This window comes from Aptenodytes patagonicus, chromosome 1 (assembly GCF_965638725.1).
Source record: "Aptenodytes patagonicus chromosome 1, bAptPat1.pri.cur, whole genome shotgun sequence".
Classification (NCBI taxonomy): Eukaryota; Metazoa; Chordata; class Aves; order Sphenisciformes; family Spheniscidae; genus Aptenodytes; species Aptenodytes patagonicus.
This window is the reverse complement of record NC_134949.1, coordinates 58106929-58175265: the sequence shown is the minus strand read 5'-3', so window position 1 is coordinate 58175265 and position 68337 is coordinate 58106929. Positions and strand designations below refer to the sequence as shown.

Below are 68337 nucleotides of genomic sequence, written 5' to 3'. Positions count from 1 at the left end.
AGTGAGCTCATAGCCAGGGTGGGAAGGCAAACCCACAGGCTTTGTCTGCCCTGAAGTCCCCTCCAGCCATTGCTTTGGCTCCCTGTTGTGCTGCCAATGCCGGTAGCTGAGTTACTACCACCTCGTCCCACCACAAGTGGGTTGGGGCGATGCCTCGCGATGGGACAAGGAGGTAGGATGGTCCTCAGCAAGCATGCTCTTGAAGGTACAGACATACCTTCAACGGCATCAGAGTCACCTCCCTGCCACAGCACACCCTGTGCCAACACCTCCAGAGACAAAATGCTCAGGGGAAAAGGGGGAGACAGACCACTTGGGAGAGCAGCAAGAAGGGAGGAGGGAGAAGAAGGTATGGGTGAGGTCAGTGGAGATGGTGGTGCAGACGAGGGAAGCTGGAGCCAGCCAGGGAAAGCTTGGGGCTGGTATTTGGAGAGGTAGGTGAGATGGAGGTGGAACCACTGTTAATGAATACTGTATGCAACCTGGCAATTGAGATAGATCGTACAGCAAGATTAGAGGTCATGGAAAGTGTATTACAAGCCCTGCATTGCTTTTATTCACTGGAGACTGTTGGAAAAACAAGCAGGAAGGCAGCACAATGGGTCCCCCAGCTACAGACATCTCAGCACACATTTGAAAGACAATGGAGAAAACGATTAACTCCAAGAGTCCTCTATCCTGTCTCCAGTAAGATGCATGCCTTATTTTGCCTGGCTAGGAACTAGGGATCAAATGGACAATGCCAATTAAAAAAAAAATCTCTTAGAAATTTCTTCAGGGGAAAAAGGGGGTGGGGAGAGGGGAAGAATGACGCAGCCGCTGGAATTAAGCGCAGCCTGAGTAAGCTGGGCCTTCAGCAGGCCTTACCAGACTTGTAAGGGAAAGCAGGTTTGCACATAACCTGGCCTGTTGCTGTGGGATCCCTTGGTCCTAGATAAGGGGTGCTTTGTTTTGAGGACATGGTCTGGCTACTGGTTCCCATGATCCCGAGGTGCTGATGACCAGCCAGGCCTGCAGAGGTGTCCCACCTAGCCACTGAGAGCTGCAATCCACAGCTTGGTCTGCAAACACCAAGTCTCCGTCCCAGCAGAGGGGAGGGCTAGAAATCAAAGTGCTGCGGAGGAGAGGGCACTTAGAGGGAGCGAGGGCTGCAAGAGCTCAGAAGCGCCCAGCTCTGCAGAGCCGCAGCCAGCTGGCCACGCTGGGGGGCCGTGTCTCATCTGCCCCCCCGCAGATGGGAGGGCAGGTGGTGGGGTCAGGCACTGGGGAGCAGCGAGGAGGGTGCTGGGCACCTGCAGCCCCTCTTCTTGCTCTGGCACTTGGCCTTGGAAAGGACAAGGTCAGGAGCATCCTTGCTTGAGGTCTCTCCAAAGGTCTCTCCAGGAGTGAAATTTGCAGCCTGTCACCTGTCTTAATTAGATAGATTATCTAATTAAATTGCTCTTCCATTGGTATTCCTCTTTCTCGTAACAGATGGTGGCTTCCTTTCCCAGGAACCAGGAAAGCTGTGCATCTCTCCTCATGTTCTGCCACATCCCTGCTCATGACTACATCCCCCCTTCTTTGGAAAACCATCAGCAGTTCACAGGGCTCTACTGAGGATTTTAAAGTTCAGACAGTCACATTTATCCATCAGATGACTGGAGGGACCCTAATGGGCTGTACCACCTTCCCTTCACACGAGGTGACCTGAGTCCTTCAGCATGACTTGTCTGCAAGACAGAGGCAGGCCAAGAAGCGTAAGCACTTCCCCTTGGGACTTCCGATCTCCAAGCTGGCCGGGCTTCCCCGCACCTCCCTGGGAAAGCACTGCTGGGGTTCACAGCTGACTTGAGCAATGGCAAACTCCCGCTCAGATGGGCAGTGGAATTGGACAGGCTAATGTGCTTGTAAGGTCCCTCAACGATGAGAAAGGCCTGGCATGATGTTCAGGCTGGCCTCTTGCTTCTCCTGCTGCTGCAACACCAGCCTCTTTGCTCTTCCAAACCTCCCAAAGCCCATCACATCATCCCCATGGCCTCTCCCAGATCAGCAATCTTGCCCCTCTGCCACTATGCCACTTAGTCCTGACCCACATGTATCCTGTTTGCCTGGGCTTGGAAGGTTTCAATCTCTGGTTCTTGTGTCAAAATGAAAAATAGGGGGCAGGGGGAAATAAACACTATAAGCAGAGGAAGGCTAGGAGAAACGGCAGAGGTGGGAAGAGGTGTGGGGCAACCCCTCCTGGGGTTGCTGCAAGCGACCCCCTCACCACTGCTCTCCATGGAGCTCCGGGGAGGTGCTGTCACATCTTGGCTCTGGAGGAGAGGGGATATCCTTAACATCACTTCTTAAGGTGTTTTGGCCAAGCATCCGGTCCCCTCTTCCTCTCCCTGAGTTCCTGTCCTCTGCAATGAGCGGTGACTTCAACTCGCTCAATGGGTTGTTGAATTCAGAGATATGAGACCTCCCCATGGTCCCTTCTGGGCCAGTGGGCTACTTGGTTCATTTCCTAAGTCTAGAAATAACCTGTTATTTCAGAAGATCCTTCCCAATCTTGAAATTAGCCTCCTCGAGAGTGCTATGTTTGCTGCTTTGACTCATGTACCCTCTTCCTCCTCCTGCCTCAGCCTGGAAGGGTCTCAGCCCCTAATTTAACCACAGGTTGATGGGGTGCTATGAAGTTGCAAAGAACTAGAAAGTCTCCAGTTGAACAGGTCCTCCCTGGAGGAAAACAAAGCTTTACACAGTGTGGGGAGGTTTTGCCACTCCCTACCTTCGCAGCTCTCCCTGGTGTACCTCAGCAATCCATTTCCATTGCCCTCTATCCCTCAAGCTTGTTTTTGGGGGCACCTCTGTCCCTGGAGGTACTCTGAGCATCTTCTCCCTTCCCAGCACGGTCCCTGAAAGAGAAACCTTCCCTGATCCGAAAACATCCCTGCTCTAACCTCCATTCAGCACACGCCATTGCCGATCTCCCCTTCCTCTGCACGCCCTTCCATGTTTCCCTTCCCAGTCCTGCTCCTGGCCACACATGACAGCCCCAGGTCTGTTCTGCAGTAAAATGTGCCTCCATCCCTGGCTCTGAGACACATCAGCCCCTGGCTGTATCCTACTCCCTGGGAGCACCTTAGCTTCATGATTCCCAGCCCTCCTGTCCTCAGCAGCCTCATCCCGCCTCCACCACCTGCCCCAGGAGACACTGTTCAATACAAGGAGCAGCTGTGCTGGATCCTGCTTCCAGATCGGCATTTATCTCATGCCGGGCTCCATCCCTCAGTATCCAACACACATCCTTAAGCCTTTTGTATTCTGCATAAACATCTTTGCCCAGGGCCGGGCAAGAGAGGAAGCAATAGTCTACAAAGAGCATGAAACCTTTGCATCGCGGTCTTATCCACTCGTCCTTCACGGATGCCGAGAAGTCCGGCTGTGTGACACTGCATGAGGCAGGGGCTGCACAGGGAGCAAACCAAGATATGTAGGGTCTGAATGTGCTGCGAAAGGCCAACATGCATCAGTGATAGATGCAGAGCCCAAATTTCCTTCTTCCTGAGGCCCCAATTTCTCAGTTGGGTCCCACAGAGCATCCCGCAAGCCACCCTGCACCTGCAGCATCCTCCTCGTAACTGAAGCCCACGAACCACCCCACCTGCCACAGCTTTCACTGCCTTCCCAGGTTGGCAGAGCCCTATGGCCATGCCCTGCCTGCCAGGCAGAGCCGGGCTCCTGGATCCACGTACGGGGAGTGAACGTGGTCCATCCAGGAGGAAGAACAGGTGCAGATAAATTTGGAGCATAAGGAGGTGGAAGAGGACTCACAGCCTGGCGGAAACCAGCTGCCAGTGCCGGGATAGCTCAGAGGTGAGGCAGCAGCAGCAGCACGGCAAAGGGCAAGATCGCAGGAGCTGGGGGAAGGCTCAAACAAGGAAGGGGGGTGAAGCTGGTGAAGAGCATCCGGAGATGTAAGTGAGGTCAGGTAATTCCTCATATAGCAGTTCCTGCACCGCTCTGGGAACAGACAAACAAGGCCTTCCTTCCTCCTGGCTTCCTCCTCCTTGGCAGATCTCCTTTTCAGGAGAGGTGTCCAGCCGGACCTCTCCTCCCGCATCGCTGGCTGCATCCCGCGGGGTGACTCACCTGGCCCTCTCTGCACTCCATGGCTTCACACCTCCCTGCCCTGCCATGGGCAGCGTGGGCAGCATGGGCACAGGGGTCCTGCCTGGGACCCACAGAGGACAATCGCCGGTGGTGCCCTGGGGTGGCATGAAATGGCCAGGCGGCAACCAGCGCTGCTTTGGGCAGAGGTTGCAAAGCACCTGCTCGCCTCCCAGCACGGTGAGGTCATGGCTGCTATTTTAGGCTGGGAAAGTGCAGGAGAATAGGCCTGAAATCTCCCTGCAAAGCCACGATGGGCACTTGACCAGGTGTCAGCTCCAGCACTGGTGAGCCCGAGTGGCGGTGCTATTTTAGGGATGTATTCTTTCCCTCTGCTGGGTCTATTTTTGGAGGCTGAGTGGGTACCAAAAGGTCCCGGATATGTTGCAGATAAGGGGCTGATGACATTTTGGCGCTCGTGTTCCAGCCACAAACACTGCTCACAAAGGCAGACCCTGGGAATAGCAGCACTCCCGGCAGCAGCAGCATCCTGGCCGCTCTGCCCTTGCCACAGGCAGTGGGGTAGGGGTGCTGTGAGCTTCCCCCTAGCAGTGCCACCCTGCACGGCTCCACGGTCCTTGGTCCTCTCCCACGTGTCAGCAGTGCCCCGCAGCAGCACTGAGCCTCACGGTGTTGCTGATGGGAGATCCTCCACCCTGGCTCTGGAGCAGGCAGTGCACGTGCCATGGGACAGGGTTATGGACCGAGGGGGTCTGTGTCTGATGGAGCTGGGACAGAAGGGTCTGAGATGTGAGTGCTGCCCCCTGTAAAACAGAAAAGGAGGGTCTTCAATGCAGGCAGCTGTGGTACACATCCTTTTCTTGGAATTAGGGATACGGGGACCAGACTTCTTTAGCACAAGTGTGTTGAGGAGAAGGCTGCGACCATTGTCATCGCTCTCCACTGCTACGCACAAGGCCAGGGCTTAGCGAGCTCCTCAGCCCAGCCTGGTCGGGACACCTGCGTCCTGCAGGGCCAGGGGCTGGGAGACCCAAGGGCTTTGCCCTGTGTTGGGAGAGCAGGATTCCTGTCCCAGAGCCATGCAGACAGATGTCCCATTGAGGCTGGTCTTCCCCGAGGATGAGGGGCTGGGGCCAAGGAAGAGCCCTTGGCTCTGCTGACCCACACCTTCAGGAGAGGAAGCACATGGGGGCTTCCTTGGGACCCAAAAGGTGCCATGGATGGGGACGTGGACAGGGGCAGCTCATGACTCTGCAAGGCAGAGGCTTTCATGCTCCTCCCAGCCCCGGGTGAGACTGGCAGCCAGGCCCTCTGGCCTTTTTACTCAAAGTTTCCATTTGTGCCTAGGGGACAGAGGATCCATTGTGCGCGCAGGGCATGGGGACAGGCCCCCTGGCATTTCGGGATGGTGGGGGGAGAGCTTTGAGACAGCGGCAAGGCTGGCGCCCACACCACCACTGCACGCTGCTCTATCCCCACAGTCGCCCTCGCTCCACTGCACCAGCCAAACCTCCAGCAGCTGGGGCCAGGATAGAGGACATCCCCCTGGGTTGCCCTCCCCAGGGCTTCTGCATGCCAAAAACATTGGCGTTGGCTTACAGCTGCCTCCTCTCCCCACTCTGGGCTCCCCCAGGTCTCCTTGCACCCCAGAGCTCGGCACAGGGGGCTCAGTCTGGGGGAGATGGAGGCGCAGCGTGTCGGAGGGGCGGGAGCTGTGCCGTAAGCTGGGACTGAGACGACTTGTCCAGGCCGTCTCCAGCGCAAGCCTGTGCATAAGCCCTTCTGAATCTCCGTCTTTGTTCCCGTCAGTGGCGTCAGCGGCTCTTCGCTCCCTCCAGGAGATGATTCTGCTTCCGTCGCTGCCGTTTCCTGTGTTTCTCTCTCCCCCCTCGCTCCTGTAGAGCCAGGCAACACCGGCACAAAAACAGGATTCGAGCTGCTGGAGAATTACTCTGATAACAATGACTGAGGAGACAGTCCACTGGATGGGACCCTCCCCGGAGCCAGACTGAGCAGGGGCCCCGGCTGGCTCATGCCAACCTTTGGCACCCCCTCTTCCCCGTCCCCTGGGGCTGCTGGTGCATGGGGGGGGATTTCAGGCAGGGGAATGAGCAGCCAGAAAGGGGAAATCCCGGGTGACCCACTGCCCACCGGCAGGTCCATCCATCCCCACACCTTGGCCATGGTGGCCAGGCAAAGCAGTTCTGACTGCCCCCACGACAGCACCCATCCCCACCGGTGGTCTGCAGAGCAGCAGGGACCACGCTGTGCTCTCCCTTGCCAACCCAGCTCCATTTCCCAGGGGACAGAGCATTTTCAGGGAGCAGCCAAGGGCAACTGCAATCCGGCTTCATCCGTGGGCAGAGGTGAAAGCAGCTCTGGCTTGCCCGCGGGACTGAGGGATATAATGCCTGCAAACATGCTTCTGTTCAGCAGTAGCCTTGGACCTGAGTGTCCATCCATCTGCCCCAGGCATGCCCAAGGGAGAGCTGGGATTGCTTAGCATCCCAGATGGAGATCTGAAATCCGGGGAACCCTCATCCAGGGCCCAAAATCTTCTCCTGGATCTAGCTGTGCTGCGGAAGGAGGCCCCATTCCTGGCTGCTCACCACCGCTCCCTGCTGAGGAGCCGCCGCCCTCTCAGCGTGCTGGTGGAGCCACGGGGGGAAGCATCACCCGCTTTGCTTCGTGCAAAGCCGGTCGGCGCAGCTGAGGCAAGGAAAGAAGGGGCCTGAGCGAGCCCTGCTGACGTTGCCTGAAGCGAGCTAGGAAGCGCATGCACGGACCGATCCACTGGCAGGTCTGAAGGCAGCGACAAGCGCTGGGAAAGAGCTGCAGAGCGGGAGCACAGCTGGAGCCCGAAGAAGAAGCGTCTGTAGCCTCGCACTGGCTTGTTGAACAAGCTGGGTCTGTGCACGCGCGAGTGTCTGCACCGCCCTCCCCCCTCGCAGGTGCTTGCTCACCCCTAACCAAGTGCTCCCTTCGCCTCTCACAGCAGGGACCTGCAGCTTGGGGGGCAGCAAAAACTGACTTTGGGCGACAAAAACCACCTGACATCCCCCCTGGCTTTGTGGCCTGGAAACCACACTGCCGTGCCCCACTTTAATGGAGCATCTGCTTCCCACTGGGACTGTGGGTGTCTTGGAGGTGGTGCAATGCACGAGATGCCCTGGAGATGGAGGAGCTTAAAGAAGTCCTGGCTGCTGCAACACTCAGCAAACGCCAGCCTTGCAGAGCAAAGCTGGAGCAGGATGCTGTCTCCAGCCTCACTGATCCCTCCAGCCTTAGCCCTGACCTTGCTGCTCCAAGGGGAGATGACCACTGCCCTGCCCTGTAGATGCCCAGCAGATGCACAGGACCTTGGAGCAACTGGTGGGACCAAGGCCAGTCGTAGGCATGAGTCTGTCCTGCCAGGGCCAGGGGGTTGTAATCCCCCAGTTACCAGCGGTGCTGCCGATCCGTAAATTCCCGGTGAGGGAGGACAAGCTGACTTTTGGCCAACACAGGAGGTCTCTGACCAACAGAGGCAGGAAATAGCTACGGTGAGCGAATAAATAAACGGTGCAACTGTAGCTCTGCCTTACATGGGCTTCGTGGGGAGTTTTCCTTTGTTTTTCAGGTTGGCTATTTATACCGTGGAGTGTGAAAATGATGTCAGCAAAACCTCTGCTCTTCGCCGTGAGGAAAACCAGCCCTGAGAATTTTTGAAGGGCCGAGAGACCTCTTTCAGCAGCAAGACTCAGAGGCTGTTCACAAGGCTGGTGGAGCCGGCAGGAAACCCCAGCTGCTGTGCGATTCCCGAGGAGTCCCCTCCGCTTCCACGCACCCGGTTTGGTGGGTCAATTGTCCCAAACCCATCTAGGCTATGGCTCTGCCCCTGTAAAAGTCCATCTTGTCTCTGATAATGCCCTCCCAGAACATCTCCAACTCCCTCCCAGCCTCCCCTTCCTCCCTGTCTTTCTTTTTTACCCTGTTTTTCTCTACCCTATTCTCCATCTCAGCCTTGAAGGGTTTCAGCTCCAGCCTGCTCAGCCCAGTGGTGTTGCCCCAGGTCTGCCTTGGGGGACAGGGGAAGAGGGGACAGGGCGTCCCTCTCTTTGTGGGGCTTTGTTGCTCCCCTGGGAAAGCCGAGGAGATATTTTGGAAAGCTGAGCTCCCAGCCGGGCCGTCCCCATGCTCACATGGGGTGGGAAAGCACAGGTTCAGCCCAGAATAGGAAGGTCCACCAAGTTCAAGCTGAGCCTGCTTGGCAGTGGATGGTGGGCAGCAATGGCCACGCTTTGGGAAAGGAGAGGAGGAATACACCCTTCCTTCCCACGACGTTTGTCCCCTGCAATTAGGAGCGGCGATGACGAGCCCACATGAGCTGCTCGACAGCCAGCGAAGCCTCAACTGTCAGCCCCGGTGCCTGCAGGCAGGGGCAGCCAGCGGTGGGGTGGGAAGGGAAAAGCCAATGTGAGTTCAAGGGTTGGCGGTGTACTTGAGACGAGAAAAACTCCTGCTGGTGACACATGCATCAGGTGTTTCCAGACGATAACAAAACCTGCCTGAGGTCATCGATATTTAATTAGCAATGGGCTCAGTTAAACATTATCCCCGGGGCAGGAGGGAGGGGAAAAGTGCTGAATTGAAGAGAGAGATTTAACTCTTTGCAGAGAAAGGGGAGGAAGAGGGAAGGTTGCCTGCGAGGAGAAGGGGTCTCCATGGTTGGACCCCATCGGACTCTGACATTAGGCTGGCCGGAGGGGAGGAAAAGCTTTGGGGTACATGTGTCTCTTGGGTCTCCAAGATAAAGAGGTGCTTTGCCCCATGGAAATGAAATGAGCTAAAATTGAAAGCTCAGCACTCCTGCACCCCAACGGCCCCAGGGCGGCTGAGCACGGCTGCTGGAGCAAAGCGCTGGTGAGCGGCAATGCCAGTGGCTTGCCTGGTTTCCCCGCCGGACCCCTCCCGGCCATGGCCGTGCCGGCGGCTGGGGCACCGCGGTGCTTTCTCTCGGATGGCTGAGTCACAGCCCTGCTACCTGCACGGGCTCACACCTGGGTCCCTGCCTCACCACCGTCTCCCCCGTTTCCTCCACCGGCTGAGCCCCTGGCACCCATCCCACACCCCCACCCCCAGGGAGACCCGGCTCAGTGCCCTGGGGTGAGGAGGAGGAGGAGGGAGGCATGGGGGGACCTTACCTAGGGTTTCCCTTTGGGAGGAAGGCTCAGGTTGAAGAAGAAGGGATGCTGAAGGCTTGGAGTGGGGGGGATGTGTGCATTTTGGCCCTCCAAGCACAGCCTGACACCCTGGTGTGCTCTGGGAGGAGATGCTGTGAAGGTCTGGCTCAATCTGGGGTGCAAGAAGCAAAGTAGCATGCAATGGAGGGGGGAAAGACGTGTCACCAAGGGAAGGGAGCCACTTTGGGGCTGCAGCTTTCATATCCTCGCACTCCATCCCCAGTCCTGGCCGGTGCTGGGCAGGATCTGTGTGTGCACAGCAAAGGAGGGAGCTAGGCTGTGCACAAGGAGCTGCGATTAACGGGGCTGGGTTGTCCCAGTCTCCGCAGGCGCTGCATATGGTCACGAGGGGGAAGCTGCAGACCCTGAAACAGGGAGCCAGCACCCAGCTGCGTGGGGCGGAGGGCTACTGTGGCACCTCGACACAGGTAGCAGGGTAGAACCCAGGTGAAACGGCACCAAAATCCTGCTAGCACCCACCCCGCTCCATCCTTCCCCGGCCCCTCGCTGTCGCCCCCCGCTGCTCCCTGCCACCTCCCCCCTGCTCCAAAATCCCCTCTTGGCTGCCCTGAACCTGACACCCGTAATTACCCCCGAGATCACAGGGACCTGCTGAAAGAGCAAGCGTGAGCCAGGCCGGGGCAGGGGGAGACATGAAAAGCAGCCGCAGCTCCTACCCGCAGCCGGGCCCCCCGCTGCGCCAGCAGCCCCCCCGGCACCGGGGACACCTGGGGAAGGCGCCTGCTGGGAGAGGGGAGCGGGAACCTGCTCAGGAGACAGACAGGACAGCACAGCCCGGCTTGGGATGTGGCCAGCCGCAGCTCCCACTGACCGGCCAGCAACCCCAGGGTCTGCTCCTGCCCTGCAGGGAAGCCCCTCTTGGAGGGGAGGAGGGTGAAGCTGGGCCGGCGTTTGCCCACTGCCCCCTTTGTTTGCCAGTGGCCAGGGGGATGCAGAGAGCAGAGCCTGGGGGACAGTTGGCCTTTGCTGGTGCTCAGTGTCACCTCTCCAGGGCTGCTGCACTCTGTCCCTCCTGCATCCCCGGCAGCGGTGGCGGTGGTCTCCCACTGGCAAGCCCCCAGGAGGGATTCCCAGAGAAAAATGGCCTTTGGGGAAAGGGTCTGCACAGACCTCCAGCGCAGCAGCATGGCAAGGGCCTGTGGCTGGAATGGCGTCAGCAGCAGCAGGTGCCCACAGCAAGGGTGTCACCCCCCTCTGCATCACCACAACCCACCCAGCACAGCCATACGTGCTCCTAGGACCTCACCCTCCCCTTATCCCTGCTCGTCACCAGGACTGGGCACCAAGGAAGAGGAGGGAGGTGTGAGACAGAGAAATAAACTCCTGCTGGGCACCTTCCTATCATCCCCTTGCCAGGAGCAGGCATACTCCTGCTTTCTCACCCCCAGCCACAGTGACATCCGTGGGCACAGCCCACACACCCTGCACGCGAGCCATCAGACCCCGCACAGGTCCTCACTGAGGTCCCTCAGAAGTGGGAGAGGGGATGAAGCTGAGGTAGAAAAGGTGCCACAGTCCCAGTCCCCCTGCACCCCTCGCCCACGAGCTCTGAAAATGGAGGAGGGTGGGGAAAATGAGCAAATCCCCCATTTTGGGGTAGAAGAAACAGCAGCAGTGACCCACCCAAGTCTTTGAGTGAAGGAAGAGGCTGCAGACCCGGGCAGGGCGGAGCGGGGAGGCAGATGCAGGGATTTCATCTGCGAGGAGCGAGGAAACGTCCCGGAGCTGTTTGATCTTATTGTATGGAGGGAAGCGGGAGTGGGCGTCCAGCCCTGCTGGAACCAAACAAAGATTATAAATACCTCCCGCCATCAACAGCTCCTTGCCGACCCGGCCCGCCGGGGCCCCGGTTGCTGGCTGATTCCCAAGGGGAAAAATGAACTTTGGTTTCCATCCAGCCCTCGAACGCGGTGGCAGACAGGAGTGGAGCACATGGCAGCCGGCTCCGGCCACAAAGCTGGAAGGGATTTGTCCCTGCGGGATGATATGCATGGGGGGAACCTCTCCCACCGGCCGCACGCATGGCCGTGCGCAGCAGGAACAGCCCTTGTTGGCTTAACTCAGTCGCTACCACTGCTGGTGTCAATAAAGAAGTTAAAAAGTATGTCTTTTAAAAAGCCCTGTGATGTGGTGGCTTGGCATGAAGTGATGCCTGAGCCTGGTGGACAGCCTCGGAGAGGTGTCCCTGTGTCCCTTAGGGAACCAGGCTGGATCCAGGCATATGCCTTTTCCCACTTCAATCCTTGCGTTTGAATTCGATGCTGCACATGCTACCAAGAGTGCCGCCTGGCGTCGGGGTGCTTTGGGGCTTGCGGGGGGCTGAGCCTCGGTGCTGCCTCTCGAGCAGCACCTGGGAGTCCTGGGGACCCTGGCACAGCGGCTGTCCCCACTGGGAACGGAGGGCAGCCCCACACCGTGTTTTGGGGAAGTTGGGAGGCGGTAGGAGATAAATTTAGTCTTCCCCACTGTGCCCGGTGGCTGCCGCAGAAACACATGATTCCTCAGTGCCGCGTTGGGGTGGGGGGGATGAGAAGACTTCCCAAAACTCACGTGGGCTCCTGTAAGCCCAGCCAGGGAGCAGCGCTGCACTGGGACCACTGACACCCAATGGCGGGGAGGCCATGATGGCTGTGGGAGCTTCAGCTTTGGCTTTGCCTTGGCACAGGGAGCTCGGGGTGCCCGCGGGTCTGCGGTCCCAGAGCAGGGCTGCCCACCACCCCCTTGCCCCACGCAGGGAGGGCCTGACCTCCATGGGGACACATCTCCCCGCCGCATCCATCCCCCCCCAGGTCCCGCAGGCACTTCTAAGGGTTGGTGAGAAGCCAGAGAGTTGTCAGGTACGAAAGCAGTTCTCGGGCCGGGGGGCTGCAAATCAAATGCACGCCACGCTTGGAAAAGCCCAGCGGAGCTGCTCCGGCAGAAAAGCCACTGTGCGGCATGTGAACCCGGCTGCGGCTCCCCTGGGGCACCTTCATCAGCCCCTCTCCCCCATAGAGCATACTTGAAGCTCCCTGCCTGTCACTGGGATCAAAGGCAGGGGCCGGGGCGGGAGGCAGGGGTGTCAGCTGGGCCACTTGTGAAGCTGATTGCGGGAGCCAAGACCTCCAACTTGAACCCGCTTTTTTTCCCCCCCCAGGCATCCTTACATGCTTCTAACATCTCCGCTCCAGCGTCGCAGCTGTGTCTTGTTTCATCTCTGGCGAGGGAAAGAGGCAGTGCTGGAGCCAGATGCACCCCGGGAAGGCTGGAAAAGCGGCCCCCGCCCCCCCTGGAGCACCAGGTCCCAGCCCCTGCGCCGCTGGCAGCTGGGGAGCGCTGGGTGCCGGGGGTGAAACCCAGCCCCACATCCCAGCAGCGGCCCTCCCGGCACCAGCTGGGACGGGGAACGTTCCCACGGTGCCCGGCCCTATTTCGGCAGGGTCAGAGCTGTGCCTGTCCTCCCGCAGCTCTCGGGTTGGTCCAAGCATCACCAGGGCACCGGATCATTTCTGAGCGGGCAGGGAAGTTGTTGACCATTTTGGAGCAGGGAAGGTGCACTCAAGCAGCGCCACCACGGCACTCAGGGAGCTGCAGGGGGTGAGATGACCATGCTGGAGAGAAAAAGCTCAATGCTAAGAGAAGGTGGTTTAAAAAACCCCATAAGCCACCCTAAAACCAGTTTCTGGGCTCTCAGGAGCTGCTGGACCAATGCGTGACCTGCACTGATTGCTGCCTGTTGCACTGGGGACTGTCCCCAAAACAGAGGATGGATGCTCTGCAGGAGCGGGAAGGCTGGGAGGATGAGGGCTGCCGGGCAGACCCAGACATTGGGAGCGGGAAGCTTTCCTGAAGCCAGCTCGGCATCCCCCGGCTTCACCCCCCACCCACATGGCTTGGTGGGGAACTCCCAAGCCTCGATCCCAGGAGCTCCCCAGCAAAGTGCCTGGGCAGCATCACAGGGCTTCAGGGAGCTCTCGGAGGGGCCAAGAGGGACCACGTAGCCCTGGGTGACCTGGCCTCAGCTAAGCAGGGTTTTTCTCCAGCCCAGCCCCACCAGCAAGCCCTTGGGGACAAGTATCCCGCACACCATCTGCAGAGGGAGGAGCGCCACCTCCTGACATTGGGTGTCCTCTTGTCCCCAGGATTCCAGGCTGCAAAAAGGATTAAAAGCCACTTTTGTGGGTTTTTTTCCCCCCCATCCAGTGTTTTATGAGTCAGCAACCACTGTTTCAAGAATAAACAAACCCAAGTCTGGCACTGGGTCCCAAGCCAAAGCAGCTCCTCCTGCTAGACATGCACAAAGCATCTTCAGCAAGGACAGCGTTTCTTCAGGACTGCTTCCTTCTACTCAGGTGCTAATGTGACTAAGAATTCCCTCCGCTACCATTGCCACTTCAAAATAGATTCACCAGCTCCCCAGCCTCCACTGGAGCCCTCACCACAGGGTTTCATTTGGTAAAATGAGGTGCTTTTATGGATTTTCATCAAGGTGGCACATGGCTCATCACAGATGCTCATCCCCAACACCTCACCACTTACCCCAATAATCCCAGTTCCCCCTGACAGGCCTGACTGGTTTGATTGAAGCAGCAGTAGCAGACAAGGCTGGCTTAGAGCCGGGCGCTTACTAGCCAGCTAGCACATGTGGTTTAAAATGTCCATCTCTGAGCCAAGCAAAAAGACCACCTAAGGCTCCCTAATGGACAGGAAAACCTCAGTCTTGAGAGCTGCTCGTAAAACCATGGCTTCAAGATGGACCGAGGTTGGAAGTTCCACTTTCCTGCATTGGGGGAATACTAATTTAGGGCTCTTCTCTACCTACCTGCTGATTTGAGACTTGTGGAAAAAAAAAAATAAAATAAAATTAGTGGCGAGACCTCTCTTGTTACACTTGGCTGAAATCAGGCAGCAGGTTCATGTGTTAAATGAGGCTGACAGGGAGCCAGCCAGCTTGCGCAGTCATCAAGTCTGGTTTCTAGGGAAACAAGGTAAATGTTTTTCCTCCTTCTTGCCACCTTTTAACTCTTAAAAGGTTCTTACAGACATCACCACAGGAAATATTTTCTACATCCACCTTTCCCCATTTCAATTAGAGCAAAGAGCATCAAACTGGGTCCTTCTCAGAGCAGCACTACACATCGGTGCGTAGATCTGGAGGGTTATTGCCTCAATTGCCGCCATGTCTCCAGTTATGGTCAGTGAAGGATACACACCCGCGCGGTTATCTAAATTTACATGAGCCTCAGTCAGGCTATGGCCCGAAGCATGAGTGATCTCACTATTGCAGCTGGAGGCAGACAAGCGTTCGGGGCCGCCGCTGCCTTTCTTGGTATAACGCCTCAGCTCCCGTAACTGCAATGCTTCGGTCAGGACTGGTGCTATACACGGAGCCGGTCCTGCACACAGGCGCGACGTCTCATCTGCCCTTCACTGTCGGACTCGGTTGGGAACACCGGCCAAACCGTCTCCCCAGGAGCTGACGGGAGTTATTTTGAGCCACGTAGTAACGCAACACCAGCAGCACTCGCAGCTCTCACCTCCTTGGAGGGTGGGATGCAGAAGAGCCACCCTCCTCCCCTCCCAGGCGGGCCCCATCACCAGGCAGAGCCTTTCAGCAGGGACGGGAAACGGATTCAGGAATACCGAGCTGCTGCAAGGTGAGAGTTTGTCATGTTACCTGCTGCCTTCTGCTGCTCTGAAGAGCAGCAACAAATCGCATTCATTTGCAAACTGTGCAGGTTACATCCCGCCGGTCACACAGAAACTGGAGGGTTTCCATGGCAACAGCCAGCATCAGCCACCTACCTAAAACTTAGTGATGTTTCGACCATCTGAGGTAGTGTCATTAATTTCAAAACCTGTTTGAGCCAAAGGAGCTCTCTAGCCACCCAGCAGAGGATTAACATGTGGAATAATATCTCAGTAACTGCAAACATGTTTAGGGCTCCTGCTGCTTCACTATTTCACACAAACAACCAGCGAAGCCTTGCTCTGCCCCAAAATCTTTGCTCTCCGAGAACAGCAACGGCAGCTTCTTTCTCATTACAGGAACCCTGCTATGAGTTGGATGCTCACAAATTTGAGCTTTACTTGCTTCTTTGGTTTGGTTGGTCCCACGCATAGGGCCTGCAGTGAGAGTACCAGACTTGACACAGCTATGTATAAACCAAGAGGCAAAGTTAATTTCTTTAAAATATTTATTTTTTGGTCTGAGAGCACACAGGCCACAGGACACAAGACCATTCCACACATTAAGCTGTCTCCTCTTTTGCAATACGATCTTTCTTGAGTGGTCCCTGAAAAAAAAAATACAAAGAAACTATGTAAACAGCAGTCTGCACCAAAGACCACATCACACCCCAGCTACAATGCTGTAATTTCTTCTCTTGCTGCAAAGAAATTGAGGCAAAAAAAGCCCTCAATGTTGCAGCCCGTTGGAAGTCCCAAGCCCCATCCCCACAGCTACAGGTTTCGGGGGAAAGCTGAACTTGGCACAGCCACGCTGCACCAAATCGATGACTTCATATGTAACAGAGAAGAAATGCTGGTGCCACCTTGTGGGGAAGCTCCTGTGCAGCCCCCAAGCAGCTGAACCGCTCTCTGACCGGGCAAGGACCTCGCACCCAGGACTCCCGACTCGCTTTCTCCAGCGAGTGACAAACTGAGAACGCCACCCACAGCCCACTGTGAGCACCATCGTCCGGAGCTGATCTCAGAAGAAAAGCAGTGCAGAGCCACTCCCCACGGGTGTCAGATACTGCTCAGCGCTTGTTCCACCCCTCATCACCAAACAACTTGTGCCCAAACATGGCAACACCCCTCAGGCACCAAGCGCTGTCACAGGGGAAGCGAAACCCCAGCCCCCCCTGCAGTTATCACCAAGTTGGCAGGATGAACCGTCTCGACTGAAGCTACACACTTCATTTCACAGTAATTTTGGCCCTGTGGCAGCCCAAAGGTCAAGCTACCAACTGCCATTAGCTGAAAGACAATACGGAGATACGCAACACAAAGCTGCCAGCTTCAGAAAGTGTCCTTACCATGAAAGCCTTCTTCTCCTCAGCTGTCTGGAAGCGGCCGTGACCAAATTTGGAGGTTGTGTCAATGAACTTCAAGTCAATCTTCTCCAGGGCCCGACGCTTGGTCTGCACAAGCAGGGACTACAAGAGAGATGCCAGGTGAGCACGCAGCAGCACGCTTTCAGCCTGCCAGTATGCTGGCTACTTCTTATCACCTCCATGGCTAACACCTCCTAAGTCACTCTACATTTCAGCTGCTACTATGTGCAATGCACACTTGCTGATAAGCCAGCCTGCACCTTTGGCCTTCAAGGCTGAAGACCGGTCAGCTCACACCAGCAGGCGAGCCCAAGTTTGCCTGCCAGCGTCCTTACAGTCCACGAGAATTCTCCACCCCAAAGCATGTCCTTACAAACTGACCGCGACTGAATTAACCAGGGAAAGGACCTCACACTACTCCCGAGGTCATTAAAACGAGGTGGGTTTGTGTGCGTGTGTCCAACAGTCTTCCAACAGTCTTCCAGGCTTTTCTTTCTAGCTGGCTACGTGAATCCCCACAGCAGCAAGCAACACCTGTACCAGAGGCAGCGCAGCTAACTTAAGCTGTTCCAGCCCATTTGACAGCAGGCTGCACTACTCACCTTGCGCAGGGTCAGGACTCTCTTCTTGGTCCCAACAACACAGCCTTTCAGCATGATGAAGTCATTGGTCACCTCACCGTAGTGGACAAAGCCTCCCTGAGCAAGGAGAGAATAGTTAGTGCTCTGTATAAAGCAGGACCAGTCATCACATCTGCCTACAGCTCGATGTTCTCACAGCACTTTGGGTCTCGGCCATTCCCACATTCACTGAAATCCTGTTTCCAATATTACCTTTCGCTGGTCAAGTTTCCTGATATGACAATTTACTTGCTGCTGTAAGACTTTTGCCAAGAACAGCAGCAACAAGAAGAGGCTGACAAAACAGCAAAAGCTGCTCTCCCTGCTAAGTTAGTCCTTATTTACGAGTATAATTTCTAGGTTTGTAACATCCCTCTACTCTATTGCCACACATCAACTGCAATTAGCAAGTTACACAAGTCAATACTGAGAATGACTAAGCAACACCACCTCCCACAGCAGCGGAGTTCTTCCTCAAGAGCTCTTCATTCAATCATTTTGCATCTTGTACCAGGCCAATTTGCCTCTTAAGATTGCAGCTCACAGCCAGACTCTCACCACACAGCTGCAACAACTCACCAGAGGGTTAATGCTCTTGTCAGACAAGTCATAATCAGTTGATGCATTGTTTTTGATCAGCTTTCCATCCTTGATTTGGTAACCCTGGCCGATCTTGTAGATCTAAAAATGTCAAGAATTTCTACTTAGCAAAAGGTAGGAGAAAGGGCCTGTCATCAGCCAAAATGCAAACAATTCTACACAGGATTAGAGAAAAACATCTGTTGCACTTTGAAAACATGTGGCCATACAAGAATTTTATGGTTATCCAACATAATGGACTATGGTTACTGCCCCCAGGATTACACTCAAACAGCAAAACTACCAAAGCAGAACTCTCCACTCTATTCACTATCATGCAGCAAGTGGCCTTGGCCAGCTCTCGTTTCCTCCCAGCAGTTGAGAGACACAAACCTTCTTATTGATTTCTGTCCGATGGTGATACCCCTTCTGACCAGCCCGGGCCACAGAGAAAGCCACACGAGCGGGGTGCCATGCACCAATGCAGGCCACTTTGCGCAGACCCCTGTGAGTCTTGCGGGGCAGCTTTTTGGTGTGCCAACGGCTGGTAACACCTGAAAGAAACCAAAGCAGTGTTGCCAACTCTTGTCAGGCTGAGATGTCACCTAATTGTTTAACCAGAGTTTAAGCCACCTTTCAACAAAAGGGAAGCCCAGACCCAGCATCCCAGGAATTAACCACATTTCCTGGTGAAGCACCCTACCCCTGAACCACCCACGCTCCCTCCCCGGCTGTCCCTGGGCTGTGTTCTCAGAAGGAAGGCAGCATGGAATGACTCCTCACGGATGTCAGGCGCTGTGCCCAGCGCTCATTCCATGGTCTCATCATTGAACCGTGACAGCAGTATGGATTTACCTCCTCAGCTCTTAGCCCACACACTTGTGAAAACTGAAGGCTGGGATTTCATCAAAATCTGTATCCCGATCGCAAAGATGAGAACTTCCATGTCTTTACCTTTATATCCCTTGCCCTTGGTGACTCCAATGACATCTATCATCTCATCCTGGGCAAAGACAGTTGACACAGGCACCTGCTGTTCCAGCTTCTCCCGGGCCCAATCCACTTTCTCAGCAACAGTGCCACCATTCACCTGGATCTCCATCAGGTGAGACTTCTTCTGCCTCAGGGGAAGCAAACGCATCTAGGAAACAAAAGATAGAAAATTTAGCTCCTGCTCTTCCAAGACGGACCTCATTAACGAGCCCAGTACCTTTCCAGTCCTGGCCTAATCTGTTTTTCTAACTAAACATATTTTCCAAGATACACAACTTCAACATACTGAAGTAAAAGGCCCTACACTAAGGGGAAAGGCCGTGTTGTGGCTTAAATGACAAGTCACAGTATCTGCACGTTATTCACCACCCACAGGAACACAGAATTACACAAGTGTCTCTAACCCCAGAGCCTCCAGCCAAACTCTATCCAGGAAGGACAGGAGATAACCAGGGGCAATGGTTTTAAACTGGAAGAGGGTAGATTTAGATTGGACATAAGGAAGAATTTTTTTATTATGAGGGTGGTAAGACACTCAAACAGGCTGCCCAGACAAGTTGTGGAGGCTTCATCATCAGAAGTGTTCAAGGTCAGGTTGGATGGGGCTTTGAGCAACCTGATCTGGTGAAAGACGTCCCTGCCCATGGCAGTGGGTTGGACTAGATGATCTTTAAAGGTCTCTTCCAATCTAAACCAAGCTATGATAAGCCTGCTACAGTGAAGGACACTTTGGGTAGGGTCACATTTACAGTTACTTCTACTATATTTACCACAGAGGGACCGATACGAGTATTAACAGCTGCAATACTACCTAGTACAGGAAACAAATTCTAGTAAAACTAGCAATGTCATAGCTAGACATCTTATTGCACTTGCAGCCAACCCAAAGATTTACTTAAATCTCCCAAGAAAGTCTGGCAGAGCACTGATGTTGAAGGGAGACACCACCACACCACTCAGCAATACACCTCCTCCAGCTGAGCAACAGAAGCCACCAGAAGCCTGAGTGTTTGCAGTCCCTACAGAACACAGCCTGAAGTGATGCTGACCACACAAACCCCAGAGTTCAGTGTTCAGCCTGTTAATTAAGAGAGCCCAGGTCTACATGGTATCAGCACAGGACTGAGTCCAAGAAATTCCTATTATGGTGCAGTCTCTTTTGAACACTGCTTCAGAAGATGGCCAGTGGTTGCCCTCAAGGCTCCTCAAACATCCTGTGAGCACATGCTTTGTACAGAATGAAGAGTACTAGTATTTGTATCATGCTTAGTTAGCATGAGGCTGCAGGGGAGGGCAGAAATCTCCCTACAGAGATGGATCAAGCTTTATGCTTGCTCTCTTAGTTGTTTCCACTGTACACTTCAGTCCTGCAGATGCTTACCTGAGTGTGAGCCATGACTCTAATAACCTGGCAGTATTTCTTCATGCTATTGAAATCTTTCTCCAACTGCTTTTTGCCTTCCTCATCTTGCCATTTCTTGCAGTATTTGGTGAAGGCCTTCTTCTTGGACTTGTGCCTTCAGGAGCAGAGCAGAGACAAGGTTTGGCTAAGCCCTTCATCAATCCCCCCCGGAAGTGGGGACGAGCGGAAGGAGCTGCCACCTCAGCTGGTTTTGGCTCATTGCCAGCTTCTAAGGGCTCTTTTCCACTGGCAAGCGGAGCCTGGAGCTCATCAGACAAAGGCAAAGTTGCCAGAGCTGAGCGGAGCTGCCATGAATTCCAAAGCACATTAACATTCACAGTACAGAAGACAAAAGACTGTAGAGAGATGTCAAACAATAACAGAAAAAAGATCTTTAAAGCAATTGTCAGATGATTGCTATCTGCTTCAGAATACCGTGATTTCCCCCCTTGTAAGCCCAAGCTATGCCTGACAATAAGGTCGTTACTGTAACACCCCTGAGATCATTATTGCTCTACTCTGACATCTTCTCAGCCTGCAAAGTTCATAAACAGGCTGTAAGCTCTAGACACACTGGAGCCACACTTGGGCAAATGCACATACGTCCAGTCACAACAACAGCGCCTGGAACAGTAATCAGAAGTAACACTTGTCTTCCCCTTTCCTGAGAAAACAGGGCTACAGTCAGGACTCGACACTCAACAACAAGCGCCAGAGGCGATTTCCTTATGTCCGCCCGTCGAAGTATCATCACGTGTAGCCTGTTAAGGAGATCTCAGGCAAAACCCAACACTGTCACCCCCATGCCAAGAAGGGCGCTAATGAACATTATGCTGTCACCCTCCCAGAGCCATTCCTGCAGCCTATCCCATTATTAGGCCAGTTCATCAAGGCCAAACACTAACTGCTGAAAAGCCTCTTCAAAAAGCTGTACTAGCATAACCTGCAATCCAGCAGAAAAAAATAAACCATAGCATGATTAAGGCAACAAAAGCCCTGCTCGCTCACCAGTTCTTGTAGAAGCGACGCTTACACTCATCACTGATATGCTCAGCAAATATGGTCTTGAAGCTGCGGAGCCCGCGAGGAGTCTGCACGTAGCCCACGATACCCACAATGACCATGGGAGGAGTCTCTACTATAGTGACTGCCTCGACCACCTCCTTCTTATTCACCTCTGGATGAAGACAGAAATACAGCACAATTAGCACCAACATCAGCTACTAAACGTCATCTGTTCTTTCTCACTCACAAACCCTTCACGTGACAGGTGAAACGACTCAAGTTCTTTTCACAAAGGCAAAGACAACGCACGGTAAAGCGACTAACTCCAAGTTATAATTTAATGCCTTGCAAAAATCTGAGGCTGGCTCAGTAGGAAGCACAGACAAAGCCTGATAGGCAAAATGGGCGGCAGCAAGTAACAGAACTACATTCAGGACTCGACAACCAGCAGAAAAGCGCCAAAGGCAATTTACTTATGTCCGCCCATCGAGAAGAGGGCATCGTAAGTAGCCTGTTACAGTAGAGCTAAGCCAAACCATCAGGTGGCTGCGCATCTCGGAAACAAGACCATTAACCAAACAGCCACGGCTAGACATGAAGTCTGGCTGCTGGGACATCACTCGCATTGAAGTGGGAGGGGTTTGGGTGCTTTATACCCCACCCACTCAAGGACTTCGAACAGGGTGAAGTCAAGCCAGGACTAAAATCCAGAGCTACTAACAAACAGGTGATCTTTTGCCATTCACAAAGAAAACTACCTCCTCTATTCACAGGAACATGAATACGTACTGGATCCAGGTCTGTCGACTTCACGGACAATGTGGGTCATGCCAGCTTTGTACCCCAAGAAGGCAGTGAGATGGACAGGCTTGCCAGGGTCATCTTTGGGAAAGCTCTTCACCTTGCCCCTGTGCCTGCTACTGCGCTTGCGGGGCAGGAAGCCCAGAGACCCATGCCGTGGAGCTGAGAACTTGCGGTGAGACTAGAGAGAGAAAATAAACGTTTAGCGCTTGCTACAGAGATTCACTTATAGCCACTTACGGGCCCAGGCCAATTCTCTTCTTGCCTTGAAACATGAATGCTGTGTCTATACAAGACATTTTGCATTCTAGAAATTCTTCTCGGTATCAGATGTTTGGCTTCTGAATTCCATTATGTTATAAGAACATAATCCTCGTGCCCCAACCATGTCCTTCCCAGACTTCCTCAGCATCCCCTTCCCTTTCAATCTTATTAAAAGACATCACCAAGTCCCGCTCCAGTTAGGGAACCACACAAGCTGTAGTTTGGCAACAGCACGCCACCAGAATTTCAATGCACCCCAGAAGCCTAGAAAATGGAGAGGCACCGATAACTTTACAGTATGTTTCAGTGACTCAATAACACTAGGAAAATAAGCATTATAAAAAACAATTTCCGTTTGAAAAGCTGCAGTAAAAACAGTGTTTTAACATCCACCTTTGGGTCGGTCGCTTTGGGTGGAAGTGCAGGTTTTTTTCTAAGATATTCTCCTCAGCTACCAGCCCTGCAGCCTCCGCCAAGTAAGGCTGGGTTCTTTCCGGCAAACTCTCGGCCCGACAAAGAATTACCCACCCAACCTCACGTCCAGCTTTAAGAAGAATACGGTACAGCTGAACACGGAGCTCCCAGCCGATATTTAAGAAGCATCTTACTTTAAAAAAAAAATACTCGACACAAGGTGCCTTCAGCAGACAAAGTTTCCCAGCCCCAGAAAGGGCTGTTTGTTAGGGTTACGGGTCTTGCGGCAGGGCCCAGCAGAACCGAATTTTGACACCTAGGTAAGGCTGAAGGCCACCAGCACGATACCTTCGCGTGTCAGTGACATCACCAAACACGAAATTTGACCCCACAGACGAAAGGCGGTGAACGGCATTACCAGACTGGCCGCTCCGCGTGCTCGCGGCCCCCACCGCGGCCTCGCCGCCCCAGCAGGAGCGACCGACGCGGCCAGGCCTCACTCTGGCCGCGCTCCCGGCCTTCAAACGCACCGTGACCCGACGGCCGGGAGCCCTCTAGGGAAGACACCCCTCCTTCTAAAAACACAGAGAGCAAACCCCGCCGCGGGCGAAGCGCCCCTCTGGCGGCGCCCACCGCCACCCGCGCCACCGAGAGCCCCGAGCAGGCCCGGCCGGCGTCCCCGAGGCAAAGCCTCGCCCGCCCACGGCGCCTGCCGCGGCCGAGCCCCGAAATAAGCCCCGCGCCGCCTCCCGCCGGGGCCGGGCGCGGCGGGAGCGGGGCCGGGCAGCCGCCGGGGGCGGGATGGCGCCGATACCCGAGGGATGGCGCGGCCGGGCCCGGGCGGCGCCACCGCCGGCAGCACCCACCATCTCGTCCCCGCGCCGGGCCGGAAGGGCCGACAGCCGCCGCGCGGGCGGCTTTTATAGGCGCCCCGCCCCCGGCGACGCGCTGCGCAGGTGCGTGCCGCGCGCCGGTCCCGCGAGAGGTCGGTGGGGCGGCGCGCGCGTGGCGCTACGGGTGGGGAGCGGGGCCAGAAGGGTGCGCAGGCGGCGATGCGCGGGGGCTGCGCCGGTGCTGCCGGGCCACGGAAAAAAAATTACATGCAAAATACCTGGCGGAGTTTCTCGAAAATTTCAGTGCCTACACTGACAGGTCATTACAGATAATGTTATACGGTAGCTTAAAAAAGCAAAAGGAAAGGGAGGAATGTAATAAACCGCATGCAACTCCTGACATAAATGTTTAGCTGCGGTTCTTTATCACGTTATGCAAAACCGTAACGTCCCCGTGTCGTCGTTCAGCTGTGTGCAACGTCAGGAAGCGTCTCCCACTGCAGTCTTCCTCCTTGAATAGGCTAGATGTTTTCACGAAAATAATGTGCTTGTTCCAAGCTGGGGGCGAGCACCCGCCTCGACGGAGCATCCCAGTGTAACGCTTACCTGGTTTTATTAAATAGCTCTGGAGTCGTAGGAAGCTGTAATGACCCCTGACTCAAAAGGCGCTTGACAAATCTTCATCACAGTTTGCAAAAGATGTTAGGCAACGTGAAGAAACGCAGTAACAAAGAAAAAAACTTAATAAGGTAAAATAGGTTTCACTGCTGACACTGGCACCCATCACTTTTGCATATGTCTCAAAATAGGAAAAGACGTCAAATAACTTTTCTTTCATGCAGGGAAACGTTCTCGGGCCGATCGTGTGTTCTTCAGGGGCTGCGTCCTGCTGCGTATTCCCGCGGTGCTTGGTACAGCGCAGCTCCAAACTCAATCAGGGCCTCTGTGTGCTACCATTGAATTAATAAACAATAAAACCAATGTAGATGCTAAAGTTATGCTGTGAAAGAGGAACTGAAAATAAGACTTTCTGTGGAACCTGTCTGGAGCTGTTGTTATTCATGCTATTACTTCTCTTGCTCCATTTACTGCTGTTCTGGCAGTAAAACCCCCTGCCAAATCCCACAGGAACCCCGCCAAATCCCACAGATAAGCACTGCCAGGACCAGCCGTGTCTCTGGGAGATGTTGGCCTGCTCGGCCCACCTCGGAAACTCGCCAACACGGGAGCTGGCACTGGAGCATCTCTTCAGGGTAGGGGCGAAGCAGAGCTGAGGTGAAACCTGAACAGGGAGGGAGCTGGGGGACAGGAGAGAAGTTATTCACTCTCCCTCCACCGATGCCGGAAAATCAGATAGGACCCGGCTGAAGAAGCTCCCTCAGACTTCCCTGGATTGGGAACTGCGCGAGCACCCTTGCGGGATAACTGATGTGCTGCACGGCTCTGGCTGAAACGTCCCCTGAAGTGGCTCTGGTCCTCAGCCAGAAATCCTGCACCTCCTGGCCGAGGAGGGGGAAGGAGGACCATCCTAAAGGATCTGGAGTGGACCCACGTCTGAACGGCAGGAGAGGGTAACGGGGCCGGGCAGGGCTTCCCGCTTTGCCCAGCTGCCTGCCCCTTTGGGCTGGGCTGGCTAAAGACCAGATGAGGAGGTATCAAGAAAGCGATGCTGCGAGATGTGGTCTCTCCGAGGTTAGCATAGGGACAGACGCCCTCCCGGCCTCGCGAGCTGCGTACCCGATTTTTCACGTCTCTGGAGACACGGGACACACACCCGGTGGCTGGGAGAGCCAAGGGCTTCATCCAGCTCACGCTCCAGCATGCAAAGGCCTGTCCCTTTGGAGGAACGACTCCTGGCCGCTCGCTCAAAATGTCGGGGTGTCACGTTGCCTCTGGGTCAGCCTGAGAGCCTCAGCTGAGGTAACACGGGCCGAACCCAGGCTTCAGGTAACTGGCATGGCATCAGGCATCCAGGTGGCTGGCAAGCCTCAGAGCCCAGCCAGCTCAGCTGATGGCCACATCCTGCTACCTACAGCCCCTCTCTGGGGTGAGGATGCAGGACATGAGCAAAGTGAGGAAGCCGATGAAGCCGCCAGGTGGTTGAGATGGTGTCGTGGTTTAACCTCAGTCGGCAACTGAGCACCACGCAGCCGCTCGCTCACTCCCCCCCGGTGGGATGGGGGAGAGAATCGGAAGGGTAAAAGTGAGAAAACTCATGGGTTGAGATAAAGACAGTTTAATAGGTAAAGCAAAAGCCGCGCACGCAAGCAAAGCAAAACAAGGAATTCATTCGCTACTTCCCATCGGCAGGCAGGTGTTCAGCCGTCTCCAGGAAAGCAGGGCTCCATCACGCCTAACGGTTACTTGGGAAGACAAACGCCATCACTCCAAACGTCCCCCCCTTCCTTCTTCTTCCCCCAGCTTTATATACTGAGCATGACGTCACATGGTATGGAATATCCCTTTGGCCAGTTTGGGTCAGCTGTCCTGGCTGTGCCCCCTCCCAGCTTCTTGTGCACCTCCAGCCTTCTCAGTCGGTAGAGCATGGGAAGCTGAAAAGTCCTTGGCTAGTGTAAGCACTACCCAGCAACAACTAAAACATGGGTGTGTTATCAACATTGTTCTCACCCTAAATCCAAAACACAGCACTGTACCAGCTACTAGGAAGGAAATTAACTCTATCCCTGCCGAAACCAAGACAGATGGTATTGGATATATCGACGAGGTTACCTGTGGAAAATAACCAAACTGCTGAATAATAAGGTCCACCCCCACCACATCCAGAGGCTGAATAAATTGGGAGTAAGTAGATAATTTTGTGTTATTATAAGGAACATGGGCCTTAATCCACCATTGCCTGTGGTACAAAAGGAGATGCAAACACAAGGCCATGAAGTTGATGGTAGCCAGAGCTGGGTGGGCTGGAGCTTCCCACACACGGGGCACCTGGAGTTTGCCCTCAGGGTCTCCTGGGGCTTACAGAGAAGCATGTGTTTGACAAAGACAGCACTGTGGGGAGACTGGTGCCCCCAGGGATGTCTCCTGCCCTGCCTCCTCCCTCCCTGCCAGGGACCGCGGCACCACGTGGAAACCATCCAAATTCCCACCACAGGGATGCTGACCTGTAACATGCGATGTAAGTGCTGCACATTACAGTTATATCAAGTTACTGCAAACATTAATTAAACAGTTCAAGCAAACACCTACCTATAGAGCCAAATCCCGCCACCAGCTGCGCAGGTGTAACGCAGCTAAGCCATTCAGCGCGAGGAGGCTGGTTACCCAGCTAGCGTGAAATAATTAAGGAGGGCATATGCAAGTGTTAAACACGCTTTACCAACTCCCAGAGACCTTTCACCTCCCCTCCCCAACTCCGGTCCCTGGAGGTTAAGTGAAACCCAGGGCTGGAGGCTTTGCTAGAGGGACCCTGTGTGCAAACCTGCATGAAAAAGCCCGTACAGACCAAGAGGTGCTTCGTTGGGAGGACATTTCATTGCCTGCACTAACCTGGCAGACAGTGGGAAGGGAACCTATACAAACTGGAGGGCTGAGGGTCCAGCCGTGCTGGCGCTGCAGCTCATCTTCCCAAAACAGAGCTGCCCCATCCCTGGAAACATTCAAGGTCGGGTTGGACTGGGCTCTGAGCAACCTGGTCTAGTTGAAGATGTCCCTGCTCGTTGCAGGGGGGTTGGACTAGATGACCTTTAAATGTCCCTTCCAACCCAAACCATTCTATGGCTGGATGTGATGGGGAAGTGTCCATCCCCTACCTCCAACCTGCCCCTCAGAAGGTGCCCCACAAGGGACGAGGGATGGCTGCTCACTTTTTAGGGTGCTACTCCTAATGGGCGACCAAGGGTGGGCTTTAAATGCTCTTTTATCTCCCCCATACATTTGCCTCTAGCTCCTCCACTGAGCTCTTGAGTCATGGAGCCAATTCGTAGAGTCTGCCAAGAAAATGGATTCGGACTCGGGCAGAATGAAATGGTGCTAGAGGGGGGTTAAGCACATTCCCCACCCCACTGCTCTGCCCTTTGCTCTCTTGCTGCTAACCTGACTCTCTGCATAGGTGTGACCTGGAGGCAAGCAGGACGTAAGCCATCCAGCCGGTCATTCTGCTTCATCAGCCTACGTGCTGATGGTCAGGTGCAGCACCAATCACTCCGCCTGGGTCCGGAGCGGAAGCAGCTGATTTTGCTGCGTACCTGGCTTGTTTGGCCAGGTCCAAACCCTGTTCATCCAGAACACTGGAGCATTTCGGTCACCTATTCAGCAAAACCAAACCTCTCCCCCGCATCGTTTATCTCCCCTCTTTCATTCATCTCCCCCAATTCATGGGGATTTAGCTTTCAATCCGGGGACTTTTGTATTTCTGGGCCCTTCAAAGATGTCCTGGTGCTGTAAGACCTTACAGAGCGCTCAGCGTTCCCACCTCGCCCTTCGGCTGGCTGCTTCCAGCAAAGCTGCTGCCTGGTTTGAGTTGAGTATCTCCATAATGAAGAGCTAGAGACGTCCCGTGGTATGCCCGGTGGAAACGCGGTGCAGAGCATCTCTGCTCAGCTGAAGCATTTGAGCAGCTGGGCTTCAGCTGTGTTCAGGCTGAAGCAGACAAGCAGGCTCAAAATGGTTTTGGCTTCCGCTGCTGAGCTTAGGGAACCACGTTACAACCCAAGGGCTTGCTTTTAATTTCAGTCCTATTGATATAGATTATCGGGAACTCTGCAGAAGCCAGCAGACTGCTGGTACGCAGCTACTCTGCGCAAAAGGCACAGGCCAAGGAGCTTGAGCCGCCCCTAAGGCTGGATGGCTTCTCCCCGGGCATCCCTTCCTGGCTGTGCCGGTGGCCATGGTGGTACTGTGGACGCCGGGGAAGCCCAGGTGACTCCCAAGGCTGCAGCCTCAGGGATGCGAGGTGTGTATCTTGCAGTCTCTGCCTCCCAGAGTCAGAGGGTCTCCCCAAAATCTGGGCTTCCCATGTTCGCAAAGGGCCTTTTTCCTGCTGCCCCCTCCCAGGGACGCTGTGTCTGTAGGGTGAGGGATGTTAGAAACGAGAGCCCGAGGCTTTGCTGCAGTGATTTTGAGGCTCACCAGGCACCTCTGCCTGGGAGCAGGCGCCTGGCGGGGGTGCAGGCAGCTGCCTGCACCCAGGGAGCACCACTGGCTGCTCCCCTTGGATAACCAGCTCTCATCCAAGGGGGGCCAGCCTTACCCCTCTATGGGGGCTGCAAGGGGCAAAATACCCACGTTGGGCTGCGCGACAGAGGGGTGACAGGGGTAGAGGGTGTGAGCGGGTGGGGGGCTGGCCCCGCACTTCTGCTAGGCCCTACCAAAACAAAGCAGGGCAGCACCCCTGCCTCCCTCTCCCTTTGTGGTGGTGTGCCTTTGTACTGGGGAGGTGTTCACACACAGCCCCCCCAGCACACCCCACACCCCCATGCTGCACCCGCCGTGCCCTCACCCTCCCACACCCCACACACGCCCCCAAGCACACCCTCCTCACACTTCTGCCCCACGGACACCCCACGCCCCCCCCCCGATGTGGCGGCGGCGGGGGGGGGAAGGGGTGGGTGCGCGCTCCCGGCGCGGCGCGTCCCCCTGGGCGGGAGCGCGCGGCTCGTCGCCGCCGCCGCCGGGCTGCCAGGCACGGCGCGGCGCGGCGCGGCGCGGCTCGGCTCGGCTCGGCGCAGCCCGGCACGGCTCGGCGAAAGCCCGGCACGGCCCGCCGAGCCCCCCCGCCCTCCTCCCGCCCACCCCCGCGCCGCCATGGACGGGGGCGCCTTCGGAGCGGGGAAAGCCGGCGGCGCCTTCGACCCGCACGCCTTCATCCGGCAGCCGCACACCCTCCTGCGGCTCCTCTCCTGGGTAAGGCCCCGCCGCCCCCGGGGGCTGCCGCCTGCACCGGCACCGGCACCGGCACCGGGGCGGGGGGCGTCCCGCCGGGCAGCGGGGGGCGCGGGCGCGGGGCTCCCTCCGGGGCGGGCGGCCGCCACCGGCCCCAACACCGACCTCCCTACATACCTGCGTGTATATATATATATAGAGAGAGATAAAAAATCATTATGTTCTCTATCATTATATATTATAATTATATGCTATTATGTATTATATATTTATTATTATATATTTTATATATGCTGGTGTATGCACATGTATCCACATATATAGATATGCATATGTCCATTGATATGTCTCCACACATCTAGATCCATACACACACAGATATACATGTATACGCCTCCATAAGCATTTATGGCTATATCTCCATATATATATGCATGTGTGTTTGGATATATGGTTCTGTCTCTGGGTTTATATATCTCCGTATGTATATATCTCCATGTATATCCGCGTATATGTGTGCACAGACAGATGTACAGCCATATGTACATATATATCCATGTGTGTGGTTATAGGACCATATAGATATAGGGCCATATGGGGTGAGAGCACTCTGGTTTGGGGTTTCTTCCCTGGGGAGGGAAGGGGTGAGCTAGGTTGGACCGTGACCCCGTCTCCATCTCTGCCGTTTTGGGGGTTGTGGTGGGGTCTTCTCCCCCCCACAACACTCTCCCATGCCGGTGGGTTTATGGCGGGCGCGGGGAGGCAGCGGGATGTGGCAGGGGGGAGTGGGGGGTGATGCTGCAGTCCTGGCGTGGCTCTCCAGCGGGTCAGGGCTCGGGGGGCGCTGGGCTCTGGCCATGCCAGGGCGAGTTGGGGGAGCTATGGGGGCTGGGCATCGTTCTGTGTTTTATCCTCATCCTCTCACCTCGCCAACCTCCTTTCCTGTAATGCTTTCCTCTCCCTAATTTGTGGGGAAGGGGGCAGGGGGAAAGGAGGGTCTAACGGGGGCAGTGGGGAGGGCACGGGGTGCCAGGGGGAAGGTCTCTCCCTCTTCCCGTGACACTGATCCCATGGCTGCCCGTGGGGCCAGTGCTTATGTGCAAGAAGGTCATTGGGATTAAGGGAGCGAGAGCTGCAGCACAGAGCCGGTGGGGGAGAGATTGAGGTCTCAGCCGGGAGCGGAGAAGGGAGGGCAGGGAGAGAGAGCGGAGGAGACACATGCGCACCGGGGCTGGGAGGAGAGGCGTCAGGCTGGCTTTGGGAAAACAAAATAAAAGCAGTGCCAGGCGGGGGAAACGAGGAGGGAAAGGGAAGGTGGCCCGGCTTGCTGCCGGCAGTGGAGAGGCAGCCCTTGTGCTCCTGGCCGGGTGGGTGGGTGATGTCCCCTCTGGGTGACATGACTTGGAGGGTGGCCGGAGAGCCCCAAAACAGCTGAGGACATGATTAATGTGGGCAGTCTGTCCGTCCGTCCATCTGCCTGAGCTTGTTTACAGTACAGCTCATCACGCTGGGAGCAGGCTGGCCGTGCCAGGGCTGCTGCTGGGCGCCGAGCGAGGGGGTATGCGCGCCCCCCACTCTCAGGAGGGTGGAGCGGAGCCAGCTTGTGTGCCTGGGGATGATGGACGTGATGTGACCTACAAAGGCTCTCCCATTGCTAATCTCCGTGGCAGAATTTCCTCTTTCTCTCTCTCCCTCTTGGTCTGGTGGTTTCTTTTTTTCCCCTTCATCCGAGCACTGCGGGATTTTGGCTTCCCAGAGGCGCCAGGTGAGGGAGAGAGAACAGGAAATATGTTTATTTTTTAATTAGGCACCTACTCTGCTTCAGAGTATTCTCAGACACTGTCAGCTCGCTCGCTGAGCTCAGCTCCGCGCCCCACAAGGTCTCCCCAGGCAAGGAGTGCTTCCCGGGGACTGGCATCTCCTTGGGACTCTGCGTTGTTTCCCCCTGCCCATCTGACCTTGACAGAGGACAGGACAGGATTTACCCTAGGCACTTCACTTGGCCATGGAAATTAAAGTCCTTTTGCAGGAGCTGGAGGTGCTCCAGGTCAGCGGTTCAGCAAGGGAGACTGGCCTGGCCATCGTGGTGCAAGGCTACGCGTGCACCTCTTCCTTCCCAAAATACAAGTTCCTTCTCCTGCTTTTCCACCGGCTTGGTCTTGTCTATCCTCCCGAGCACCTCTCCTTCTGCAAAGCCAGCGAGCCACAAGCTCACCCCAGATATTTAGTTGTAGTTTTGGTCTTTTTTTTAACTTGAGACCAAGAGAGGTCCTCATGGGCATTGAAGTCCTATCTCAGGCTGTCAAAAGCATCAGACCTTTTATGGCCCCTTCCATAAATTAGTTGAATTTTCTGAAAAAAGACTAGTTCATGGGGTTTTTGCCCTTCTCAGTCCCTCTGGGAGAGGGTTCAGTGGCTCCAACGGTCAGGGCCTTCCACCGTAAATCTATTTGTGGCTGGGTTTTTATCCATTTGCTTTTGTGCTCTTGTGCCCTTCAGTTTAAATGGTGCTTTTCCCTCCTTGGTGTTTACCCCCAGGTATATTTATAGACTGTGATCACATCCGCACTTAGCCTTTCTATCACCAGGCTCTACAAGCCAAACTCTTTTGGCGGCAAAGGGCTCTCCCTCCCTGTGGTCTCTGTGAGTCCTTCCTTTCACCTGCTCTTCACGCACTGGAATCACCTTGCCTGCCATCTCCTGAGATCTCATTTGCCTTTATCCTGCTCATGGCATGGGTGGTCCGTTGTCTCCCCAGGGCAAGCTGGAGACTCCTTTTGGCCCGTTTCACATGATGAGCTTTCACTGAGAGCAGAAATTCTTGTGATTGCTTCCCCAGGCAGTGACCTTGTGCTCAGGTCATGCTGCCTTTTAGCAGACTTTATGATGGCACAGAGGTACATATGGCTTTTTACCAACAGGCAGCAAAACTGGCTCCTGCCCAGGGAGTTTGCAGCCCAATTGAGATGGCGGTAAATCTCCAGGGAGAGCTGCAGGATCAGGAGCAGATGGGGTGACCGAAGATTATTTATGTTGCTCCTTGCTGAGGAGGAGATGGGATAGGTTTGACAAGGAGCATGCTAAACTATGGAAAGAGGTTAGCAATTCTGGAGCATCTGTCCACCGCGACAGTGTTGTGAGGCAGCTCAGGTTTCTTGGGTGCTTTGGAGGCCAGGCACAGCGGAGTAAGTATGCATCTCCCTGAAAAAAGGTTGCCTGGCGTGGGTGCTGGCGAGCAGTGGTGGAACTGCAGAGCGCCTGTGTCAGGTTTGGATGTTCAGCCTCAGTGCAAACCATTTCTCTGCTGCTGCCTGCTTCAGATGCACTTGCCTGGATGAAGCAGCACCTTGTAGCGCAGGGAGGCAGCCCTATGGAGCAGTCCCTCCTGAGCATCTCTGCTGAGGATGCCTCCAAGGGCATCTGGATCTTGCAGTGAGGGGACTTGTCCGATTTGGTTGGACTGAGACTTGCCGACTAAAGCAATGTGCTGCTGGAAGATGCCGGAGGCTTCCCCACCTCTCTGTGGGGAAGGGCAGAACAACTCCCTCCCTATTCCCAGCGGTGGTGAAGAGAAGTCAAGCAACTCGCCCTGTTGCGATGGGTGGCTGGGGTTTACTCACAGTCCTGGTCTTTCAAGGCATTGCTCCACGCCGTGCCGCTTCGCTTGCCACCGGCTGCAACATGGAGGCATGCTCCGAGCTGAGCTGCATCGCACAACTGGTGCCCCATGGTAGATGAGACACAGGTGCATGGGTGGGTTTTTTAGCACCTTGACATATAGACCTACCTTCAGCCTTCTTAGGTGACCCAACAGCTGGAGCTAGTGGAGCTGAGTGACCCACACCGAGCTAGAGCTGTGCTACGGTGTGTGGCTCCAGGATTGTTCTTGAAATACAGCAGGTGAGCGTGGGCACATCCCTGCGTAATCCTGTTGCACCCTGACCCGCAGTGCTCTCTGCAGCCGGCGCGGGGGAGCTGGGAGGCTCCTTTGCAACCCGCAGGCGTTGGATGTAGTGCTGGCTCCATAAATAAGTAAAATGCTAATTGAAACAGGTTGTTCCAGGCGCTCCTGACTGCTTGGAAACCTGCTCGCTGGAGAAACTGAAGTGCTGCTCGATGTAAAAGCTTAACAAGGCAAAAGTAACTCGCTTTTTGGAAGGAGGTCCAGCTAGGTGACTTGAGTGAGAGTATTTCCAACCGCAGCTGTGCAGGCAAAGCAGCCCATTAAACCTTGCCACACGGTTTGAGACACCAAATCTGTCTCTGACGCCCAGGGCACTGCCCCTCCGGAGGGAGGTTCGGTGAGGAGAGGCGCTGCCTGCCCTCCATCTCCTCCTCCATCACCTGCTGCCGTTGCCACCACGTCCCCTGGCTGGTGGGAGCGTGCAGACGTTTTGAGCCAGGATGAGAAGCACTGTCCCCTGTCTCTGCAGGCATGGCACATCCCAGGCAACTCCAGCTGAGCAGACAAGGCAGGTGAAGGACGGGACCCGCGTCCCCAGCCTTGCCATGACAGGCTGGTGCCTGCGAGCTGGAGGATGGAGGCAAGCCCCGGCATGGCAGGGAGCCCCGTCTCCTGCCTTGCCAGTGGGTCCTGGCTCACTGCGCTGACGCCCTGCTTACAACACCCTTTGCGTCTTCCCCTTACGCCGCCCTTTGCCGTATGGAAAGGACAACTGGCATGGGCTTGTGGTGGCAGTCAAATTGACCCTTAGAGCCCAGGGGCCATGTTAGTCTGAAACCAGCTGCAACCTCCACCTTCTTTCTGTCCCAGCTAAATTCAGCTGAGATGTTCCGCATGTTTGTGGACCATAGCTCATGATCTCTGCCTCTGCTCCTCCACGTGATTTTTGCCCCAGCCACCATGCTCACTGGCTGCGTGCTTGTGAGATACGTTGGTGCACGATGAAGGAAATGCGGCGGTTCAAAGCATGTGCTTTCGGTCAAGCCTTAGGTATGGTTCTTCATGGGATCCTTGGGTTGGCTTCAAAAGGGTTTTTTGGGGATCGCTGTCACTGGGATTGGGTGAGAGGCCACATCAGAAGACAAGCAATAGATGTGCAGAGCCACGGGGTGATACGGGGTTGGATACAGCAGGTCACGTTGTTTCCAGCATAGCGTTTCCAGGAAAGATCTTGGAGCAGGAACAAATCTCTCGTTAATGACATTTGCAGATAAAAATCTGAGAAATGGCACATAGGGACCAAAGGCAGTCAGAAATATGAGCAAAAAAATAAGGTAATCTTGTGTAATCTGCTATTTCAAAACATGAGAGGCACACAGGTGAGGAGCAGAGAAACTGCATGGAGATGAGACATGGCTAAGGCAAACATTTGTGGCAAGACAAGGCAGCAGAGAGGACTAGTGTGGCTGTGAGAGGGGCAGACGCAGGTGGCAGTGGATGCGGTCCTCCACCTAGGTTGGCACAGCCAGGCCGAGGAGGGAGATTTGTGTTGCTAGAAAGAAAACTGAACTCTTCCTCATGGAAAAAGATGCAACTTTTGGGTGGTCACTTCGCTGAGCAGTGACCTGGTGATGTAGGGACCATCTGGAAAGCACAGAAGTAGCTGGATACCACCATGGAGGTGTGGCCATGGGGAGTTGGCACTAGTAGCGGTGGGACAGAAGTTGCTGTTTGACCACAAGAAGAGCGTCAGACCTGCGGGACTGGACGGAGCTTCCTGAAGTTGCTCTCTGGGACGCAGCCTGCTGTTACACCAGTGGGCATCTTCCCACGGCAAAGCCCTTCCTCCCTCCCCGGGTGGCAGGCACGGCTGCTCAGCCTGGGCCTGGCTGTCGTTGGAGGCTTCCCGGCTGCTGGCTCCTGGGCTGCCCCAGCATCACCCGGGGCTTGGGCTGCTGTGGGGGTGAAGATTGATCCGGGCACAGGTCTGGCGGGAGGCAGAAGGGTTAATGGCCGGCCTGTCAGCTGCCAAGCCATGTGTGAAAAAAAGCCGGCTGGCCAGGAAAGCCTCTCCCAGATCCCGTGGCAGGAATTAGGGATGCGGAGCCTTTCTCTGCTCCATCACCTGCTCCAGCTCAGCCCCGGCTGGGGAGCTGGTGCCATGTGGCTGCTGGCCAGGGAGGGTGAGCTGGGAGAGAGGTGCTGGTGTACCTGTGCTCTTCCGCCAGCCCGTGCTCAGGGGAATCAGGTACAAATGGGTACGGGGAGGCTGGCCCCCTCCAGCACCCGCACAGGGCTCAGATACACCATCGAGACCATGGGCAGGAGTCGTTCGCTGCCTGCGTGATGCCGGCTGGAGGGAATAAATAGAGGCTGCCTTTTTCCAAACTGCCAGTCCCATGCATATCAAAAGCTGCATATGTTTTCTTCAAAATGAACTAAATACAAGTAGATTTAATGATGATAATAATAATAATAATAATACATGTCTGTGCAGGACTCTCCAAAGCTTTCCAGAGACTCCATTCGTGAGTGGCTGAATGAAAATGAAAGCCAGATCATCTCTGCCAGTTTAACAATTGAGCTCTCTCCAGCTCTTGCTTTCTTTTTAAACAGATTTGTTCCTGGTCATTACCAGTTCAGACACAGAAGAGCTTATGGGTTCGTTCTGCCCGAGGTGGATTTGATTTGAAGTCCCACGAGGAATATTATGTCACCAAACTGTTTCCTCTCTATAATAGAATAAAAAGGGGGTTGGGGAGAGGGAGAGGCAACACGCAGTGCGACAGAGCCTGTGACCGGAGGGCACCGCAGCGAGCCCAAGCAGGTGGCTCCACAGAAACCCTCTTCAGCCTCATTCCCACTACGACCATTGCGGGGATCTCGGGGATGAAGTCAGTAGGCAGCGTGACAAACTCCTGGGATGAGGTGCAGGAAAATCCGAGTGCACTGCCGGAGGCTGGCCATGCTGTGCCTCCATCACATGATGCTCAGGAGCGTCTGATGCACGGCTGGGGATGGGCAGCCTGGTGGAAAGCCTCACATGATGCTCAGGAGGTTTTGCCTGGCTTTCTGCGGGGCTGAGCTTGCAGCAGGGAGGTGGGGAGGGACCGGAGAGCCTCTCCTCTGAGGGCTCATCTCTCGCCTTTGCCTCTGGCAAAATCAGATCACCCAGTTCAGTAAGAGGAAAAAAAAAGGTCTTTTATGGTAGGATGCAGCTTTTTGCCTGTTCTGCACTTTTCTCACTGTAGTGAGCCCTTACACCCCTGTAATGGCCAGCACGAGCCCCTTGAGAAACTGGGACAGGGAAACTCTCAGCCTCTCCCTGTCTCCTCCCCGCAGTGCTTAGCATTACGTTCATTTTGCTGCGTCTTTCGGCAAGTTGCTCTGTCTCTGTCAGCTTTGCAAAATGCCTGGCTCTGGGCTTAGCTTGGTGTCTTGGAGCTCTTTGATGAAAACAGAAGTCTAGGAAAATCATTGCAACAACCTGTGTGGATGCGATGTTTAAGGAGCGGTGAAGTCGAGAAAAGACGGGTCCCAGCAGCAATGCTGAGTTGGTCAGACCTCCACATGCTGTTTTCTGTCCCTTTTTTGAGTGTGGCCAAATATATTACTGCTTATTAAATGTGCGCCTCCAGACAGGCCGCACACCTGCCCACTTAACGTTGCTCTTGGAGGCTTAAGGAAACCCTCTCAACCTAAAAATCTAGTTACTTCAAGTCCTGTTAAGTGACTTAAACAGCCTTGCTGAAGAAATGAGGTCACTGAGGTGCACAAAGCTGGGGCTGGCTGGCTGTTTTTTGTCGCCGAGCGTAGGAAAGCAGCTAATGATCTCCCTCCACAGAGTGGAAGGATGGGCTGCATTTGGAAGCATTGGGATGCAGTGCTTTGCGCCCGCCTCCTGTCTGCCTTCGGACAAGTCACTTCCCTGCATCTCAGTGCTCAGTCAGGAGAAGACTCCTGCCATCTCCTCCTCGCCTCCTCTTCGCAGCTGGATGCATATTTTGGACCATTTTATTAGTGGCTGTAAGCGAGGCCTTGTGCAGCAGGGATTCGCTATGCCAAATGGGTAGAAGGAGCAAGCAGCGGTAATGCAGAGGGGCAAGAGGCTTGTGCCAGTGCTGCTGGTAGCTGGCATTTCTTCAGAAGTGCTGCAGATGTGATGAGAATGGGAACGTAAATGCTTCATCCTTGCAGACTTGGTGCTTTGTTTATAATCCAGGCAGCATTCATACTGCACCTGCTGCCTGGATCATCTTTGCATGGGCACGGATTGTGAAATCAAGGAAATAAAAAATACTTGCTCTTTCTAAGATGACTTGCTACGTCAGTGAGCTTCTACCCACCTGCCCCCTTACCGACAACAAGTAGCTGCCATGGATTAAATGTGCAACAGTTTCTCCTGAGGGCTGCGAGATCTGGGCTCTCATAATTATCATTTTTTCTAGAAAATTGTTTGTCTGTGCACCTGGCGCAACAGCTTCTGGGTACAGACATCACGGGGATAAAATGGGTGATGCTGCCTGTTGGCAGCAGCAGCGATTGCCTCTTCTCCTGCTGTCCAGCTCTGCCCGTCGGTCTGAAACCTCTGGTTTGAGCCTGCCCGTTCTTGCCCAATCTCTGTTACCCAGTCCAGCTCAAGGCTTCTATGCACAGTGGATCCTCACGGCGTTTTGCTATGCTACGAGGGCAGTGGTAGGCTGGCAAAGGGAGCAAACCCTCTCCACTGCCACTAACCTTGTCCTCTCTGCAGCACGAGGGAGCAGAGCATGGACCAGAGCTGATACCAGTAGTGAGGAAAACATGGACAGGAGGAGACATCCCTTAAACTACTGTGCTTTGGTCCGTAGAAGGCTTTCCTAAGGACAAAGAGTACTTTGGAGTCGCTGTTTCAGGACACAGAAGATAAGCATCTGCAGTGACTTGTTCTGCTCATGAGTGAGAATACCCTGAGTGGAATCTCCCCAGAAAACTCCTAAGATCAGATGCTTGCTAGTAAGTCATACCTTGGGCACCTCCAGGCTGTAAAACAGGTTTCTCTTCGTAGGAGAGAAGTGGCATCTTGGCTGACCGAAGATGGAGAAAGGAAGTTAGGAATGCCACCTCTGCTTGAAATTTTAGGGAGAGGGAGATGTCCCTCTGATCTCGTGACTCTGAGCTGTGTCTTCATGAAGGGCCAACATAGATAGGTATAAAGGGGCAAATGCAAAAAGGAATGATTCTGCTTCTTCACTCACAGATGAGAGCCCTTACAGGCCAGCAGCAAACCCAAAGGTAAGAGCAGAGGGAAGATGTGTGTCAGGATATGAGCAGAGTAAACAGAGGTGTTTCTGGGGAGAGGCCATTACAGAGGTTCATTCATCCCAAATGAGTAAGCAGAGACTTGCAATACAGGTTGTTGCAAGGGTTGACCTGGCTTGGGGAATCGACATTTTACCAATTTTGAGCCCTAAACCAAAACTGAACACCAGGCTATGCTACTTTCGAGGCTGTTTCTCGTCTTCCAAGAGAAGCTGTGCATTTTGTCTAATGCTGTGGAAAACGGGGCACCCATTTTGTAATCCCAATATAAGGAGGCTGGTACTTCAGGTGGCAGCATCGGTGCTGGTCACAGCCTCACATCGGGATGTCACTTCAGGGAGTCTGTCAGTTCCCCCTCAGGTTAGAGGAACACAGTGTTACTGCCAATGGTCCTAGGCAGACCTGTCAGCCCAGCCTGTTGAGAAGGTGTGTGAGACTTCCCACTGAAAGAGCCTGGCTGTAATTGTGTGCAATTTTGCTGCCTTTCCCAACCATGCAGGCTGAAATTTTGAAGACCAAACCTTTGCTTCAGGCAGAAGAGATTTTTATTTGATTTTGTTTTTCATGGGTAATTTCTGCAAAGTATGATCAATCTCTATTTTCAGGAAGAAGTAGGAAGAGGACAAATCAGTTGATTTACTTCCAAGCTTAAAAAGCTCTCGTGAACTTTCAGAGAACCCATACAGTCCCCACGCTTAGGAACGCCGGCTTCCAGCTTTTTTAGTTTGCTCTAGTGCATCAAAAATATGCCCAATGTCAGCAACCCAAGCGTGACCCAATTATGAGCTTTGGAGTGAAAAACTAGTATTGGTGTCTGGATACTCGTTAGAGTTTGGCAGCTGAAATGTGGTCAGCGTTGAATATCTGCCCAAGGGCTGTCAGGGACCGTAAGTAAGGTTTTTCCTCTGGTTCTTGATGCCACAGGTCAAACAGCAGAGGTCTGTGCTGTGGATCTCAGGCATCCAACCCCACTGATGATAGATGGTGTATCAGGTTGGTATTGATCAACAGTTAATTTTCCCTGCATTCGCAAAGCTGCTTCTCCACTTTCTAGGTTGTCTGCCATGTGATCTCAGGGTGCTTGGTTGGGTTAAGTGGTACTGGGGTCCTTCTGACCTAGCAAACCCTCAGACCTACCTCCACTCCCTGCAGGAGACTTGGCCACCTCATCTTCTTGTGTGCTGCTTCTCCTTGGGGATTGAGTGGTGGTTCCAAGGGTGCCAGGCTCCTGTTGCGCAGACAGCTCCCAGGCTAGCAGAGTGCTCCGGTGACATCCTAGTGCATGTCATATGTATGTTCACCCCATGCTTGAGGTCCCATTTTCCGTCTGCCTGGGGCCCTCGCAGGCAGCCTGCAGGCGAGCTGTTCCTACCAAGGTCTCAAGATGCCCTGCAAAGAAAAATCTGTACATGCCACCTTAATCTTCCCCTCTTTCTCCTGTGGCTGCGAGGAGAAGCTGTTTATCTGAGATGCAGGACTGGGGCTGCTGTAAATAGCTCTCTGCTTTGGTGAACCTGCTGTGTCAAAGAGGGACGGCCTTGTGGCAGGTGACAAAGGCTAAGCCTGTGAGCAAAGATTAGACTGGCAACTGCGGATTACGGCATTTCTACCTGGACTCATCCTTGATTCTACCCGATTTAAAATAACATGCAGTGGCAGTGGCGGTGACAGGTAGGGAAGACTCATGGTGGCCCTGACAGGTGGACGTGGAGGCCAGGTGGCCAAATGTTTGGCCCGTGAAATCCGTGGGGAAGTTTGGAGGGTGTCGGCGTACGGGTGAGTGGGCAGAAGGATAGGTGGTGTCATGGGCTGGGCTGATGGAAAACTGGTGGAGAGAGGTGTGTGACTTGCAGGGAGATGGGGAGAGCAGGAGCACGGCAGAACAGAGCCGCAGAGCTGTGGATTGTGGGAGGGTGGATGGGGAAAAGAGCGTAGTAGCTGGATAGATAAAATTAGTGAACAAATGCGTGGTAGAAACAATTAATTCCTAGAAGGGAAAGGAGTGAGTGGGAGAATAAGTGCATACTAAGAGGATTTCCGCTGCTTGGAGCCCTTGTACGCAGGCACCTGCGCCAAAACCATATCCCAATTTACACTCCATGTCGCCTCCCTGTGTGCGTGTGGGAAGCCACCCTTGCTCCAGACTGCGACTGCTTTACATCGCTTTAGATCAGATGGATAAAAAGGCTCGATCTAAAAGTGTCCTATTTTAAGTTAATCCTCAGAAATAAAATGAGACTGTCTCCCCAGTAAATTCCCCATGGCTACAGCCCAGGCAAGGCAGCGGGATGGGAGCTCAGCAGGGCAGAGAGGTGCCTGCAAAGGGCGGCTGTGCTGCACAAAGCTCAGCTCCTTTGTGCTGGTCCATAGAGATGGGGCTTGCCCTAACGTGTCTCCTGCCTCCCTCTCCACCAGGTGTTCTCCATCGTGGTGTTTGGCTCCATTGTCAATGAAGGGTACGTGAACCGCCTGGACGAGACACAAGAGCACTGCATTTTCAACCGCAATCACAATGCCTGCAACTATGGCATTACCGTGGGTGTCCTTGCCTTCCTCAGCTGCCTTCTTTACCTGGCTCTAGATGCCTACTTTCCGCAGATCAGCAGCGTCAAGGACCGCAAGAAGGCAGTGCTCTCGGACATCGGAGTTTCGGGTGAGCTTCCTGGCCGGTTGGCCATAGTGCCCCTCTCCTCTGCTGGCAAGGGAGAGGGATGGAGCTTCTGCCACCTCGCAGGCCAGGTTCCTGCTAGCAGGGAGGTCTTTGGGTTCTTTACTCTCTCAGACCTTCTCTCTCTCTCCTTTTCTTTCCCTTTCTCTTCTTCTCAGCCAATCTGGCTGATGCCTCTCTGCTGTTATCCATAGGCTCAGGGAGCCCTTTCGGCTCAGCAGGTCTTGCCTCCCTGCATGCTTGCATTTGCTAAGGCCACGTGTTGATGCCTCTGGAGATGGTACTTCCTTCTTTTCCAGCTCCAGGTGATTGAACCCCGTATATTTTAACATAAAAAAACGTTGAGGATTTCATGCAGGCTGACTAAACCAGTCCTCCTAGGTTACCTGGCATTCCCCACATGAATAGCTGTGCAAGACCTCATCTAGTCCTGAGGCTTATTCTAACTTACAGTCAGATCTCTCCATCCCCAGTAGTGTGTTGAAGTGACAGACAGAGCGATGGTGGGGGTGTGTGTGCATGTGTAAAGCCAGTCAGCAGCAGTGTGAGGAGGCGCTTTGCTCTCGTGCCGTGATCCTGAATTGCTCTCTTGGCTTACTCCGGACATACAGGCAAACTTCTCCACGTCAGGGTCCCCCCACAGTTTGTCAAAGGGGCCACGAGTGGAGTGGGAGCAGGATCAGGTGCAGCATCTGAACTTGTTTAGGACTTCTGGCTTGCAAGTTTGTTCACGGTTAGCCCCTTGCCTAGCAGTCCTGTGTACAGGTAACAAGAGAAGGGGAAGGGGAAGGACTGAGCCCTGTTTTGCTGCCACTTAGGAATGCCCGTTTCCCTCGCTGGCGGGTATCTGGCTGCGCCTGGCAGACAGGGTGAGTTCCACTCCTCCCCACCAGCTGTCAGTCTGGACTTGGGGCTCCCCCCTACCTTCACCCCTTTCCCGGGGGTGCAGCTTGTTAATGATCCTTCAGCACCTTTCCTTCGTGTGAGTCCCTTAGCTTGTGCTGTCCTGAGCAAAGGCCGGTCTCTGTGCAATTGCAGGCCGGCTGCTTCCTGCTCTTCTGCAGCTCCCTTGGAAGGAATTGCTCTTTGCTTGTCCTTGTAGGACAGGGTTGTGAAGCAGTGGCTGTTTCAGAGAGCCCAGGTGATTGCTCCTGTACTGGAAGCCCTTCAGGCTCCCTCCCAAGGCCAAATGCAAGTCCTGTGATCAATCCAAACACAAGCAAATGAACTCTCCAGAGGTACTTTCTGCAAACACCTATCGTCACCTTGACAATTTAGCCATCAGCAAGCCTGCCAGCTCATTTGGGCTTAGACAGGCTGCGCAGTCAGAGTTTGGCTCAGTCTGCAACACACTGGTGGGTCTCACAGGGTTGAAGTTTCCAGAGAAACATGATGTGTTTATGTTCTGTTCACACATACCTTCTTGATGTCTCTCCCCTTCCCCTTCGGCATGCTGGTGGTGGTCCGTCCCAGCCTTTTGGGCATTCCTCTGGTTCGTTGGCTTCTGCTTTCTGACCAACCAGTGGCAAGCTTCAAAAGAAGAGGACAACCCAATGAATGAGGGAGGGGATGCAGCCCGAGCAGCCATCACGTTCTCGTTCTTCTCCATCTTCACCTGGGTGAGTACAGCAGCCATGATGTTGGATCAAGTGTCCTCTGCACTGTATTAGCTTGTGGGGAACGGATGGTGACTGGCTAACAGTGATTCCCTCTGAGATCTCAGTTCACATGGCTTCTGAGAAGGAAAAGCAGGAGGGGAGGTGCTTAGGAGGTAAACTTGGGAAACAAGGACTCAAAAACTTACATGGAAGAAGGTGCTAGAGCATTAATAAGCACAATGGGAAAGAGGGTCCCATATCCCAGTAAGGAGTGTCCTTGACAAACCTCTAATATGACCTTGGACAAGCCAGCTCCCCAAGCATAATTTTCCCTGTGCGTCAGAGGACTTTAACAGCATTTTCACCTCCCAGACGCTAAGCAGAGAAGGGAGCTCCAGGCCGGGGGTTGCACCCATCTCCCTCCCTGCTTTGCTCCCATCATGTGAAATGTCATCAGTGGCCACAAGAGGCTGCAATCGGCGTCCCTCTGGGCTCTCCGTCTGTACCCACGACTGCAGCACTGCCTCACTGGGTCGCCTTTTAGAAAGGTGATGGTGCTGTCTCTTAAGACTGCCCTTTCCCCAGCAGTTCTTTATTGGACAGTTTCCTGGAAAAACTGTGGTGTGCAATATAAATATCCCCCACGATTTCCTCCCATCTCTGAAAGCACCAAGCCCGAGTGATTTTTGTCTGAAGTGAGAGGATAGTGCCAAGCAGGAAAGCATTTTAGGCCAGTCTCCATGCGTAAGTCCTTGTGGCTTTATCTTCTCCTCTCCCTACGGCCTTAACGCTGGGCAGGGGCCAGGTAGGAAGGGTGCCGTAAGACCACACGAAGCTATCAGAGAGGAGGGGGGGCTGCAGAGGGTTGGGCGGTCAGCACCCTCGCCAAGGTAACACCAAGTGGGGGCAAGGGACAGCAGCGTGTGTGTCCCCCCCATGAGCAGCGTCCTGCACTCAAGTGCCGCCGAAGGCCCCTCGCAAGCTCCAGCAGAAAGTGTGACGAGGAGCGAGGCTTTTGCAAGGGGTCCCCCAGGACCCTTTTTGAGGTGCCACCACCTGCAGTGGTCCTCCCCAACACACGGGCTTGCGAGTGGCTAAATAGGCATCCTCTTCCTCCAGTTCCTTGGGGTCTTTATTTCAATCAAATGCTCTGGTTTGCTCCTCCTTACTGATTCTCCTCCCCACACCCCTCTCTCTCCTCACAGGGCTTCCTCACATATCTGGCTTTCCGGAGACTCAGAGACATTACTTTTCAGGAAGAATACAACACCCTGTTCCCTAACTCCCCATCCTTGCTGCCTTAGTGCCTCTTACTGATGGGGGAATTTGAGGGAAGAGGTGGAGGGATGCAGCTGGAGGTTACCGAGGACAGACAGTTCCAATGCCTCGACCACGGGCATCCATGTGTGGTCACAGCAGGGCACGGGGTGGGAAGAGATGGGCCACTGAACCGGAGTGGGCCAGGTTGCCCACTGAATGGGGGATCTCCCTCTGGGGAGTTGGAACTGGCAATTTCTCCTCCTCCTCTGCTGCCCCCTTCTCTCCCTCACCTGTACCCTAACTAATGCTGCGTAACACCGCTGTGCCTTTCTTTTGGTGACTGCTCAGACCTAATACTTCAGCCAGGAGATGCCCTCTGCCCCCACCACTTTATCATCTCCTCCATTTTGCCCAGCCCTCATTCCCCAAAAACCTCTAACCCGTCACCTACTAGACCGCTTACCTCTATCAGGGATGCTCTGGGACAACGAGCCGTGCCTGCTGGTGTCTGCAATGCTGAACCCCATGCCTGAGCTCCCTCAGTCCACCAAAGGGTGTCCTGCCTGCAGTGCCTGGGGCGGGAGGCAGCAGTACGTTTGCTAACTGTCCCCTGGTCTGGGAAGCAGCTGCCTTGCCTCCTTCTGCTCCTTCCCAAGGAGCATGCTGCACCGTGCAGATGTTGGCCAGTGAAGGGGTTACGGGGGGTGACCACTACCTCGCTACTCCGGGTCAAATCCTGCTCTCCTTCCTGGCCTCTGCAGGCAAAATGGCTGCGTACATCCAGCCTGGCAGACAAACCTTCTGCGGTGGAGCTGAGGCAGATTGCCTTTCCCAGGGGCAGGAGTGTCTGAACGGGATAACCACGGGCTGTCTGAGCCTCTGCGACCTGCGCCATGTCGGTGAAACCCCACTGCCGGGCAGGAGGTGCCCAGCACATCCCAGAGGCAGCAGGGAACCCCGGCAGGCTGCACGCAGCCAGCTGGGCTCGCAGCCATCCCTGCCCAGTCCTCCTCTCTCCGGGTGGGCTTGTGCTTTTTGTGGGGCAGCCTGAACCTCCATGCTCTCGGGGGTTTTTCACCAGCAATCTTCCAGGCAGGCTTTGCACACTAATCCATAACCACTACTAACCCCACTTTTGTTTGTTTCTCTTTCTCGGTACGTTCCCCCTCTCTTTCTTCCTTCCCCTCTCTGCTTCCCATCTCTTCCCTCCACCTCCTCCCTTAAAGGTGGGCCAGGCATTCCTGGCGTATCAGCGTTTCCGGCTGGGTGCCGATTCGGCCCTCTTCTCCCAGGACTACATGGACCCAAGCCAGGACTCCGGCATGCCTTATGCTCCCTACACGAATGAGGAGGATGCTACAGACGCGGTGGGGACGTACCAGCAGCCCCCTCCGGCAGATGCTTTCGACACCGAGACACAGGGGTACCAAACGCAGAACTACTGAGCCACCGATGCCCCTTTCCCTTCCCCCTTCCCTTCTGCCCCCTTTCCCACTGCCGGCAGAAAGCCGAGGCACAAACCAGACGTGCGTAGTGGCACAAGAAGTGGCTCTCAGCTATGCTCCAGCCTTCTGGGTCATCTGTTTTTATTTACAGTTTTTAAAAAAGGAAAAAAAAGAAAAAAAGGTTTCCCCATCACCTCTTCCTCCTCCTCCTCCTCCCCCCAAAACTACCTGCCAGAACCAAATTCTTCCAAAATCTGTCACTGCGTTGTGAGAGGAAGGTCCCCCCTTACCTCCTCTCCCTCCTGCCTTGCTGTGGAGGGCAGAGTCTGGCCAGTGAGCAGGAGAGGGGCAACGGCACCAGCAGGGCAGGGGAGAGGGTGCTGGAGGCAGAAGGAAAGGGGTGAGAGGGACCGGGGACATTCCTAGAAGAGACGGTGTCGCTAAAGGCTGGAGTAGACGTGGGAGCATCCGAATCGGGCCAGAGGGTCTGGTGGCTCAGGGAGGGGGACGGTGTTAGAGTCAGCATGCAGATGTGCAGGGGTGGAGAGGGGGCTGGAGGGGGGTGGGAATGATGTCCCCTGTGCAAAGACTTTTGGGCTTTTTTGTGGGCTTTTCTCTCCCACCCACTAGTGAGGGAGGGGTGCTTTATTTTTAGAGCGTTTGGGGAGAAGTGGTATTGGGGGGGGGAGCACAAAGAGATAAAATGGGAAGGGAAGGAGGAAGATTTGCGGGTACAATCAAAAACCACAGGCACGTCTGTAGGTTACAGCAAGAGACTCGGCAGAGCAGAGGGGCATGAGAGTCACTCCTTCCCCAGCCCCCTTGGATTGAGGTGGAGGTGGTTCCACTCACCTGTACGTCCTGCTCACCATTCTTCTCAGACCAGTGTTTGGTGAGGCAGGAGGGGAGCCATGCCCAGTCCCTGACCCCCAGGCGCAGTCCCTGTGGGAGGAAGGATGGAGGAGGTGGGCTTCTAGGGGGCCCTGAGAGCCCTCATCCCCAGCTGGGCTGGTTTGAGGGGAGAGGAGAGCTTTGCCATTTCACCCTGGGCAGGAGGAGGAGAAGAAAGCCAGTTTTGCTCCTCAGGTCCTACTGAACCCTCTTCCGTTCCTTTGCTACCACAGTGCAAAGCCTCTTGCTGACACCATCTTTGTAGCACACAGGAATGGAGCAAGACTCCCCCTGGAAAGAAATACTGCTGCTGGGATGGCCAGCACACGTCTGGCTCTTGCACAGGGGTGCAACCAAGCAGGGAAGGGTCCTGCCCCTCACAGCTGTGCTTTGCCTCCCACTCAGATGTGGAGGAGGTCTTAGTGCGCAGAGAATTGGTTGGGGCCAGACCGAGCTCTCTGAAAACTGGTCTTGCTGTACTTACCATAGACTATACCTTAGTGCGTCTTCTGCAGCATCTCAAATCCTGGCTGTCTTTAAAGCCTCACCTAGGTGGCAGTAGTGACTCTCAGATAGAGCTCGCATTGACATCATTCCACACTCCTCATCATTTTGCTTTAGGTAAAGACACGATTCTGGAAGCACACTGTTTATTCCAGGATAGAAGTAATGTCTATGCATGAAGACGGTCCCTAAAGGGAAATAATTCAGCAATAGCCACCTGGACAATTCTCTCCAGCACAGGCATATCTCAGAGTACAAGAAGCAGGGTAGGCCTTGCAGCAGTGAGGAGCTCCATCCCCCGGGCAGCCACCCTGCCCCATGCAATGCTGGCTCCAGTAGCAGAGATCACGAGCAGATCCAAAATCCGTAGGTGCTTCCCTTGAGCGTCCAGCCTATTCCCTGTAGCACCCTTAGGAGTCAGGAGGATGGGACACAGTTCTGGCCTGTGGTTTAGTAAACATCTCATCTTGGAGGACATCGAGGTTACCAGTCCTTCCCCTCCTCCCAGCATGACTCCGCTCCATCTGCCCCACGACGATAGGGAAGGGGTAGAAAAATGTAGAGCTGCAGGCCCCAAGAGGGAAGGGGGGGCAGTTGTTCTCTGCTGTATATAGGCACCATTTCTACCTGCTCCTACCAGCAGACTTGTGCTGCCGGTGGCTCTCCCCATGGCTTGTCCTCCCCATGGCTTGCCCCACCTTGCTGGTGGTTAACCACTGGTGAGGATGGGAGAGGGGGACCAGCTAGCCCCGTGGATGCACCAGGAGGGACTGGGCACACATCCCTTGCTCTGTGGCTGTGAGTGAAAGCAATACTGTAAATAGGAGGGGTATTTTTTGGAGGGAAGCCCCTCGGGCTTCTTCTTCTGTGGGCTTAGCCTAATATTTAGGCTTGGGAGGGGGTTACTTTATTGAGAGAGGTTCGTTATGACTGTGGCTGTGGGGGGAGCTCCCTCCAGTCCATCTCTCCTGCCGGGGGAGAGGAAAGAACGAATGACGAGGTGGAAGAGGAGCAAAACTAGTTGTACTCACCCAGATTCATCTGTGTCATCCTTCGTGCTTTCGTTTTGGATGTCTGAAGGGAACCAAGAGGAGGAGGGGGTTATAAATAACCAGCCCTCAGCACAAAAATGTGTTGTACTTTTTGGGAGGAACTGCCCATCACCTGTCCCCTCTCCTCGGTGAGGGGGTGAGGGACCGGGCGCATGAGGAGAGGTACGGACCATACGTGGGGGGGTCTACCTGGGGCTCTGTTTTGGGGTGTAGCACAGAAGCGTCTTACATGCCCCTTCTCCCATCAGAGTTATGTAGATGGCTGAACACCATTTGGGGCTGACTAATGAGCAAGCTTTTCTTTATCCTCTTTGGCTTGCTTCCCTCATGTAACCAGCTGATGGGCTCTGGTGGGCTGCAGGTAGGAATGAGCCTCCCCCTCAGAGCCGGCACTTCAGTGAGGGATGAGCCAGGTGGCTTCATCCTAGGTTACTGCCCATCTCTCTGTCCCTTTCCTCCTTCCTTTGTGTCATAGGAAAGGCATTGGTGTGGCAGGGGACACTATAACAGTAGATACTTGGGCGACTTCTTGCTTTTGCTCATGGGAGAAGGCATACTCTCCTTGGGTTGACTTGCTTTTAGCCTTTGCAGTGGAGGGTTGGTGGTGACAGACCTGGGGGTGGGACTCTCCTTGTTTGCATGTAGCTCTTTAAAATGCAACTTCCAGTGGCATTTGGCTAGTTCTGCAGCTGATGAGAGATACAGACCTACCCAAAGGGCTGGTTATCTTATCTTAGGCACTTCTGATAAGGTGCTGCCTATTTCTGGTGATCGTAGGCAAGACCTGAGCAGCTGGCTGGAACATGTCCCTTTTAGATCCTAAACGTGGGTGAGATCAGCCCCACTCTAGGGATAAGGAGATCAGAGGGAATGCTGCATAAGCAAAACGATAAGGCGGCTTTCTTCCCCCTCTGCCATTTGTCTGGATTACAGAGGATTCTACATCCCCTGTTGGGAGCAACGGCCCCTTGATGTTTTCTTATCTTATGAAGCCCCCAATTAAGGGACTGTTTTGTGGAAGTAGGGGCTGTGAAGGGCAAAGGGATGATGAAACTGCCCCAATTCTACCTGTGGCTTCAGTCTCCTGACGTGTCCCCATCCCCGGCTCACCCACGTCCCCACCACACTGTTCACCTCATCACACACCCTTCCCCTCCGCATTATTCCTGGCAGTTCCCTCAGGGGAGGAGGCGTCTTTGTCCCTGCACCCTCACAAGCACTTGGGAGGACCTGGGAAGGCAGCGTTGCGGGGTGGTTCCCGCAGGAGTCTCGGGCTCCGGTCCCCAGAGCAGGTACAAGGCAAGAAGCCCAGCGAGGCCACCTCATGCAGCAAGTCCAAACCATCCATCCAGACAACTCCCTGCTGCCTGCGTGGCATCTGTAACACCACCTGGGCTGCCCTGCCCCTTCCCCTGCCGCATTACTGCCTGTGTATAGTATATATATTATATATATATTTAAAAAGATGTATAATATAAAGCTATACATATATACGTATATACGATGACTCATGGATGGCCTGCCGCATACAGGATCCCCTGAGTGGTCTTGTCTAAGCCCGAGTGTCCCTTCACCCCTCTTCCCCCTCCGGCCCTCGCCCTTGTCCGTTCCGAAATCCAACTAAAGCAAACCCCGCCACCTCGGCACCTGTGTTTACAATGTCCTATATATTTGTGGTTAACAAAGTGAAGGTGGTAACTACTGGTGTCTCAATAAAGTTATGACGTTCAAAATAACCAAACTATATAATAAAAATGGTCTGGGTTTCCTTCTTTGTGGAGGGATGGCTTTTTTAGCTTGGTTTGCTACGAGAGCACGGCTCCTGTGCTCCTGCACGGCCAGCCGGCAAGTTTAGTGACAATCGGTGGCTTGAATGGAGGAAAGAGACCTCAAGAACTGCCCTTCTTGAGATATATATTTCAGGGGGAGCTAATGGTTGCTTGTTTTGCTTGGCCTAAGTTTCAAATCACACACACCATCAAGTGTCTCTTACCTAATCAGTAGGAAAACTTGAGAAGGAGCTTAACGTGCCATATTAGAAGTGGACTCTCATTGTGAAAGGGATATGGCTATAGGAGGTGTGGATGGGGAACACAGAGGAATATAGGATACAAACCTATATGAAAATAAACATCAGTATTTCCACACCCAGAAAGCAGCAGATCTGTTTATTCCTTTGATGAGTCTTTACCTCTATTCATCTGTGTGTGACCATTGCTTGGGTGCCTAGCATAGTACGCATTTTCAAAACATAATCAAATACTGGGAAACAAGAGCTCTCAGGGCACTGCTGACAGTGGGTGTCGGTAACCGACAGCCCGCCATTAAAAAGGATCTCATTTCAGCTGGCACTGCAACAAAAATAAAATTCAAAATCCCATCCCGCATGCCAATGCTTAGGTGAAGCTTCCTTCTCATCCCCTTTTAATGAGCCTGTCACCCGAATACCCGAGTATCACATTTCCCAACCCTTGTGCAGTTTGAGGATGGTAAGCAGAGGCACATGATGGCGAGTGGGCTGTATCCACTCCTCCAAATTGTCTCCCCTCTTGGGGACACAACTGAGCACACACACGCTGTAGCTTCACGTCAGATTATATGCAAAAGTGTTGACATACCTACCTGTTTCTTGATTAATCTTTGTTTGGACAAAGACCCTTCCTACAGTCCCAGCTTTTGGGGTGGAAGTGTTCTGGAGGTATCATGCCCACAGAAAGGCAAATGTCTGTGTTGGCAACAGGTGGAGTTAAAAACTGGTGAGACAAAATGTTGCCAAAAGCCAGCATTTAAGATGAATAAGACTCCGACATTACCAGTTTATTTCTTCTAATAATTTGAAATCTCTTTGCTTTCTGGTATTTCAAGCTCTTATGAGTCATGTTTTGAAGCTTCTCCTTGCAGCCATGACATCTAGAAATATAATTCTATAATAAAGTTGTTTTTATAAAAAAAGTTCACATAATCCCAGGACTCGAGGAGACGAGACTTTGTTTAGAGTATCATAGAATTCAATAAAATCATATGCTTTGGCACAACTGAAACATCCCCATTTCCCTCCCTCAAAAGCCCAACTGGCCTAAAGCTCTGTACAAACTGTTTTGCAGTGATATTTGGCTCTCTCTCGGGGGGACCAGCACTCCCTCACCATTCCCCCTTCCCCTGGCAGCAGCTCTCCAACTCTCTGGAGGGTGCCGGGGGAAGGAAGCTGCTGTCTCCTTCTCTCTGTCTCCAGCTCTCTTTCTTTCCTTAACGCTTGTCCTCTCTACTGCTCCATCTCTATTTCTTTGCCTTTCCAGCCTGCCTGGAAACAGTGGCCTGTAGAGGAGCCAGGAGCATTAGGGCATCTGCACCTGTGGGAAGCATCAGGCTGAAGCTGGTAGAGGCAGCTGGGGAGAGCTCGGGGTGGAGCTGTGTGAGGGCTTGCAATGCCACCCCCTCCACCATCCCTTTCTGTAATGGTCTGCCATAGGAGCGGAGCAAGTGCAGCAAGCTGGCTCTGTCGAGACCCTTCTTTTTTTCCGTATCACCTCATGCAAGCCTTGCCAAAAATCATGACTTTCCTTTCCAGCCCCAGCCTCCGTTATCATCAAAACAAGGCAGAAAAAAAATCTCCCTAAACATATCTCACTTGTGATCACTAAACTGAACGATGTGATGGCTTCTGACAGCGATCCTGTAATTGCTTCCCATTGTGTGCGGTTTCTGAGCGCCTACGAGAGCACTGCGCTGGGGCTGCCCTATGTTCCCTGCTCCCCACGGCACGTTGTTCAATCACGTTGTTCATCTTTTATCCAGCAGCCCAGCAGAGTGATCATGCTTCTTCCTTTTCCACAGAGAAAACAGTAGTAAGAACAGGAAGGCGGTAGTACAGCTTGGCACCTGAAATACCGTGTGTATAATCCCTAGCATTAGGGACAGAGAAGCAATGAGTAACAATAAATATACAAAGGGAAGGAGAGAGAGAGAGGGAGGAATGAGAAATACGTGAGTTTAACATGAGAGGGAGCTGTGGATCTGGCAGTCACTGAATCGTATAATTCATTTATTGGTGCACGGATGATGAGGTTCAGTGACCGATATCCTGCATTCTTGGGGAGATTTTGGCTGTACGAGAATACAGCGTGGTAATTTCTGAGAGGATTTGCTGAAGGTAAGAAGCATAAATAAAACAAAGAAAAAAAAATAAGCTCGATCAATACAGCCAACAAAAACTCTGTTGGTGCAGTATTTCATCTTGCAAGTGCTGCATAAAGCTATTGGTCTCTGTGAGCAGATACTCATGAAGCCGCACAGAAGCTTTGGTAGCGCTTTCCTTTGGAGGGCTGCAAAATGCTGGATAAATATTCATTTAGCACAGCCAACTGCCTCCTTTGGTAAATCTTACTATTCACTTTTTGCAGACCAAGTAGTTAATTGCCTCACTCAAGGTTAGGGCAGAGGCTCAGTGACAGAACCACAGGAACATCCAGACAGAATCTGGCACAAGTATTTTCACCAAGAAAAAGATGTTTTACACCAGGTCTGTGTTCCAGCCCAAACAGGCAGGAAAAAAATAAACCAGAATGGCAATGATTAGTGACTACGAGCTGAAGCCAGGCATTTAAATTAGGAACAGGGCACATTTTTAACTGCAAGAGGTGACTAGTCATTGTACAAACAAGGAAAGCGGCAGCTTTTCTATCTCGTATCTGTAGGAAAGTTGTTTTATTCTCTCGTTGAGATCACATTCTGCCCTACCGCACCCACACACAGACTCACTCTTGTTAGTCACAGAAGGACTCACTTATGGATACAAGAAGACAGAAAGGACTCCTAAATTGCCAGTCCTGCAATGCGATACACGCTGGCAGTCTCTGAGCACACCCGAAGCCTTGCTGATTTCAGTGGCGCTCTGAGCAAGGACAGGGTCTGCCTGTGCTCATCAAGGTGCATGACTGCAACCTTGAATGTCATTAAATAAGCATACGCTTCTGCTGCAATGCTGAAAAAGTGACATCATGTTTTAAAGCAGAGAAACTCGCCTGTTGCTTTTTAATGACATGAACAATGCTGTTCTACACAGATTTCTGCAGCACTGGGAATTCTTCTTGATACAGGTAAGAAAACAAACCTTTATTAGTACTAAATGTGTCCATCCTACTTTTGATTTTAATGCAGACTCGAGACCCATTCCTATAATTACTTGTACCCACTCACAGCTTTACCCACAGGAATACTCCAAATGACATTGGTGAGACCAAGCTTATACATAAAGCTAAACATGTGGAAACTTGTTTGTAGACTGAGGTTCTAAATTTAGCATTTTCTTCTATCTTTGGCCAAAAGTAATCTTTAAAAAAGTAATTCTGCCTGTGTACCTAAGTCTGCTTGAATGGCTGAATATTTGTGAGCCTTGTGTGAAGGGGAAGGATCTGAAATCTTTGTATATTTGGAAGAAAGAGATGTAACAAAACAATAGACAAGGGATTTACAGGAAAGGGAGCTGGAATCCTCCGGCAGGATCCCCTGCAGCAAAACCCATCGTTCCATAGAATAAGGTTAATTAACTGGCAATTATTTCTGAAGTGCATCTGAATCTAATATATTTGCCACAAAGATGTCATTAAAAGAGCATCAAGCCGCTGCTGGAAGTCAAGACTACTTAACACTCCCACCCTCACCACAATTGCACTGCTACACATGACTGAAACTGCACGTCACTCATATTGCAGCCCCTTCAGCCTCGATTCACACAGGGAAACATGCTCTTCCCCAAGCCCCCTGCTGCCACAGCCTGTCTGCCGGCCATCACTCACTCCAAGATATGCCACTCACACACCTGGAGAGCTCTTCTGATGACTTACAACATACAAAAGCCGTGGGAACGATTCTTGTGTCTTCCCTCCTGCTCCAGCTGAGCTGGTTCAGTGGAAACTGTCCCTCCTGAAACAGCCTACCTCAGCCCAGAAAGGTTCTTAAAGAAGAGCAAAATCAGTTATCTCTGGTTTTGTTTCTATCGTTCAGGCTGGCACACAAGCAATTTTACTGTTGTGCTTGACTCCAGATGACCACGGACCACTCCAAACTGCGGTGGGTATTGAGAACCACCTGTCAGCCGCTCTAGACACCTTCCCATCGCTGGCCTGAGGGCACGGTCCCACTACGCCTGCAAAAGAGGGTGGGAAAGGGCTGTGGATCACCTCGGTGGGAGACAGCCTCCAAGCTGAGATAAACAGAGGCCTCTTGGGGTGTCTACAGAGCAGCAGTGCAGCCGAGAGCTGGTATCCTGGGCTTTCCTGGGCTTGGTCTTCCCTAGAGGTTGCACAGAACATGACGTGGTGCTAAGAAAAACATTTCAACGCTAGACTCCCTCAGGCCTCTTTGCTGTCCAAGGTGACCCCATTTCACAGGATCCTCATGACCCTGCCCCTCTTCCCTCCCCCTCCACACACGCTTGCAGCGGTGGCCGAAAGGTGCTTCTTTCTCCCACGACCGAAGGCCTCAAGGTTAAGAAACGGAGATGTCCGTATTCCCCCTAGACAAGAGGAAGGGGTAGCAACAGGGAAATTTTAAAATACGTATCACTTCCGTGGGATTTCTCTCCTCATCGAGGTGAGCTGACCACGCTCTCTCCTCCAGCCACATAAGGGCTGGGGCACCACCGCGAGCTCCCCTATACCACAGGGCCTGCAGGGGGGTGCGCGCTTCTCCAGGCTATCATTTCGGGAGCCCCGGAGCGCTCCACAGCATCGCTCAGGCCACGTTTCCAAGTGCCCTCAAAGCCGAGGCGCCATTGCGACCTCAGGGCTTGAAAACCGCGCTGCGGGAACCCGGGCGGCCTCAGCCCTGCCCGCGCGACGCCGCCTCAGCGCGGGGGGCGGAGCCTGGGGGGCGGGGGTGCCCGCGCGCCCCCCCGCGCGCGCGCATGCGCCTGGGCTCGAGCGCACCCCGCCGCTCTCACCCATTGGGCGGGGGGGGTGAGGTAGGGGCGTGGCCGTGCCCGCGCAGGTGGGCGGAGCCGGTCGCCGCCGCGGGGCGGGGGGGAAGGTGGGTTCCTGGGGAGCGGCCGTTCTATCCGGCGGACTCGGCTGCTCTGGAGGAGAAGGGCGGGCGCGGGGGGGAGGAGGTCGCTCCTGCTCCAAGATGGCGGCGCAGAGGAGGAGTCTGCTGCAGAGTGTGAGTGGCATCTTCCCCCCCCCCACCTCCGTGCACACGCACCCCCCCCAGGTGGGTGCGAGGTGGGACCCGGGCCTCCTCCTCGTCCGCCCCCCGCAGTGCCGTGTGGGAAGGGGGAGGCCCGCGAGGGCGGGAAGCGTCCCCCCTCAGTGGGGAGGTGGGTTTGCTGTCCCCCGGCTCCTGTGCAGCCTGGGGGCAGGGGAGCCCAGCCTGGGGGGGTGGCCCTGCGTGCTCATCGATCCGCGCCCTGGGCTGGCCTGCCGCTTTGCAGCGTTGTGGGACTGGTGGGGGGCGGCAGGTGGCCGGGGGGGCCGTGCCTGTGCTGCCGGCTTCGGGGTGCTCCGCTGCGTGAGGGGGCAGCAGGCGTTTGCAGGCTGTGTGTGTGTACAGGCAGTGTGCGCCAGGGAGATGGTGGCCCCAGAGATGCCTCTCATTGCTGGCAGCGGCAGGGCCCCAGTCCCCTTGTCCTGGGTGAGTGTACTCCAGTGGGGAACCAGAGCCTTCCCTGTACTCCTGTGCCATGGGTGTGTGAGGGTCTGATTCACCAAATGAATAGCTAGTGCTGTGGTGTATCGAGTGTAAAACTCGGGTGCAAATTTCACTTCAGGTTTCTTGTTAGCAACAGCTGGAGGTGCAGCCAGAGCTCAGCTTCAGAGGGAAAGGAAGTGGTAAGTGATCCAGTTCTGCAGCAGGGAATATGAAGTTATTGGCTGGGGTAGTGTGCTACCCTGTTAGCAAAGGGAGAAGGGTAGAGATGGACTTGTAACCCCACACTGGACCAGCATCCTCACTTCAGGCTGCTTGGGGTTTACATAGTCTCTTTCCTCTTTTTGTCTCCCAGGAACAGCAGCCCAGTTGGACAGATGACTTACCATCCTGCCATCTCTCTGGGGTGGGCTCAGCTCCAAACCGTTCCTACAGTGCAGATGGCAAGGGGACAGAGGGTCACCCCTTGGAAGATAACTGGTTAAAATTCAGGTAAGTGGGTTGCAGCTGGGACACAGACTCCTGCAGATGTAAGGGCAGGTAAAAGTGGTGTTTAGTTTGTCACACAGGACTCAGAAGAAGAGCATGCAGGAGGTGTCTAGAGGAACTTTTTACGTATGTCTCTGTCTCACAGACATCTGTGATCTCTTTGCTTGTGCCCTCTTTGACAGGAGTGAGAACAACTGCTACCTCTATGGTGTTTTCAATGGCTATGATGGCAATCGAGTCACCAACTTCGTGGGTCAGAGGCTTTCTGCAGAACTGCTGCTGGGCCAGCTACACGCAGATCACAGCGATGCTGATGTGCGCCGAGTTCTGCTGCAGGTAAAGAAGCTTTGGCTGGGAACGGCTCCTGCTTCTCACACTACCCGCCTCCTCTTTTTGCCACCAGGGGAGCAGCATCTGGTTTCTGTGGGGGTTTGAAACATCTGCCAATGGTTGTGATTGCACTCATCCTGAGCAGCTGTAGAGCTTTGTGTCACTCCCACCTCATACCCATCTGTCCCCCTGGTTCTGTCAGCACACTGCTGAGAGCTCTCCGGGAAGCTGCAGCTGGCCTTCACTGGATTTGTAGGAGCAAGTCAGCCTGTGAAGGAGATGACAATGAGTGAAAGGGGAAAGTTAATGTGTGGGGAGATGGATTTGTGAGTGCGCTTTCTTGAGTGATAGACAAGTTTTTATAATCAACTGTCATGGTTTAACCTCAGTCGGCAACTGAGCACCACGCAGCCGCTCGCTCGCTCCCCCCCCCCCCCCCCCCCCCCCGGTGGGATGGGGGAGAGAATGGGAAGAGCACAAGTGAGAAAAACTCATGGGTTGAGATAAAAACAGTTTAATAATTGAAATAAAATGATAATAATATGATAATAATAATAATACACAAAGCAAGTGATGCACAGTACAATTGCTCACCACCCGCCAAATGATGCCCAGCCAGTCCCCAAGCAGTGGCCCCCCCGGCCAGCTTTCCCCAGTTTATGTACTGAGCATGACGTCACATGGTATGGAATGTCCCTTTGGCCAGTTTGGCTGTGCCCCCTCCCAGCTTCTTGTGCACCTGCAGCCTTCTCAGTCAGTAGAGCATGGAAAACTAAAAAGTCCTTGACTAGTGTAAACACTACCTAGCAACAACTGAAACATGTGTGTGTTATCAACTTTGTTCTCATCCTAAATCCAAAACACAGCACTGTACCAGCTACTAGGAAGGAAATTAACTCTATCCCTGCCGAAACCAGGACATCAACACGCAAAATCAGATAGGTCTCTGACATTGCTTTGAATGTAATTTTTATGGTTTTGTCTCCTGTTGTGAGTAATTGCAGATTGTTTTTACAAGCTGTTAACTAGCTGTGCTAAAATAATTGTGTTTCAATGTGATGCAGTGATCCTTGAATGTCTGTATGTACAATGATCAACCACTGTGAGCCAGTCTCAGGGAGATGGGGATGGGTAGCCTCAAAGGTCTGTAGGTATTGGATAAGAGCTTAGTTTCTCTTTATGGCCTTTTTTAGGCTTTTGATGTGGTAGAAAGAAGTTTCCTGGAGTCCATTGATGATGCCTTGGCAGAGAAGGCAAGCCTGCAGTCCCAGCTACCAGAGGTAATGTAGCCTTAAGAACAGAGATTGCTGGATGAGTCTTGGGCATATTAGTCAGTCTGGTCCAAGGGAGGCTGTAATTGAAAATTATTTCTCTGTTGTTCTCTTCTGGGAGCTTGCGTGAAGTAAAGCGAGCGTCTTGGTCCATTTCCCAGAGTTTCCACTGTTCATACTGGCGCTAATTAGACCCATCATTGGTTATCTTTGTAAGGAACTGAATGTATCGTGGAGAGGAGTTCAGTCTGTATGTGTGGCTCTTCCAGGACAAAGCTATATGATGCAGATGAGAGGCAAGGCCTCAAATTTGCATGGCATCTGGACAGATGTGGATTCTGTTCTTCAGGTGAACTGGACTGTCATCTCCAGAATCTTATTGGAGCCGTGTCATTTGTTAGGATTGAACAAATAATTGTATGTCTTGCACAGTCTTGGCATGAGGCTAAGACGTGCCAAGACGAGTCCCTTCCCTACAGAATTTTGATTCTAGCTGTGGTTTCTGTGTTGTGGACTGTGTGTTTAAGCTTCCCCCTCGCTTTGGGTTCCAGGGTGTCCCTCACCACCAGCTGCCGCCTCAGTACCAGAAGATTGTGGAGAGGTTGAAGGCTGTAGAGCAGGAGATCTCCGGAGGAGCCATGGCTATTGTGGCTGTTGTTCTCAACAACAAGCTCTATATCGCCAATGTGGGTGAGTTGTTTTTTGTCAGCACCTCAGTCTAGGCGTTTCTGAGGATGGCTGCGGTTCTAGGAAGTGAAAGAAATTTGAATGTGGGGGACAGTTTCCTTGGTCTGTGGCCAAGGAGCGATATGCTTGTTACTTATAGGAGCACTTGAAATCAGCCTGGCTCTTTATCTCTGCAGATGTTGGCTGTTGCAATGTGTATGACCAAAGAACAGAGGGGAAAACGGGTTGAGAGGCAGTAGTGCAGGTTCACTGAGAAGTGGAGAGCTTTCTTGTGAGGTACCAGCTCAGGCCTGGATGAAGAGCTGCCTAGCAGGCGTACTATGCTGCTAGCAAGGCTACTTTTTGGAGATCATGATGAGACAGTACATGAGCCTTTCTCTTCTTTTCTGTCTTTATTCCCCTCTCCTGTTCCTTTTCCATTTGGATATGTTCTCCTTCTTAACAGCAGAGCTATCTGGTGCCTCATCTCGCTGCTCCCACTGCAGGTACCAATCGGGCACTGTTATGCAAGTCCACGGTGGATGGGCTGCAGGTGACTCAGCTCAACGTGGACCACACGACAGAGAATGAGGATGAACTTTTTCGCTTCTCCCAGCTGGGTGAGTGTTGGGTTTCATGTTCTTATCTGAGAACATCGTATGCCTCCATTTATCTGGGGCACCAGGAATGACTCAAGCCACTGGAAACAATAAATGACCACAAAAAGAAGCTTATTGTAGTTTCAAATGACAAGTTCAGTGCCTTCTTTTCCTGCATATCTAGCCATTGTGAGGTTACAGAGTAAGTTCAGCTCACTGAACCAGCAGAAAACTGTCCATTTTTTTTCAAGTTTTGAGAGTTAGTTTCGTGTCCGACTGCCAAACTGACATTGATTTGCCCTCCAGCTGTGTGATTGCTGGAGTCGATAGGAAGGCAGGAGTGGAAGCACACAGCCAGAGGGTAGAAGCGGGATGGACAGTATATGACTGCTCCTTTGGAGGCAAACCACAGTTATGCTGGGTTAAGTTCTGTGTGATGCTGCACCCTTGGGATGGTGTGTTTCAATATGCCTTTGTACAAGCTGCTGCAAAAAAACCAGCTATGCTTCAGACAGAGCCAGGCCAAGCACTGACATTTACTGCTCTCACATCAGTAACTATTGAACTCTAATGCTGACATTTTGCTTTAGGCAATTTCCCTTTTCTTTTACAGTGTATGACATGTTTTTTTTCTTTGCCTAGAACTAGCCCAGACCACTTGTGTGATTGCTAGTACTGAATTCTTCTTATTGAGATACTTATGTTCTGTACCTTTGTTTAGGTAGATCTAACTTAGCATTCTTCATTAGGTTCACCTGGTAGATACATTCTTACCTGGAGAGGCTGTTGATGTGGTAATTTTCTGCTGCCAGGTCTTGGGTTTTTTTCTATTTCTCCTCCATTTCCTTTTTTACTCATACTCCTGCAATAGGGGTATGTGCTGTGAAGCAGAAGACTGAATACAAGAATCCAGGGAAAGAGACCCTTTGACTGCCTTTCTACTGCCAAAAATGCAGAATTTAGCTGCAGTCCATAGCAGAACAGGGATCTGCTAGAAATACCGACCTTAACATGGCGCAGCAGTGGCTCTCCTGCTGGCAGTCCCAGCAGAAGGGAGAGCCTGTGGAACAAGCTAGTGTGCACAGGCTGTTTTGGGGGCCCAAAGGAGGTTGTTGTAGGGCTAGGTTGAAGCATAGTGATAAGAGGTTGTGGGGATAGTGTTTGTCATGGTGGTGCCTGTGTCGCACCTCTCCTGGGGGAAGGGAGGGAGAGGTCTTAAGCCTTCGTGGCTCTTCACCCAGCACATTGCAGCTTGTTCAGTGCTCCAGGAGAGTTGCTGTGATTTAGACACAACCTTCCTGGCGTGCTGCAAGCCTCCCTGCATTTGTGTCTGTCGATAGCATGTATCCCCCTGCCAGGAGCTGGCAAAGGAGCCAGGCCATGTTGATGAGTCAGCTTTGGTCTGCAGCAGATGGCAGAGTTGTGTCTTACTGCTGGGGTAGGTGTAGAGCCATCTGTGCAGTGAGGCTTGGTTTGACTCAGAGGGAGAGTTTCAGTTGGACCCCTGCCTTCACCTTGTACTGAGGACAGTCATCCCTAGATAAAATCTCAAAATAACATTTTCTGCCTGTTAGCTCTAGGTATAACCAGGGAAGGGGAATTGCCAGAACAGAACAGGTAAATGGCTCATCTGTTCTGAATCCTGCCTCAAATAGTAGCCGCACCCAGATGGTCCCTGTTAGAACCTTCTTCAAGATGGGATTCCTTCCTAGCCCCTGCCAGAGGTATATCCCCTTAAATTTGTTTAAATAAATACTTGTTTGGTCATTGTCCTTATTTTAGGAGTAGCCCACATTAGTTTGAGCACTTGAGCAAATTCAGTGCCTCTTGTACATAGTTCCCCTTTTCTCCCTCTGCAATCGAGTGTACTAGTGAAATTGTCATGTGGCATTTAGGAGCAGGGATCAATCATAGGCGGAAGAAAAAGCAGAATCCTTCACGTATGTTTTCCTCCTTCCTGCCTTCTCCTCCCATCGCAAGCCCAGAGCTGACAGGCACAGATGTTCCCCTACCTTTTCAGCAAATGCCTGTGCTCCCAGGCCAGCTGCCACCGGTGGCTTTGGACCAGGATGTGGGCTTTGTCTCAGGGCCGACCGTTGCATTCAGAGTGTGCCTGTCGGGCTGTGTGTATTTCTCTTCTTCTCTCTCCTTCCCAGATTACAACTAATGAAAAGGTGTCCCTTGGAACACAGCAAACTGCTCTTCCTTTTCTCCCTGTTGGGCTCCTGATGATTCTTTGGCATCTCGTTTTGTCTTACAATTTCCTTTAGCTGTGGATATTTCTTTTCTCATTCCTGACAGTGTAACTAGAAGAAGTCCTGCAAGTTTCCCAAAGTCAATTAAAGTTTTTTGTTTTTCAATCTGGCAGGCTTGGATGCAGGGAAAATAAAACAAGTGGGAACTATTCGTGGGCAGGAAAGCACTCGGCGCATTGGAGATTACAAAGTCAAATACGGCTATACTGATATTGAACTGCTCAGGTCAGAAAAACTCAACTTTGTGGTTTCAAGCCCTCCTTTTCTTCATGACCCTTCCATTCTCACCTACTACGTCACCATTTAATATATAACACCATCTCTTTCCAGTGCTGCTAAATCTAAGCCCATCATAGCAGAGCCTGAAATCCACGGAGGGCACTCGCTGGATGGGGTGACCGGCTTCTTGGTGCTCATGTCTGAAGGGCTCTACAAAGCGCTGGAGGCAGCTCATGGGCCTGGGCAGGCCAACCAGGTGAGCCTGCTCGCACGGGAAACATTCCCTTGGCTATTGACTCACTCCGTCGGTGTCAGCTGCTCTCATGCAGACTTTTCTCCTCATCTGTCCCGTGAGTGCTGGCCAGGTTGAATGCCTGTGCCACCCCAGTCCAGTCTGTAATAATATGGAAGCTGCTTTGCCGAGCCAGTTCTTCTAGGCAGCTGCCTGTCCCTTAGGAGTAGCCCATTAAAGGGAATGGGATGATTCAAGGCACAAGGGCACATATCAGCAGGTGAGACTGGCAAGCATCGCAGTCGGATGAGTTGCCATAAAAACTCTTACATCAGGTGGCAGGAAAAGGATTCCTCCAAAATCTCCTAAACATCCTTCCTCTTTTTTCTTTCTTTTTTTTTTTTCCCTTCTCTGCTCAGGAAATTGCAGCCATGATAGCCACAGAGTTTGCCAAGCAGACGTCGCTGGATGCTGTGGCACAAGCGGTAGTGGATCGGGTTAAGCGGATACACTGTGACACTTTTGCCAGTGGTGGGGAACGGTCTAAGTTCTGTCCCCGGCATGAAGACATGACGCTGCTCGTGAGGAATTTTGGGTACCCCCTGGGTGAGATGAGCCAGCCCACACTGACACCAACGCAAGGTATGTTGGGGAGAGAATGAAACAAAATGGAGGGTGGAAGGTAAGATTCTTGATCGATCCAGCACTGACCTAGCATCAGGAGAGGAGATACTCAGTGTAGAAGGAATTTTCTTATTAAGGGGATTATTGGCTTCTGAGACGTAGAGTCTGTGACAATTTGACAGAACACAGTACAGCATCTACGAAAGGCAGTTCAATATAAATTCTTGGGTTCTTTGGCCTTTCTTTGCCGCTGTGCACCCCCGGTCACTCATGCCTCAACTGCATTTTATAACTCTTGTTTTCTCCCTTCTCAGGAGGCCGTGTCTACCCAGTCTCTGTGCCGTATTCCAGCTCCCAAAGCACAAGCAAGACGAGTGTCACGCTGTCTCTTGTCATGCCTTCCCAAGGCCAGATGGTCAATGGTGCCCACAGCAGCTCAACTCTGGATGAAGCCACCCCCACCCTCACTAAGTAAAAGCCCTGCTCTCTTGCTACCTGCAGTTTTTCCATGAACCTCACACTGTGTAAAGTGGTTGAAAAGCAGAGAGACATCTGTCAGTTACCTGTCAGTCATTCCCTTATTTGGAGTGTGGCCCTCCTGACTGCAGTACTGACAGCCAGCATAACGTGTTAGCTGGAGAGCGATTGTGTGAGGAGTGGGAATGAGTAAAGCGAGCAGCTCTGAAGCCGGCTCTGGGAACATGCCTTGGGAGCAGCATCTGCTGCCGTTTGCGGAGGGCACTCTGGCAGCGAGCAGCCCTTCTCTTTGGATTTTGGGTGCCAAGTGTGTTGGGTGCTGTGCGTGGAGGGAGTGCGGGTGCCCTTCATTTTAATAAGGAAGAGGGGCTATGCACATCAGCTGTAAGGCTGCTGGAGAGGCTGCAAGTTGGCTTGCTCAGAGGCCAGGGTAGAAAAAAAGGATAAAGGTTAGAATTGGATCCTATTCGAATCCACTTTGCAGGATCGTACTAGTTAGTAGCTCTCGTTTAGGTTCAGCCTTTGGCACAGGGTGGTGTATGTACACACTGCAAAGTGAAGAAACGCTCTGGTTATTGTGTTCTGGTAGCTCCAGAAACAATGAGGCTGACGCACTAGAGCTGCTTTGGCTGCAACACAGGTCACGCAAGAATAGCTTTCCTTGCTGCCAGACTCTTCCCGTAAAGCTCATACTGTATGGGTATGGGGAGGCCAGCAGAGTGCATGCCTTTTTTTTTTTTTTTTATTATTTTGTTTTTTTTTTTCAGTTTGTTTTCCAGTTTCCTCTCCTCTGTTCTCAGACGCCTGCTTGTACTTAAGGTCCTCCAGTTAAATGTGAATCAGATATCTTTGGTGTTCATCGATTCCAAGCAGTTCTCAACACCTCTAGTGCTCCGATAGAGCAAGAGACTGCAGCTTTTTACCTGTTTGCTGAGGATAGCACGATCGGTGAAAAAACTGGCACTTGTTCTGGTGCTTTTCTTGTCCAAAGCATCAGATGGGGAAAAATAAAGATATTTGTGTTCTCTCTCTCTCTTTTCCTCTCCATAGCCAAAGTCCAACTGTGACGCTCCAGTCGACTAATACTCACACGCAGAGTAGCAGCTCAAGTTCAGACGGGGGTCTCTTCCGCTCCCGACCCACCCACTCACTCCAGCCAGATGAAGATGGGCGTGTGGAGCCCTATGTGGATTTTGCAGAGTTTTACCGGCTTTGGAACATGGACCATGGCGAGCAGGGAGCACTGACTGTGTCCTAACGTGGAAATCTGCCTCCTCCAGACACCCCGCGCTTGGCTGCGTGAGCAAAGACTGAGGCAAGAATGAGAGCGCTCCACCGAGGGCTGTGTTCTGTCGAGAGTTAATTCCTATCCAGGATGTGCTGAACACTGGGCTGGGGAGCGTGTGCAGCGCTCTCTACACACGTGTTGCCTGTGCCACGCACCCAATCCTGACCAACCTCGTTCCCTCGGAAGCCCTGTGAATGGGGGAAGGGGTCTTGAATGCAACCCTCGTTGCAGGTTTTGCAAATAAAGGTGCAGAGAGGGCTCCCTCTGGATAATGCAAGAGTGGGGGCCTGTACAAAGGCTGTGTGTGCGCGCGTGTGTAGGTGTACGTGTGTGTGCCTGCTTGTGTGTGTGTGTGCTGTCATAATGTTTCCACAACTCAATTCATAATGCTGTGATTCCAGTGTTCAACTCCATAGAAGATACCTCTATTTTGCAGAATAAATAACTTATAGCTACATGCATTGGCACCTATGTGGCTTGTTCTCTTCCTTACAGTGTCGTGTGTGGGTGTGACAGCTCTTCCTGGTGAAACCCTCTGTTCCTCCAGAACAGAGGGTTGCACCTTGCAGCAGACAAGCTTCTGTTGTAAAAGTGGCCTGAGCCCTTGCAGGTGACTTAAAAGCGTAAGGTCTTTGTCCCACGCTTACTTATTTGCTGAGCTTTGGCACTGGATTATGGCTTGGAGTTAAACTATAAATTCAGATTATTGGTTTTTGTAGGCAAAATGCACATCGTTTCCCCTAATGCGGGCCACCTGGAAAGTTGTAGCGGGCAGGTGGAGTTTGTAACGCAGTTTTCCTGTACAGGCTTCTGGTAGTGCACAGCAGGAAGTCACACGTGGATAGAACCAAAACTATGTCGTGATGCGGCTGCCTTGATGCAGTTGTGCAGCCTCGTGTCGGAGCAGAGAGGTGGGCAGCGAGGAGAGGAGGGGTCTTGGTGGTCTGCTGGCTACGCATCGGGTCAGCTGAGGCCTGGACTAGCTGGCGGAGGCGTCAGGATCATGGTGATCTTCCTCTTCAGTTCAGGCTTCTGACGGCAGGCGGCAAGCGAGCCTCTTCCCTCCCTGCTCCAGCCTTTCCCTTCAGCCTGCCTCGCTGGCTCCCTGGGGAAGGAGCCTTTCCCCAGCAAACAGCGGGGGAGGCCTCGGGGGTGACTGCTGTGCCGCAGCGCCCGGTGCCTCCGTGGGGAGTTGTGATAAGGCACCAGGCGAAGCCAAGAGGGCTAGAGATTACAGGAGAAAGGGCAAGTGGGGGAACCGGCCTGGGTTCCTTCCTGGATATATTTTTGCTTCCAGGCTGGTCACCTTAGGAAGGAGAAGGGGAGTGGGAAGGAATCAGGATGAAGTAGCAGAGGATGCTACAGTTAAGACCAGTGCGTAGCCAAGCCCTGGTGCATGCAGATTCAAGGCATGGAGGGGGATTTATCCCTTTGGATACATCAAATAGCACCGAGTGCCCCAAGGCAAGATCTGAGTTCACTGAGAAATACGTGGGCAGGATCAGAGCGGTGAGAAACACCTGTTTCGTCGGAAGGCACAGCAGGGATCCCTTGCACGTAGGTGGGTGGCTCTCTGCCACTGCCCCCTCCAGGGTCCCGCTGGCACGGCTTTGCCCTGAGGGGTTTCGTGTGAATCGTGTGGGGCTCTTGGCTGCTGGGCTGCCTGCAGAAGCTCGCGTTTCCCTGCCCTCCTGTAGTTCCCAGGAAGGCTGGGTGTGCTGAACGTGCCGGTGCAGGCACCTACCGTCGAGGCCCTTCCAACCCTGCCAGGGAGGTGGCGTTCAGTGGCGTGGAGGGGAAGGCAGCAGAGTTGTGTGAGGTTTGGTGCCTTGTCCCCGAGGCTGACCGAGGCAGGGGCTGGCAGTCCCTCACCCGTGTCCTCTGCCCTTGCCTCTGCCCTGCGAGGAGCAGGGAGTTCAGGTATCTGAGCCCAGCCTGGCCTTGTCTGGGACCGCTACGAAATGTCGTTTGACCTGAGGATCCTATCCTTTCCTCCAGGTTGTTGTGTGGCTATTTAATAGGATGGTGTGATCCTGGTATGGATTAAAATGGAGTTGAAGAGGTTTTATCCTTTTCTGCGTTCCCTAACCTGGCATGGATTTCAATAGCTGTATAAACAAGTCTTTCTTGCTTATTCCCCCATCTCATTAATCTATGGTATTTGCTAACTTATACCGAGAACAGTTCCAGTGGGAAATAATCCAGCATGTGGATGCTCCAGATAAAAGTTTAAGAATTGCCAAACGCACTTATATAAAGCAGATCACACAAAACAAACTTATGCTTTGGCATAATTACCAGTTGAAGAAGTACAAAAAAATAAAAGTGGTAGGAGCGGGTGGATCACACTAAGCTGTGTCTGTACAGCCACTGGAAAAAAGACGAGGAAAACAGGTTTTCTGTACATGCTGTGTAAGCCATGGCTTAGGAGTCCAGGTCAAAGAAACAGACTGAACGTTTTGGGGGGGAGGAGGCTTGTGAGCAAATGTCAGTAGTTAATATTGTCCTTAGGGAGTGATGGGAAGGTGCAGCCTGTAATGACAGCTGAAAAACCTCCTCTCCCCTGCCCCTTTAAAATGAAGGAGTGGATGGAAGAGGACAGAACCAGAGCGATCTGGAGAAACAAGAGCAGGGGCCTTTTTGCAGTGTAGTGAAATTCAAAACCACTAGAAATGTAAAGTCCTAGGCAGAAAGAGAGAAAGACAGTGCAGTTATGCACCACAAGACTGCTGGAGAGGAGCTGGCAAATTAAGATCTGAATATGCAGAATAAGTCTGCCGTAAAGGCAGCTAATCTTATTTTTCAAGAGCTATCTCCCTGCGAGACGAGGATATAAACGAGAGGCCCTGTCCCTGGAATGGGAGCAGTCTCCGAGCTGCAGGTGCTGGCTGAGGGTCGTTAGAGGTGCTCAGGCTGTGGCTGGTGAGACAGGCTGGGAGAAGGTCCCGGTCCCAGTGCTCACGGGCAGGCAGCGAGGTGGGCGGGCAGCCGAGCTGAAGCAGCATGCTGAGGATTCAGCAGGGCCGAAGATGATGCAAAGGCTTTAGATGCTCTTGGGAAGGACTGAAGCCATATGCACCTCGCTGCACACCAGGGGCGTGGAGAAAACCCAGCAAAGACTGGAAAGGGCTTTGTAGACTCCTTGCTGCCTTTGAGGACCAGAAAGTGCTGACCGAAAGAGGAGGCTGTGTTGGGGCTGGTTTCAGTACGGAGCTGGGGCTTGCGTTCCTCTGGAGTCGAAGCGGTGCCTCCGTCCTGAGCCATCCCCAAAAGCCTTCTCTCAGCTTGTGCTCTTGCTCCTCCCCAAACCACCGTTATCACCTCACCAGGTGGGGGTGCCTGGGTGGGAGACAGGAGATGCCCCATCGTCCCTCCCATCCCTAATTTTCTGTCCCTCCCTGCTTCTCCCCCGAGAAACCTTTCCAGCAGCCTGGTGGGGAGCACCCAGCGCTGGTGGAGGGGGCTCGGCAGGTGTTGGCGAGATGCCCTTGCTGGCAGCTGTCTGCACCTTCTGCCCCCCCATACATCTTGCGGTCCCAGGACAAGCAGGGGGGCCTCTGCAGCACTGAAAAAGGGCGGTTTCCAAAAAATGCTTGGCAGGGTCGTGTCCACCCCAGCCTGGGGTGGAAATAAGCCATCAGAGGGAGACCTGGAAACTCCCAGGCTGCCTTGGGGTATGGGGGTCTGCAGCCACGGGTGGCCCTTCGATGCCACCTAAAACTGAGGTCCTCACTGTCTCTGCCGCTGAAGGATCACTGGGGACTTTTTTATTTTAAGCTCTCCGTTAGCTGAGCAGCACACCCATTTATAACAAAACCTTTAAATAGCGGAAGGATAGCCAGGCAGGGTCATGGCTGGCAGTTAGTGCTCAGCTCTGGTACCCGGTCTGTGGGCAAGTCATGCAGGGCTTGGCTTTTCTGCAGCAGCCGAAGCATCAGCTGAAGATAACATGGGCTGGTTTGTTCCCATTCAACTCTTTCTTCACACACAGTTGCTTTTGGCACACTTGGACTTTCCAATAGGGAAGAGGCACGCGGTGAGCAAGTGTCACTCGGTGCTATCAATGCTCCCTGGACCATGCAAGCGAAATGCAGCATCCTCAACCAGAGTCTGCGCTCCCTCAGCTGCCATGCTCTGAAGAGGAAGGAATGTGTTCCTCTCTTCTCTCCCCTTTTTTTTTTCACCACATTAAGGTTTTGAGAGTGTTAGGAGATAGCAGAAGGGTTTGTGGCACCACTGAAAAAAAAGCCACAATTGGCCTCCTGTCATCATGGGGCAGAGATAGCCATAGCTGAAGGGTGAAGCTGCCTAAAATATACGAATATTTTTTAATTTGATAGCTAATAGATAGTTGTTTATATATATAATAGTGTGATTTTTCCTTCCCTAGAAATTCTGAGGAAGGGCTTTAGAGTAATCCTGTATAGTTCATTACTCAAGTGACTCGCCTTTCTCCGGTTAAGAGCGTCGCTGGCATCCTAAAACGTCAGTGC

General features: G+C 53.3%; 3 protein-coding genes and 2 non-coding genes across 7 annotated transcripts; 2 read left to right on the top strand and 3 right to left on the bottom strand.

Moving 5' to 3' along the window:
• Positions 1-15499: 15499 nt before the first annotated feature.
• On the bottom strand, positions 15500-23374 carry RPL3 (ribosomal protein L3). Its single transcript, XM_076337547.1, has 10 exons — positions 23323-23374; positions 21767-21959; positions 20981-21149; positions 19952-20087; positions 18532-18718; positions 17971-18131; positions 17578-17679; positions 16981-17076; positions 16361-16480; positions 15500-15616 (listed from the first exon to the last, which is right to left on the bottom strand). Exons 1-10 carry the CDS (start codon positions 23323-23325, stop codon positions 15572-15574), a joined length of 1212 nt encoding a protein of 403 aa, XP_076193662.1. The 5' UTR covers positions 23326-23374; the 3' UTR covers positions 15500-15571.
• LOC143156003 (small nucleolar RNA U83B) lies at positions 16026-16115 on the bottom strand. Its single transcript, XR_012994556.1, has one exon. It is a non-coding gene; the product is annotated as a small nucleolar RNA U83B (small nucleolar RNA).
• LOC143156002 (small nucleolar RNA U83B) lies at positions 18321-18413 on the bottom strand. The gene has a single exon (XR_012994555.1). It is a non-coding gene; the product is annotated as a small nucleolar RNA U83B (small nucleolar RNA).
• Positions 23375-29041: 5667 nt separating the features above from the next.
• On the top strand, positions 29042-49521 carry SYNGR1 (synaptogyrin 1). Of its 2 annotated transcripts, none has more exons than XM_076337528.1 (4): positions 29042-29151; positions 40751-40988; positions 42477-42622; positions 45088-49521. In XM_076337528.1, exons 1-4 carry the CDS (start codon positions 29053-29055, stop codon positions 45304-45306), a joined length of 702 nt encoding a protein of 233 aa, XP_076193643.1. In that variant the 5' UTR covers positions 29042-29052; the 3' UTR covers positions 45307-49521. The 2 variants fall into 2 exon arrangements, with proteins under 2 accessions (XP_076193643.1, XP_076193651.1); XM_076337536.1 differs by having other exon boundaries at positions 43807-45180.
• A 3182-nt stretch (positions 49522-52703) lies between these two features.
• TAB1 (TGF-beta activated kinase 1 (MAP3K7) binding protein 1) lies at positions 52704-64304 on the top strand. 2 transcript variants are annotated; one of them, XM_076337522.1, is made up of 11 exons: positions 52704-52849; positions 55750-55886; positions 56066-56219; positions 57407-57493; positions 58036-58174; positions 58657-58770; positions 61118-61229; positions 61335-61479; positions 61875-62097; positions 62394-62550; positions 63607-64304. In XM_076337522.1, the coding sequence occupies exons 1-11, from the start codon at positions 52793-52795 to the stop codon at positions 63812-63814; spliced, it is 1533 nt and encodes a 510-aa protein (XP_076193637.1). In that variant the 5' UTR covers positions 52704-52792; the 3' UTR covers positions 63815-64304. The 2 variants fall into 2 exon arrangements, with proteins under 2 accessions (XP_076193637.1, XP_076193638.1); XM_076337523.1 differs by lacking the exon at positions 52704-52849 and adding an exon at positions 54841-54908.
• Positions 64305-68337: the final 4033 nt, after the last annotated feature.

What these genes read in the sequence shown, in the direction of transcription:
- TAB1 (XM_076337522.1), top strand. Translation starts at nt 52,793, where the DNA reads ATGAACAATGCTGTTCTACACAGATTTCTGCAGCACTGGGAATTCTTC. An exon ending in GATAACTGGTTAAAATTCAG is followed by an intron (nt 55,887 to 56,065) that starts GTAAGTGGGTTG and finishes CCTCTTTGACAG; the next exon opens with GAGTGAGAACAACTGCTACC. An exon ending in TGCAGTCCCAGCTACCAGAG is followed by an intron (nt 57,494 to 58,035) that starts GTAATGTAGCCT and finishes TTTGGGTTCCAG; the next exon opens with GGTGTCCCTCACCACCAGCT.
- RPL3 (XM_076337547.1), bottom strand. An exon ending in GAGTCATGGCTCACACTCAG is followed by an intron (nt 18,719 to 19,951) that starts GTAAGCATCTGC and finishes TTTGTTTCCTAG; the next exon opens with ATGCGTTTGCTTCCCCTGAG. An exon ending in AGGAGAAGAAGGCTTTCATG is followed by an intron (nt 15,617 to 16,360) that starts GTAAGGACACTT and finishes TTTTTTTTTCAG; the next exon opens with GGACCACTCAAGAAAGATCG.
- SYNGR1 (XM_076337528.1), top strand. Translation starts at nt 29,053, where the DNA reads ATGGACGGGGGCGCCTTCGGAGCGGGGAAAGCCGGCGGCGCCTTCGAC. An exon ending in TCCTGCGGCTCCTCTCCTGG is followed by an intron (nt 29,152 to 40,750) that starts GTAAGGCCCCGC and finishes CCTCTCCACCAG; the next exon opens with GTGTTCTCCATCGTGGTGTT. An exon ending in TCTTCTCCATCTTCACCTGG is followed by an intron (nt 42,623 to 45,087) that starts GTGAGTACAGCA and finishes CCTCCCTTAAAG; the next exon opens with GTGGGCCAGGCATTCCTGGC.